General features: G+C 37.9%; 1 protein-coding gene across 1 annotated transcript; it reads left to right on the forward strand.

The window, feature by feature from the left end:
- The first annotated feature begins 29,227 nt into the window (after nucleotides 1-29,227).
- Nucleotides 29,228-60,721, forward strand: LOC128745108 (doublesex- and mab-3-related transcription factor dmd-4). Its single transcript, XM_053842098.1, has 4 exons — nucleotides 29,228-29,527; nucleotides 60,011-60,245; nucleotides 60,304-60,506; nucleotides 60,563-60,721. Exons 1-4 carry the CDS (start codon nucleotides 29,228-29,230, stop codon nucleotides 60,719-60,721), a joined length of 897 nt encoding a protein of 298 aa, XP_053698073.1.
- The last annotated feature ends 9,234 nt before the right edge of the window (nucleotides 60,722-69,955 follow it).

Below are 69,955 nucleotides of genomic sequence, written 5' to 3' on the forward strand. Positions count from 1 at the left end.
GGAGAAATGCGATAAGGAACACTTATTTCAAAGCTTTTTGCTTCTAAAATGTTACTAAATCTCATGAAGTAGGAGGTTTAAGACCAATTTTCAGTACAAAATTTTCTCAGCTTTCGAATGAAAGTAACAGAATTGAGCATAGTTTTTGAACCAGAGCTAATTTAAAGTAAAAATCAGAAAGGTTGTATTCCAGACACAACCGCGTAGCTGGCGTAGAACTACGTTAGGCGGGTTTTTGCGAAAAAATCTTGTCTTGTCTTTCACATCATATTGACATATGTGTGGCGTAAAATAGCGTTAAGTAAATAATAGTATTAAATAATTATATCCTATTTTTGGTACACTAGTATCTCGTTTTACGTCCGTTCATTTACGTGATTTCGTTTTACGTCACCAGTTTCCAAAATTTGAATTAACGTTCTCTCGTTTTACGTCCAAAATTTGAATTAACGACCATTTTTTTACGTCCAAAATTTGAACTCTCGTTTTACGTCAGAAATTTGAATTAACGTTCACTTTTTTACGACCGATTTGATTTACGTCCCCCAATAGTGGACGTAAAACGAGATTTGAGTGTACTTCCCGCGATTAGCACGTTCTTTACAATTGGTCGATTTTTGCCCTTTTATCTAAGCCCCAGATTACACGTGTTTTAATTAATAGAAGGTTGCCAATTTTAAAGCTGTTTCACTAATAAATTTTACGTGCTATAGAATTGTAAACCATATTACATTTTCAGAGGTTTTGATATCGTGGCTAGCCATGACGGGTCAACGTAGTATTGTAATATTTTGATATTATGTTTTACTCGATGATGTATTCCTTTCTGTCAGATTATTTGAGCAAGGACTAGACTGCATTTCGGGCTTGTTCATAAGTATCTATCGCCTCCAGCTTGGCTCATTAAAACAGTGAGCAGATGCGCTACGGAAACCACTCGTGAGGTTCAGATCTTCGTTCGTTTCTTGTTGGTGATTGAATTAGCCAAAATTCCGTCCCGGTAGGCACATAATTACCATGACATTCGGACTCCTAGTAAATGTTTCAAGATAAATGTGAATATCATACATCAATCAGCCTTAGTGGCCTTCAGCATCAAGTAATAATTTAAGATAAAAATTGAATTTTCGTTCAGCTGAAAATATCTCTTCGATGTATTAGCAACAGCAAAAATTGATTTAGGGAATTTTACAGTGCTATAGCTTAGTAGTTTGAAGAGAACGCCACAAAAGTAGCATATATTTAGCGCTTTAGGTACGATAAACTAACGTTTTTAAAAGAAAATTAATTTGCATTTATAAATACGTATTGCAGATTACGAAAAAATTTATTTAACCTTTATTTAATTCTCGCGTAACTTTTCAAAAGGACCAATGTACCAGGACCAGGACCAGGACCAGTAACAATGTAAGAAAAGTACCAGTAACAATGAGAGATTCTCTACGTGCCTCTTCTCTTTCGCTTGCCACGACGATGCAATTGCATTTTGAAACATCAGCTTAGCATGAATCGGTTGCTAACGTCATTATTTAGCTAAATGTTAAGAAAATTTTCGTTGAAATGCGTTTATGTCGCTGTAATAATCTGAAGAGAGCAATCCCAAAGAGAGGCTCTCAATGTTACTTAGGTCCTTTTGAAAAGTTACGCGAGAATTTGTTGGTGGCCCTTAAAAAGGCAATTGGTTACAAATAACATCACAGCCAAAGCAAGTTCAGCTCAAATACCGGATGTCTTTCCCTTTTGGCATGAATGGCAACCAGAGAGGTGGTGTGGGTGTCAAACTACATACATTGTCTATGTCCCACCCTTTGGTTTTGGTACTTTTGGTTCTGGTACCTACTTACTGATTGATTCATATTAAAACAACTGAAAATAATCAGAAATCATTTAAACGCAGCCAATTAGCTATAACACGGTGTGACAAAAAAATTCTTTTAATATACTTTACAAGTGACCTAGTGTACGTTGTTGGCCACACCTAGTACATCATAAAAACACATATGACATCATCCTAACACTCCCAAAATTTCAAGTTATTCCAGAAAAACGTTTTTTGGCTAGGTGTACACATACTATCATGAATAACTCAATAATTTTCCAATTAAGGTTTTTATACATTTTTGGAAAGCTTAGAGGATAAGCTTTCAGGATATATATACATTCACTATGGTTCTACAAAAGTTAGACGAGATTTTTTCAATTAAACATGAAATTTAACTAAAAAATTAAAATTTTTCTCACTTTAAGGGTCCTTAAAGTGACCTTAATAATGACCCACATTCCTAAGCTCAACATCACTTGTTTTATATTCAATCCTGAAACTTTGGTCAAAATTTCAGCCAAATCAGTCAACATTTGCAAATTTGAGACCGTTTTTAAGAGTTGTAGAATTGGTTGCTTCCCATATATCCCCAAGCAACCAAAAGTTCCGATAAAAGTGGATTTTTTAGCTTAATCAGCTACCCAAATTATCATGAATAGAATTCTATTCAGCTTAATTTTTAAAAAACTAACCGTACTTTCAAGTTTCAAGTAGGAATGCTGAGCAACTTTCAAACAGAACTAGAAAGTTCGCAAAAAGTTTGCTTCAGTCGCCCTATAGAACGCTGTTCAGCTCGAAAAAAAAACTTCGATAATCTCAAAATTAAAAAGTAATTTTCCACTTGTTCCTGTTTTTTCCTTAACTAAACCATTTGTTATGGTTATTAATGATAAGCTTAGATCGAAAACCTAGATCAGAAGAATAATGATTGTTTATTAATATTAATTTATTTTCATAACTTGCCTCGAGTTTCGAACTCGAGTACTCCTCTTGGTAATCTAGACACATACCACTGCTCCATTGCTGAAATATGAGATCTGCATAAATTTCACTCGATGTACTGATTTCTCATTTACTGTAACATCAAGGACAGCCCCTAGTTTCTTTTTGAACTTGAAAGTCATAATCTGAACTTGAAGTTCAGAAATAGTACGCGCAAAACTTCATCCGAACGTGAAAGTTTTGAAATAGTAGGCACGAAACTTCATCCGAACATGACAGTTCAGAAAAAGTACGTGGGAAACATTTTTCGAACTGGATGGTTCGAATAAAATACGCGCGAAGCTTTATGTGAACTTGCGTTTGACAGTTCACCAGTTTGTTTTGAATGTTTCAGCAGCAGCAAGCGGTAATTTTTTCCGCAGCAACATTTTTCGCAAAATCCAGATTAGTAATTATATACAATGCAAACAATATTGACTGACGCAAAATTAATTACAGCTTTATTGATTACAGATTTGCCGCTTGCCATAGTCTAGACTATGAACGCAAAGTGCCACAATGAGTTTTCGGCGGTGCCAGAAAAATGGATCCGAAGCTCCAAATCCGGAAACATTATGCTGTGGCCCAGTTCACAGCGAGTTCAAGATGTGAAAAAAATGCTTCGGGATGCCAACATCACCCCCAAAATATTATGGCTAAAATATAAATGTACGATCAAGCGGAATGGCATCCGGTCCTACGATGAGGCGATGGGCTTATGTGAGGAACTCTCCGATGAGTCCTCATCAGATGCGCGGCCAGCCAACAGCCAACGCAAGAAAAAAGTTAACCAGAATTCTGTGAGCTTTCAAAACCTGCTGGTTCTGGATAGTGCAGGTCTGCCTTTACCTTGGTCTTAACCACCGCACCGTTGCAGCCACAACCCATACCAATGCAACCACCACTCGCTTTACCGCAGGCATAGAACAAACCATTTCTTTTTACTGTTTTAGAAAAATCCATTTTTTGTTTTAATGCCGGAATATAAATTTCACTATTCAATCAAAACGCCGTTTCAGTGTCTGCGTCGAAGTTTCGCTTCAATGTCAAACTTTCAAATCGCATGTTAAACTTTCAAGTCGCATATTTAACTTTCAAGTCGCATGTTGAACTTTCAAGTCGCATGATGAACTTTTAAGTTGTTACAAATATTAACGGTACTTTATTAGGAATCAAGTTCGGTTTGGAAATGTAGTATCATGTTGTTCAGCAAGAAAGTCCTGCGGAACTAAATTTGAACCAAATATGAACTTCCGAGTTCGTTCCTCAAGGGCAATCCGAACTTTTGGTTGCTTGGGTCACCCGCCTAAACTTACAACTGAGCATCTTGTACATGATGTAAGATTAGGCGGGTGATATATGAGAAGCAACAAATTCTACAACTCTTAAAAATGGTCTCTAATTTGCAAATGTGTTTTTATGATGTACTAGGTGTGACTAACAACGTACACTAGGTCATTGGAGAAATATTTTTTCCGTGTAACACCGTGTAATTTAACTACTACTAGCTGTTATTTTAGATATGAAGGCTACTTCAGAGTTGTCGCCATTCATGGATATTTTGTTCGTAAAATTTTGACAATTTCACACCCCTGGTGGCAACAGGCAACCTACGTGAATCGGCATCGATTCATTGTACACTCTTAAATGATTCTACCCGTAAATTTTTTGCCCTTTGCTTTTCACGCTATTCATCAACGAGCTCTCTATACTGCTGCCTGCTGGATGTCGTCTGTTTTACGCGGACGATGTTAAGATATACCTGTCAATAAAAACCACACTTGACTGTTTGAGATTGCAGCGGCTGGTTGACCTGTTTGAGACGTGGTGTATGAATAATCTGTTATCAATCAGTGTTCCCAAATGCAGTGTTATCTCGTTTTACCGCAAACTGAACCCGATTACCTTTGATTACTCTATTCTGGGTCATGCGCTGCAACGGGTTAATCATATTCGTGACCTGGGAGTGAATCTTAACTGTGTTCTCACCTTTCGTTTGCACTTTGAAGAGATCATCTCAAAAGCTAATAGGCAACTCGGTTTCATCTTTAAAATAGCTAACGAGTTTCGCGATCCGTTTTGTCTTCGTTCGCTATACTGCGCATTGGTAAGATCATTACTCGAAACCTGCTCAATAGTCTGGTGTCCGTTTCAAGCTAACTGGATTGCGAGGATTGAAGCAGTACAAAAAAAGTTCGTCCGTTATGCTCTTCGAATGCTGCCGTGGAGCAACCCGCTGGACTTGCCTCCATATGAAAACCGATGCAAATTGCTAGGACTTGAAACCCTCGAAAAGAAGCGTACGACTGCTCAAGTTGTGTTTGTTGCTAAACTCCTGATCGGCCATATTGACTGTCCGCCTATCCTGGAACAGCTGAATCTATACGCTCCGGAAAGGGCTCTTCGTACTAGGAATTTCCTTTATCTTGACGCTCGGAGAGTTAACTACGGTCAGTTTAGCCCGATAAGGTACATGGCAGCTCAGTTCAACACCGTGTACGAGCTGTTCGATTTCGACATCACCATAACCACTTTTAAAAGACGACTCCTGCAGAGACGATAGCTGTTTGCTGTTTAAGTGTAGTTTTGTGTACAAGTATCGGTAACAATATGTAGTTAGTCTATATTAGTGTTCATCAAGACAATATTGTGTCGAATGAATTTTATAAATAAATAAATAGGTCGGATTTAGCTCAAGCTAGGTTGAAACTACTCAAAATGCCCTTAAAGTGTACAAACTCAAATTTCGGGTAAAAAATTCAATCAATTTTGGCTACTTACTACCGATAATCGAATTATTCTCTGTGTTAAATAACACACTTTCAAGTTCCTACTACGAATTTTTTGGTTAAAAAACTACTCAAAATCTGAGTTATTGCACTTTAAGGGCATTTTTAGTAGTTTCAACCTAGCTTCAGCTAAATCCGACTTATTTACGGGTAGAATCATTTAAGGGTGTATCCTGCACTGAAAATCTTTTACTAGCAGCCTGCTCTCACTTGTCATTCGTACTTACCGCTAGCCTTCCATGTTAACGAAATTTGACCTTGTTTTCACATACATTTTCACTATTAAGCGTATGAAAAATTATTATGGGTATATTACTATAAAATTGCTGGACATTTTATCTTTCCAACGTCATATTAACAGCTATGTTTCGTTCAGTAGTATAGAAGTTATAAGCATTTGAAATCTTTCATTTAAACGCTACGCTTCTATTTTCATTTTCACAAATTGCTACCCTACCCAGTATAGTGAACAAAGACGTAGTCCTACGTCAAAATAGATCTCTGTCTGTCTGTTGCAGATTTTTTTCGTTCTTTTGGTTTTATAAACAGCAACCGTAGCAACGATGCATTGCTATTAGGTGTTTGCTAGCTGCACCAACAAATCACCTGGCTGATTGATAGTGGAATATTTGTACGAAAAATAAAACCAAGGTACGTAATTCTGCAATAATATTTCAAAGTGAGTCTTATGCATTACTAGCTGACCCGACAAACTTCGTATTGCCACAAATTAACCTGTGTTGTACATAAATCATGAATCTCAGATGATCTTTATCACTTCTCGAGTTTTGCAAGTCCCCCAGTGGGCGGCGCTTCCGACGGCGGGTCACCGGCAACACTCGCGACCGGCTCGTCCTGAATGATCTAGTGTTACTATAGATAGTTTTTGTGGTCTTGTTATTGATTAATGTTTTATGGAAGAGTCTCGAATTTCTCGAGTTGGATTAGTTTTTGAGTTTCGCCAAAATTTCTGTTTTATTTGTATGAGAGTCCATATCCCCCTACCACAGGGGTGAGAGGTCTCTAACTATCATAAAATAAATTCAAGACTCAAAAATCTCCTACATGCTAAATTTGGTTCCATTTGCTTGATTAGTACTCAAATTATAAGGAAATTTGTATTTCATTTGTATGGAAGCCCACCCTCTTAAAAGGGAAAGGGGTCGTAATACACCACAGAAAAAAAATTCTGCCATCTAAAACTCTCACATGCCAAATTTGGTTCCATTTACTTGATTAGTTCTAAAGTTATGAGCAAATTTGTATTTCGTTTGAATGGGAGCCCCCCCCCCCCCCTCCTAAAAAGGTAAGAAGTCCTAATTCATCATGGGAAAAATGGTTGCCTCCAAAAACACCCACATGCCAAATGTTGTTCTATTTGCTTGATTAGTTCTCGAGTTAGGAGGAAATTTGTATTTCATTTGTACAGGAGCCCTCCCTCTTAGAGTGGGGAGGGGTCCTAATTCACCGTAGAAAATTTTCTTGCCCTCGAAAACCTTCACATGCCAAAGTTGGTTCCATTTGCTTGATTAGTTCTCGAGTTATGGGGAAATTTGTATTTCATTTGTATTGGAGCCCCCCCTCCTAATGTGGGAAGAGGTCCTAATTCATCACAGAAAAAATTCTTGCCTCCAAAAACACCTACATGCCAAATTTGGTTCCATTTGCTGGATTAGTTCTCGAGTTATGAGGAAATTTGTATCTCGTTTGTACAGGACCCCCCCTCCTAAAGTGGGGAGGGGTCCCAATTCATCATTGAAAAAAAAATTGTCTCCAAAAACACACACATGCCAAATTTGGTTCAATTCGCTTGATTAGTTCTCGAGTTATGAGGAAATTGGTATTTCATTTGTACAGGAGCCCCTCCTCTTAAAGTGGGGAGGGGTCCTAATTCACCATAGAAAATTTTCTTGCTCTCGAAAACCTTCACATGCCAAATTTGGTTGCATTTGCTTGATTAGTTCTCGAGTTATGAGGAAATTTGTATGGAAGTCCCCCCTCTTAAAGGGGAGAGGAGTTATAATTCCTCTTATAAAGAGGGGAGGGGTCTCAATTCACCATAGAATAAATTCTTGTCACCAAAAAAAACACCCACATGCCAAATGTTGTTCTATTTGCTTGATTAGTTCTCGAGTTAGGAGGAAATTTGTATTTCATTTGTACAGGAGCCCCCCCTCTTAGAGTGGGGAGGGGTCCTAATTCACCGTAGAAAATTTTCTTGCCCTCGAAAACCTTCACATGCCAAAGTTGGTTCCATTTGCTTGATTAGTTCTCGAGTTATGAGGAAATTTGTATGGCAGCCCCCCCTCTTAAAGGAGAGAGGAGTTACAATTCCTCTTATAAAGAGGGAGGGGTCTCAATTTACCATAGAATAAATTCTTGTCACCGAAAACACCCACATGCCAAATTTGGTTCTATTTGCTTGATTAGTTCTCGCGTTATGAGGAAATTTGTATTTCATTTGTATAGGAGCCCCCCCTCCTAAAGTGGGGAGAGGTTCTTATTCATCATAGAAAACATTCTTGCCTCCAAAAACACCTACATGCCAAATTTGGTTCCATTTGCTGGATTAGCTCTCGAGTTATAAGGAAATTTGTATTTCGTTTGTATAGGAGCCCCCCCCCCCCTCTTAAAGTGGGGAGGGGTCCCAATTCATCATAGAAAAAAATTTTGTCTTCAAAAACACACACATGCCAAATTTGGTTCCATTTGCTTGATTAGTTCTCGAGTTATGAGGAAATTGGTATTTCATTTGTACAGGAGCCCCCCCTCTTAAAGTGAGGAGGGGTCCTAATTCAACATAGTAAATTTTCTTGCCCTCGAAAACCTTCACATGCCAAATTTGGTTCCATTTGCTTGATTAGTTCTCGAGTTATGAGGAAATTGGTATGGAAACCCCCCCTCTTAAAGGAGAGAGGAGTTATAATTCCCCTTATAAAGAGGGGAGGGGTCTCAAATTACCCTAGAATAAATTCTTGTCACCGAAAACACCCACATGCCAAATTTGGTTCTATTTGCTTAATTAGTTCTCGAATTATGCAGAAATTTGTGTTTCATTTGTATGGGAGCCCCCCCTCTTAGTGGGGGGAGGGGTCTCTAACCATCACTAAAACCTTTCCTGGCCCTAAAAACCTCTACATGCAAATTTTCACGCCGATTGGTTCAGTAGTTTTTGATTCTATAAGGAACACAAAACAGACAGACAGACAGACAGACAGACAGACAGACAGACAGACAGACAGAAATCCTTCTTTATAGGTATAGATTTTTAGGTGCAAATTCAAATAGTGAGCGTACTCCTGTGCAGACGTGGTTTTGCTCGTGCGTTTAAAATGACTTGACGCTAAAAAAAGGTTTGCCAGACGCGGGGTTTCAATTGAGTTGCGCAGCAATAAGAGCAAATTGCATTAACGGGCAGTCACTTTTCGTCAGAAAGCCCAAATTCGGAAACGGTTTTTAAGCCCAAAAGCGGGATTCTGTTTATAAACATGTAAATATTGCATTTTCCTTACCAATCTGAACACAGCGAATATATTCTCATGAACAGAATTTTTGTGTCAAACAAAAAACTGCTTTTGAAATTGGCAGAATCGATGACGACTAATTTCACCTTAAGAGCAAACAAATCACGCTACAAGCTGGCGAACAACGAACAATTCTGCCACACAAACCTTTCTGCGGGACAATATTTATCCTTAATACGGGGTGATTTAGTAAACGTGACATTGGCCATCGAGGGTCAACTTGTTAAAATACGCCGAAACAGTCAGTATGCCCACTTCCGGAAGATATTCACTCAAGTGCCGGCCAACCAACACGCATTCATTCTCCTAAAGGACGTTAGTCATTCGACACTGAAGGATTCGAATTTATTCGTACAAGTTCGATTCATTTGATGGAAGCGACCCCAAGAAAGCAGTACAAATTATTAAGACCTCGACCCCTGCCGCCGCCAGTAGTAGTATACTAGCACAGAACAGAAGTGGAAGTCCGAACGATTCGGCGATCAAAACTGGTAACAGAGTCTTTTTTGTTTTTATTTTTCTTTGGGAAGGTTTTCGCATAAAAGCAAATAACAGCAATATAAGCAGAATGCTCGCTGCCAATCGCATAGCAGCTTTTACATGATTTCGTGTGCATTCGTGTGTTTTCGTAGAAAAAAGTGGCTCGCTACCGCCAGGTTCGCTAGTATCTTCCTTCCGCTAATATACTTCCATTGACGGAAATACACTGGACTTTACACTGATGCATATGGTACGTCAACAACGTCACCACCAGAAAAGAGCCCACCACCTGCGTTGATGGTATTTTATACATGTCACGAGCACGTGTTTTCGACTGTAAGCTTTTGTAGAAAAGATGCCTACTCCTAGGTTAACTTCCACTCCCTCTCCTTCTGTTATATCGCCGTTAAGATGCTCATCGAAGAACTGCTTCCACCTCGCGCTCGTTTCTGACCAGATTTCTCTACTCGTCCCTACACATATCAGGCTTCGGTATGTATCTTTTACGAGATTGGTTCACCTTTTCGTACAGCTTGTGCGTCCCATTTATCCGGAATAGTTATTCTAGCTCTTCACGATTCCTGTCCTCCTTCTAGCGCTTTTTCCTCTTCAGGATCGTAGTCAACTCATTCCGCGCTCGTCGGTACCTGGCCATATTCTTCCTCATGGCAATTCTGAGATAGTTTTCCCAAATTTTTTTTTTCTTCTCCATCGCTTATTGGTAAACCAATCACTCGAGGCTTCTTCACCTAGTACGGCGGTTAAGGCCTTAATATTACTTCGGGAGGACGATGTGCCTTTGCATTTCTTCGTTACCTATTGAGACTTGAACCGATCCAGAGATGGCGATCAACATGACTTTCATCTTTTCACGGCTACTCTCGCAAGGTTTTTTCTGCGTACTAGAGATGCCAATACCGGGGGGTATTTTGAAAACCGGTTTTTCGGTATTGATAAATGCAATACCGGTAAAACCGGTAAAAAACTGGTAAAAGTTAATACTTGAAAACCACATTTAAAAATAGATGATTTGAAGATCTTTCCATAATCCATGGTAATCAATTTCTTTTTGCATAACTAATTGACTAGATCATTTAAAAACATAATATTTCATAACGGGAAGAGAATTTATCGCGTCATCTCTTAAACATGAACAAATTTTAATGAAAAAACTTCCGGAGGCAGAGAATCTTTATTCGGTGTTCGCGGAAAAAGGAAATACAATTCGCAGCGGTTAATTAGATATGTGGCATAGGAAAACCCTTGTTTAAGATTTTTCATTAAGCGGCTTAGATACGGACATTTATGATAAATTGAAACTGAAAGTCCAGTTGATTTGGTTCCTTTGCCTGCTCGGTTTCTGAATTTATTCTATTGACTTTTAAAATAATAATATCTTGCAAAATTTTTCTATGAAAACATCATTGATACCTTTAGGAATATTTCGAAGTAATTTGATGTTAAATCACGAATAGTGCGGTTAATTTTTCAATTTTTCCGGTACAGCAATTCAACAGCAGCCAAGACTGTTTCTAGCAGCGCGACGATTTCTTCTTTCTTCGTGAATTCCTCATCGCTTAACCCATTATGACCCGGGATCTATTGAAATCACTTATTAAATTTCATACGCTAGGACATAATGGGTTAAGTAAAGCGAATGCTTGCTTCTTGGACCAGATAGAGACATTTGAAGTGATGATTGGAGCCCGGCTTCACCCATTAGCCCTACCAACAGGCTATTCTAACTAATCAAAAAGTTATTTCTATTCCAGTTTTTACTGGATTTTATGAATCACGAGCTACATTCACTTCTTGGAGAGATCGCTATCGTACATCTGGCTAAAGTCAGTAGGCTACGATGTGTCGGACATGTTGTAAGGATGTCGAATGACAGTGCGACAAAAGCAGTTCTCTTCAACAGCCCCACCGGCACCCGGTAAGATCGGCGTGCACAATGGCTTGACCAGATCAAAACCGACTTGTGACTTCTGAGATGCCTAGGAAATTGACCCATGGAGTGGACCGAATTGAATGGAATGGAATTGAATTCAATGGAACGAGGCACTCCGGCTCTATGCTGACAGCCAGCGGTGAGGTATTTTTGAATTTTTGCTTTGGAGGAGTTGCATAATTGAGTTCTTATTTGTAGAACATTCAATCATAAAATTAATTTTGCATATTTTAAAAATTTTACTAGCAATTCTGGCTTCTTGAATTGTTATTTGATCAAGCAAAAAAATACCGAAAATACCGGTTTTTGATCGTGGAAAAACCGGTATTTCGGTATTGGAAAATAGTCCGGTAATACCGGTAAAACCGGTAAAGCATCCCTACTGCGTACCCACTCCAATACTTTCATATTTCCACACTAACCCTTGCAGGATTGATTCGTCATCCAGCGATACTAGTTCGTTGTTCATTTTTTCAAATATGCTACAGCATTCATGTCCGCCTTACTGATGGCATTCGAAATGCTCTCGTTTCGGTACATTTCGGTAACCATATTATTCTCGTTAAGAGCAAGTACCTCTCTTCTTACTGCTCCTTGTAGAGTCATGTGTTCCAGTAGTGTTTCTTCAGTGTTTTCACACTCAGAACAGAGCGGCGACGTGGCGTACCTAAACCGATGCCAATACTGTCTGAAGCAACCATGTACTCTTCATACTTTATACTGATCCAAATCGAGAGATCTGGAATAAGTCGGTAGGTCTAGCGTCCTTTCTCCGTCGTATTCCACTCTTGCTGCCACTAGGCCAACGACTCGATTTTCGCAGCTTTCCGAATTTCACAGATTACCTTCCGCTTTTAACACTCACTATCCTCCGCCAAGATAATACAAATTGGCATTATTCCGGTGATAACGCATACAGCTTCGGACGAGACTGTTCTGTACGCGCTTGCTACTCTAATAGCCATGAGTCGATATGTCCTATTCAACATTGCTGTATTCCTCTGCGTTTATAATGCTTCCACCCTGGCTGGGTCTCCGTATCCAAGCCAAGTATCACTAAGGATACACTAGCCAAAAGGCGCCTTTTACTGCTGCCTGATTCGTATCTATTGGGTATGATTTTAGATAACGCGTTAATCGCTTTCGACGCATTTTCGCAGGCATAATCATCATGGCTATGGTAGTCATCGACTGTCACGCCCAAATGTTTCAAGGTTCAAGCTTCGCTTTGAGACAATCAAATGCTCTCCCTCCCAATGACGCTATCGCCCTCTGTACCGACTTGCAATTGCTGACCAGAAGTATCTCGGTTTTTGTGCTCGGTTGGTGTGCTATTTGCAGCTTCGCTCCTTGCATCCAGTTTTCGACCATATAGATAGTCACTGTAGCTAGCATTTCTAACTCTTCAAATAACTCTCCTATTACCGTTACAACGACATCATCTGCGAAGCTTACGATCTCTACACCTTTAGGCAACTTTAGTGTTAGCACTCCTTTGTACAATGCGTTCCAGAGCGTTGGCCCGAGAATTGAACCTTGTGGAACTCTAGCCGTAATCTTCATCGATCTTTGTCCTATGCTCGTCTCGTATATCAGTACACGATCTTGGAAATAAGTTCTCAAAATTCTGCACAGATTATCACGGACCCTCATCCTGTGTAACGATTTTACGATGGCTTTCCAGATGGCGCTATAGAAAGTGTTCATAACACTTAAAGTGTTCAATAATTATTACAGCACAATTGTAGATTTTCTCTCCATTTCTGTTTGGACTTTTTTTGGCTCTTTCTACCACTGTCCTAATCGCATCCACCGTTAATCTCGCTCTCTCTCCGTAAGCCGAATTGCGTATTCGATAGACCTTGGTTACCCTCGGTGTGTTTTGACAGTCCATTCAGGATTATCCTTTCCAGAAGATTTCCGACGTATCCAACAAGCAGTTGAACCTGTAAAAAGCAAAGCCTAGGTGCTACATTTCGTTATCGAAACTTAACCTTCTGTTTTTCTACGACAGCCTTCGCAGCCAGCTGTTAGAGTACAGGACAATTGCAGGGCCAGTTGCTACGATCCTATTGACTCCAACAGCCTCTCCCAGCCAAGATTCGAACATACGACGACTGGCTTATTAGGCCAGCGTCATACCTCGACGCCAACTGGGAGATTGAACCTGTACGATGCTGAATCTCGCTGGGGCTTATCTGGTGTCGGCAGCAACACAAGCTTTGTATCTTTCACCCATCTGTAAAAATCCGGAGTGATTCGCGATAAGGGCGCAACTAACAAAGTGTAAACAATAAGGAATATCACTGCGATAATTTGCCAGTACATTTTCAAGTCTCAATTTAAATAAAAGTTACAAAAATCAAGTTTAAAGACATAAATTGGTGTATAATAAATCAATCTTATAATTTCACAACAATACTGCATAAAATTTGAGCATTCAAGCTCAAAATCTAAGTTTTATAGTTGAACCCCTTGGAATGAGCCTCAAAGCATTTTGACAATGAGATTCGCCCAGCCCTGTTTCGCCTTGATTTGATTTTTTTTATTTAGTTTCGCCTGTTTACAATACGCCTGTGTTTTGAAAACAACGCAGTTTCGCTCTTTACTATCGCCTGTTTACAAAACGATTTGCAAATAAGCCTGTCACTTCATAGCAATGCAAGGGGCTAAACTGCAAATTGTCTTTTGTTTTGATTAAACACTTCTGTCGCCCATCACTAAAAACTTGTTTTAAATAATTCTAACGATTAAAACAGAAGAAAGGATTCTTGCCAAGGATATTATCAGTCTTTTTAAGGCTGATGGTGTAATAAAACGATTTGTTTACAATTTGCCCCAATCGCGAATCACTCCGGAAATACTTTGCATTACCGTCAAACGGGGTAACCTGCAACAACGCTATGTCGGTCGAAATTATTGTATTTTTGTATCTGTCACTTCAGTGTTTAATCTATAGGGTAACCAACTTGATTTGGACCCCTACATGAATTGGACCCTTTCAACATATTTAACCACATTACTACCTAGCAGCGCAAAATTCGATTATTTAGATGCAGTAATAATATTCTTTAGATTCTTTTCTAAGCCTGAATGCTTTCGGATCACTTTAAATTACTTGTATTTAGCTAATATTTACAATCATAAAGTGTATTGCCATATACCGCTCCCAATCCGACGTAGGTGAAGAGGAAACGATGTTTGCAACACATTTTCGATTTGGTTTTAATAGCAAAATCCAATGAATTTGTATTGATGAAATCAGTTAGTTTCATTTAGGAAGGCGTATTTTACGTGATTTCGACAGTGTTACCAGGTCGATAGACCATTTTACCGCTGCCCAGAAGTTGATTTCCCGCTGAAATCCCGCTGTCTAGAGTCTATTTCCCGCTAGAAATCCCGCTGAATAAAAAGTTATATTATTCTTTCGTTTCTGGTTCAAATTAAAGAATAAAGATAATTTATTCTAGTAAAACATGCATTTGAAATAAGATGATCTGTTGAAACTGAGAGTTTAAGACTAAATGTACATTGTGCAACTTTTCTGCATTCATGTTGACGAACTTTTTGGGTTCAGCAGCACCGAATTCCGGATTCGGAAGAAGAGAAATTTTCAAAAGGATTTTTGAAAATTTCTTATTTTGGAATTCCAGTGAAATGCCTTAAGAAAATCTTTGACGTTTAAAAAAGAAAAGGAGATTTTCTGACACGAAAAATCTCGAAGAGATTAAAAATCTCGAGGCGATTAATAATCTCTTACTTTTTTAAACGTCAAATATTTTCTTAATGAATTTCACCGGAATTCCAAAATAAGAAACTTTGAAAATCTATTCGCAAGTTTTTTGTTTGAAATTTGGCAGCAGTACAATGTTATGAAACATTTTGGTTATTATAGATGAATTCAAAGGTTACAAAAACTAATGGATGATTTTTTCAACGCCTAATTGGGAGAAATTATAGAGAAGCTCCCGAAGTCATCTAGCGGAAACAAAAAAAAGCTACATTTTTTCTTTCCACAGACATTATAATTTCCTCTCTCTCTTTAGTTGCTCGGAATGCGGTAAAAAGATAAGATAATTATTGGTAGAGAAGGAGATTCTAAGAATTTCTTTTTTTTAAAGAGATTTTTGGGAAATTTTCTGAAAGCACCGGAATTCGGCTACAGGTAAGAGAAAAAGCAATATTTTCTTGTTATTGCGTACATAATTTATTACGTTTATTACGAAATTTCGTGCACGGACAAAAATTATAAGATTAAGGAGTCTAAAAACACGTACTAAAATTTTGAAAGTCAAATTTTTTTTTTCTGTGTCTAGCTATGTGAAAACCATGAAAATTTCAGCATCGCTGGGAAATTCATTTAATTGTTCAACCACCATATTAGGTTTTCGGTGACAATGGAAGAAATGTTTCCAATATTTATAAGATACACAAAAATCAAAACTATCTGTAAAGCGCATCGGCTCTTCGTTCTCATTGATATTTTGTTCAAGCAGCCTAGGTGCTACATTCTGTTATCAAAACTTGACCTTCTGTGTTTATGCGACAGAGCTTGCAATCAGCTGTTAGAGTTAGAGAGTGTGGAGCTAGTGCTACGATCCTATTGACTCTCTCAGCCTCTCCCAGCCAAGATTTGAGCATACGACAACTGGTTTATTAGATAAATATTGTACCTTGAGGCCAACTGGAAGGCTTCTCGCCTACCAAATATCGCTAAATCGAGATCCCGCTAAAATCCCGCTGAGTCATTTAAGAAAACCGCTAGATTCCCGCTAGCCGCTGTTTGGTGCTTAAGTTCCGCTGTCCGAGTTGAAATCCCGCTAAATCTAGCGGGAAAACCGCTGATCTGGCATCACTGGATTTCGAAGGTTTCTTCTCAAGATTTTAATTTAAAACCACAAAAAACTAGTGTCCAAATTGTATCGTGAAAATTTTCTTACCATCAGATTTTGGACACCCCTGTATTTTGATTTCTGGCAGCAGTTTGTTTACCTATTAAGATTCAGTGGAAAAACAAAATTGAATGGTAAATTGGTAAGCACTTTAAGGAAAAAGAACATTTATAACAATTTATTATTTAAAATATCTTGTTTATCAGGGAATACATCATGCAAAACACAACAAAATCATGTAGAGTGGCCCGCTCGGTGGAGGCAATTAATGAGTGCTTGCAGGAAATCAGTAACGGTGCGGCAGTTAAAACAGCATGTCGCCAGTTCGGTATTCCCAGATCGACGATCAAGTTTCGGCTAAGCAATCAATACAAAAACCAGTCAAGACCTAAAACTGCTCTAGCACTTGATCATGCTGACGAACTTGAGCTTATTGAAGGCGTGAAGAAAATGGCTCGGAAGGGATACCCTGTCACTAAATACCGTATCATGAACAAAATGATTCGCAAATCGCAACTGGTAGTGAGCTGCAAATTAGAGCTCTAACTCTCCTGAAAACGTTTCCAGTAATTCAATCGGACGCAGAAGGAAGTATTTCTTGATGAGATTTTCTCAACAAATCCGATACCAGGAATGCAATAATTTGGACTTTACTTACATCCTTACATTTTATCCTCCTGCCTGAGGATATTTGCTAACGTTTCAACTATATTAAATCGTATATTTTAATTTCACGTCCGATAATAATCATGAAGACTGATAACTGTTATGTTACATGATAAACGGAGGGTTTTTTATTTACAGTAATCAAATTGTGCCAAGTCTTCCAAAAGAGCATAATTAAAAAACGAATTTAAAGCATATAAAGTCGTGATTGACTTCATATTCAAATTTACGACCTCGTCCCATGATAAATTTCTGATATGAAATGAATTTAAATACTGAAAATATACTGCACTATCATCCTGGTTGAATGAATCTTAGAGTTTCCAAAATATATTCGTTGATATTTGCCGTGTCCAAAATCCATTTTGGACACGGTCTAAAATAAAGTGAGAGGGTCCAAAATATGAAAACTACATAGTAAATAAAAATGTCTATAGCACATTTTTATCGACAAATAGATGACCCAACAACACTTTGCCATTTAGGTAAGTTGTTTTAAAAGAGAGTCGTGCATGAATTGCATAACAAAAGAAGGTAATAAATATTTTATTCCAATAAATGTAAAATTACTTCCTCTGGGGGTCCAAATTCGGTTGGTTACCCTATTAGTCACTGAATTTTGTTGATAACAGATCATTGAAGCCCTAGATACTGTTATATTGATTTTATGCTGTTTTTTTTAAGTCTCACAACGTGATGTTAAATTCATTGTCCTTTTTCGTCTATAAAACGTTTGTTTCGCCCACAAGCACTTCAGATAAAAGTAGCCTAACATATATTTTTTATAGTAAAGTGAATAATAAGGAAACAAAATTATTGATTTATGATGACTAGTTTTCTGTCCATAAATGGAAGTAAGTTAGTCTCACGTGCAAAAACGTGCAACTGCGAAAAACGTTGTTAAAGCCAGTAGTAGTCAACAGTGAGACAATAGGAACAGTGAGTCAACGGGAATAGCTACGTCATAAAACATTCAAGATCCATGATATTTTCATGCAAAGTCAAGTTTGTGAACCTACATTGCATAATGTAGTTTGAGAAAAATTTGTTGATTTTTTAACATATTTTTCAACAAAAATTAGTTTTGGGGGGGTCAAAGTAAATTTTGTTGCAATCATTTTCAAGTGATTTTCAACAACAAAATACATATTAAATTAAAATTAAAATTACTGCATGGTATCACATATTAATAAGAGTATATATTTGAAAAAAAAATATCAATCGAATTGTTTCCTAACGTGTTCAATTGCAAATCAATCCATAGGAATTGACTGGAAATGAATTCTGAAGTGTAAGTTAAAAGTCAGATGTCCAGGATTTGTTCTTCATATGAGCATAAATGTATATGTGAAAATAATCGGAATTTTCGATCATACCCATAATAATGTATGCTTTATAGACACAATAAACAACACGACACAATAAACATGTTCTTTATTACCCAAAAATATGGTTTTAATCGATTTCAAATTAGTGTCTCAGTATGCAATACTCGTTGTCTCAATCTTCCCACCTATTGGTTAACAGTGAGACAAAAATACACCTCCACGATTGTGGTTGTAACTAATTTAGCTTATAACCAAAACAACTGAAACTTTTTTTCAGGTAACTAGAAGGATATACCTTCCAAATAGATTGAAGAGCGCGTTGGTAGCTATCATAAAAAAAAAATTAAAATTTTTGGAAAAAAAGTGTCTCACTGTAGACGTCTCTCCCCTATAGTCGATTCAGCAAACAAATTTTCAAAATATTCATAATATCACTTGAATGTATATAACAGAATACTTTTACAAGCAATTTGTTCACAAGTGACTTAAAATTTGTGCCAAAACTTAGAAAAACTGCCGAAGTTACTGACATGAGTTTATTTGTGCTGGAATAAGAATGTGTCCGGGTTTGGCCAATGTAATCCTGGATACTTTAGTTGACGACAGATTACCTACTTTTGGAACTTCGAGTACTTAGAGATGTCACCTGTTGTACTTTAATTCAATTCAGAAACTAATCCCCGTTCCGGAACGTTCACGGGCACGTTCAAATGTGGCCGATGATGTCTTGTACATTTTACATGAACACCAATGGTCTAGTTTTGCAATTGATTCCGAGTACTTAGAGATGTCGCATGACGGGTTTGTTATGATTCAAGATGCTTCTATCTTCAAGTTTCATATTCCGGAATAGTATGCTGAATATTAGCTTCTGACTGGTCTTTAATAAGAGCAAAAAGTTTGAAGTCTACTCGAAGCGATCGTTGGAGGAGATGGAGCGGCTGAATATCGAAGTCGGCGAACCCGTCCAACGTCCCCCAGCTGCGTTCCATCGAGAATTTCTGGGTAAATCGAAGCGTAAAATCTACTCCAACAATTTTGTCGCGAAAACTGAGGAGGAATTGATAAAAAAACGAAGAAAGAACTCAAAAACAAGCTTACATGCATGTTTTTGTCCGCCATGGTTAATGTTCCAGTTAACTGCCGGAAGGCCGCTCGCAAGGGCCTAGATTTTTTTTCCAAGTAAGTTAATATAATTACCTTCCATGGGAAATTTATTAAACTCAATTAGCTGTCTTAGTTTTTAGTACGCATCCATGCTGGCTGGAACTGATGTAACTCGATAAATTGTGAGAGAAATATCCAAGTACGATAAACTCAAAAAGCTTTGAAGTTGCGCATAATGACGCGATACCTCAGTAATCAGCAAATTTTGTTCTGAATTTTGCAGACGGGAAAAACGTGAGTGAGCTTCCATATGGCAGGAAGAATAGCGACAATTTAAAAATTCTGCTCAAGGGTTGACAGAACACAGAGCAGCTCCTTTTTAGGGTAATTGAAGGGATTCCATCTGGGCCGAGATTGGTAGAGCATTTCATTTATCAGTCAGACAGTCAACTGGTTAAAAACAACCCCAATGACTCCACTTAAAATAATTTATAGATAATACAAACATGATTTACAACATCACACCGACAACGCTGTTACAAAATTATTTTTAATAACACGTCTACACAAATTAAAATCGAAGCACTCGAAGCAATTCTCAAAAACCCTTTTTTTATTGGTTCATGCATCCCATAGTTTGTCCTGGATCTCCCTCGAGGAACATATGGGAACGGAGAGCACGTCTGTTCACGGATGTTCATGTCCAAGAGACCGAGAAGTTCGGGCAGTGAATGTTGTAGTTCGCTGATGAAGCATGTCTTTGGCGACATCTCTCCTACCGCTGAGTGAGTCAAGATGGATTAATTTTCAGCGAGTAGCTCAACGAGGTAGCCTATTTCGGTCGTTCCATGGTAGGTGACGTAGTGCATAACGCACAAATTTGCGTTGGACAGGCTCGACTATGATGATTTCATTTTGATAAAACGGCGCCCAAACGACCGACCAGAGGTGGGCACCGCTAATCTATTAGCCAGCGAGTAGTGCGTTCGCTAGGTTTTGAATGTGTTTCATTAGCTTCCGAAAAGTAAAATGCCTCTAATCAAACTACTAGCCGCTTATTTGTGAAAATAATAACAAAAACAAGAGTACGATTTCATGCAAATCGATAAAATTGCTCGCTGCTGTTCGCGACGCGTGCAAATATAGTTCATTCATGGCTAGTTGTACTATTTCCAAAAATTACTAGCTGGTAGTTTATTCAGTAGTACTTATATTTATCGGAAGCTAATAGAAGCGCGAATACGAGACACAACACTTAGAAGCGCTAGCACATTTAAAACTTAGCGAACGTACTGCTCACTAGCTAAAATGATAGCGGATTAGCGGTGCCCACCTCTGCGACCGACGAATATAGTATAAGTCTTTGAGACAATAAATGTCCTGGAAATATTTGCCAAATCGAAAGATTAATCCCAACTGCAACGAGGTGTTGGAGATAACATATGACACTTGATCTTTGAATGTCAGTGAGAAATCAAGAAGCATACCAAGATCTTTCACAGTGTTCTCACGTACGTTTTATTGCAAGCATCTATAACTAATTGATCCGTGATTGCTGGTTGAGGTACTAAAGCAGCGTTGTTTAGCACATCAATGCCTGTCCATAAGATTTGCTGATTGCTGAGAGTTTCGTAAGTAAAGGCTTCGCTAACTAGAAGACAAACAAAAACAAGGAATTTGTCATTCAGGTGGTTTATCGATCTCAGATTAAACGTAAACAAAGCGCAGTAGCGTCTAGCGGTAATTAGATGACGTTAATATGAACCACGGTCATTTGTAGACCGAACCAAGATCAAAAAACTAATATTACGCATTTTTTCGGAATAAAAAGTTCCAATAATAATGAAAGAAGATAGGTGAATCGACGTTTTATGATTGTTTATAATCTATACTTCACGGACGAAAATATTGTCAAGACATTTAAACAGATAGCTTTGATAGAGACATTGATTGTATTGACTTAATAATGAAATCAGACATTTAAACATTTTGTATAACGGTAATCTGGTAGAAATGTGGTAGAAATAGTGGAAGGAGTAGAAAAACAAACATACAAATAAAGGTGTGTATAGTCCCCTTAGGATAGGACAAGACGTGAAAAGGAAAGAGCCGAAAATTGCATAATATCAGGGTCACTTGAAGCTTATTTGTTTCGTAGGTCGTTATATTTTCCCAAGCTAGGTCCAGGATCCGCGGGTTAAAAGTCGATAAATATGAGCAGATTAATAGCGGACTAGAACCCAAAGGATACTACTATCTTAAAGTTAGATACACTTATTGGCTTAAAGTTAGATACACATATTGATATGGTTTGCATCATGTTTCAAAATGACCATAAAGATAGACGTTGCTAGCGCTGAATTCACGGAATGGCAGCATCTTGGTTAAAATTAAAAAAACAGACACTGAGGAAGCCTGCAAGTCGTAGGCGAAATACGTATCTGTAGTGAATAAAATATACATAGCCATCTATATCTATCTATACATCGTCAATTGAAACAGTCACCAACTTCAACTGAAGTTTGTTTGAAACGTTCTGTTCAACAAATGAAGCAAGTCATTTCATGTATGAAGCGAAGATAAGAGAAAGTCAGTTTCATTTATTTGTTTCGACGAAGCCGGGCCCTGGCTGTATATAACAAAATGTAAAATATGCGTCAACAAAAATCATTTTATAGGAATCACCACAAGATTTAGACCGGAAAGCATTCAGATTAACAACATGCACGAGGTATTACGACTAAACTGAGGGACTTCCAAATCATCAAAAATTTTTCTCATAAGTTCACTATCTTTCAAATCAGTCCGCGGGTCGCACGAATCATCCCGAAGGGCCACATGCGACCCCCGGGCCGCGTTTGGCCATCACTGCTCTGGTAGGTATAATACAAAAGAAAAAAAAGGACAATGACTGTGCGAAAATCTAATTATAATAGGAAACAAAGTTATAGAGAATCCATAGACATTTCAGTGGGTCTAGGAAGAACGTCTAGTAGCGATTGACTTATAATATCATAGACCACCACCGTAACGACATTTGATACATGCGTCCTCGCGGATGCAGTTTCTACGCCTTACGCACCATGCAAAGGTTTGGTACACATGTTTCTATTCTAGATATTTTTTCGACCTCTCGACGTAACATTATGAACTGCGGCTACACAACAAAGAGCTCAAACAAAACAAAACAAATAAACTGAAAAACAGTCACGTGAATATCAAGTTTCCTATTATCATTAGCACTACATTTGGCCGGGCGGTGTAAAAAGACGATTAAATTAATTTAAATATTGCTATTGAGAAGCGATTGGGAACAAGTATAAAGCAGATAAACTAGATATCTGTCGCTTTTTGTTTCAACAGTTGACTGCGGCAATGAAAATCAAAATATTGTTATCACGGTATGTGTTTATCTAGGAATATAATAATTGTTTCAATCAACAAAACAATAAGACACTATCCATCAGTGGTAAACGAATATGAAAGTAAATCACGTCGTATTATGATATTTATTTGTATACCAGTAGTCAAAATTGATTCAACTCATGTTACATTTGAATAAAATACATATATCCCATTAAGGCAGCAGACAAGAAAATATTTACCCTCTGCACCGCTATGTATGCACAGTGATTGGTTCCTCTATAGTACCAACCGTAGCGCTTGTACACGCCCATTTCAGCTGGTTGAGCATGTATATGTATATATCGTTAAACATCTTTTATTAGTAGCAATACACTTCCGATGCTAGAGAATATACGTTATTGGCATCATTCTGTGTTATCAGTAAGTTTGGGTGAGTTAGTGTCTGCCTTATTTACGGTTAAAGTCCAATTTAGGTATACTGATTATGAGGTACTTAAATATATTGCTGAAAAATATTTTTAGACGAATATAAAAATAGATAAATCTTATAGCACTTACCTCTCATATTATAGGAATTGAATTGTTAGAGAAAAGGTCAAACAAGTTTAATTCTGTTTTTGGAAATATGCCGATTTTATAAGAACGCAAGCATCTTACAATTTTATTTTTACAGCTTCACCGATTCCCATCAACAAGTTTAGTAATGGAAGTTGATGTTCCACAGCCTTCCCGAAATCCATATTGAAATTTATATAAAACTTTGTTGGCACATAAGTAGTTTACAAGCCGACTAGTTGTAAAGTTTTCTAATATTTTTTTAACAACAGGCAATGTTAAAATTGGACGGTTGTTTGATGGATCATAAATATCTCCAGTTTTGAAAACGGGCGAGTCTTTAGCGATTTTCAGTGCAACTAGATAAGCTCCAGTTTATATAATTTTGAAAAGGAAAATTATCTGTCGATCAGGGCCTCTACTTTTATTAACGTCAAGTTGACTTATTAGAATGCTGACTGCATTCACACTAGCAGGTCTTTGGAAAATGGTCATTTCCCACAGCGATAACTTAATCCGGAACATTTCCAGTTGGTCCCAATACAGCGTACAACTCCTTAAATGTTCGCCAATGGACATAGGTTGCATAAAAAATCAATACCGGCTGTGATTTACGTTCATTTTGGAAATGGCATTGAAGATTTTTATTTATTTTCTATGAGCAATTTGCCCTTTAAAATTCCAAAAGGGCGTCACTCAAAAATTCGTCGAACGATTTTTTTAAAAATTGGCTCAGAAGTGTAGAATAGCAATACAAACCAGTTGGCATTTGCCGTTTAAATGGCCTATTTTCTTTTTTAATAACGGTATTTTGAACATCGTGTTAGCGGTTAGCTGATTAGCGGTGCCCACCTCTGATGGCCAGGTTGAGTTACAAACCATTGAATTTATATTCCTATTTCACATTGTTCAATTCGATGTTGAATGAACATAATTCCGAACTCAAAGAACAATTTTCGGTCGTTGACTACTTTTATGGATGTTCCGGATTTGTCGGAGAATCGCATGATGGCTTCTCAATAGCACGGATTGTTTACTTTACTTATATTACGCCAAATAATAGGCCATAGGGACTTTAAAAAGAATTATGAAGCTATGAGAAGACTTCACAGAAATGAAAATTTAGCGGATGTTCCGGAAGCTCTGGAAGACCAAGAGGAGATTTTTGACGTAGGACTACGTCTTTGTTTACTATACTGGGACTGGGTAGCACTTTATGAAAACGAAAATAGAAGTGTAACGTTTGTATGAAAGATTTCAAATTGTAATAACTTCTGAACTACTGTATGAAACTGAACATTTATATGTCGTTGGATAGATAAAATAACCAGCAATTTTATGGGAGGATCAGAGAGCAATTATAAGGAGGGCGTAAGAGGGGGGCAAATGAATCACAAACTTCCTCAATACTCGAGAACTAATCAAGCATATGGAACCAAATTTGGCATGTGGGGGTTTTTGGAGGCATGAATTTATTTTATGATGGTTTGAGACCCCTCACCCATATGTGCCATATTTTCTGCTATGTAACAAGTGGTAAGGTGTGAGAGTAAACTAGTTAAACCTTCTCTAAGCAAAAGATAGTAAATCGACGTCGCTAACTTACGTGCCTGTTGCCATTCATGTCAAAAGAGAAGGACATTCGAATGGCACGTCATATTTACGATGAACGTGCTTTAGCTTTAATGTTACTTGTAACCAATGGCCCTTTTAAAGGCCACAAAGGAGTTAAAGTAAGATTATTGGAACATGTCAAGCTACGCATAATCATATTTAATACAATAATCTGTGGGCTGGTCATTCATTACTATTTAAACCTTTATGAAATGCAGTTTACATTAGCCTTTAATCTAATGATCTGATATAGTCCTACGTCACCCTTTCGTACAACCCGTAGGGCTGTATACCTTGTATTTTTTTTGTCTCACTAAGCATCTGTGAGATGGAAAAATATATACTTGACATGTTTCCCAAAGGAAATGATGATCGTGTTAATTCAAAATTTCGTAAAATTCGGGTATAGCCCCAATCAACTCAATTTCCATATGCTACGTGTACTTGTATAACGCGCTTTATATAACGCGGTCCCAATTACCCGCGTTATACAAATATCGACTGTATTTTTAGAATACAGTAATATCTCGATAGAAAGCAACTTTTTTTTCGTTACGTTATATCGAAGCAATAACGATATTTATTCCAATTTGAACGAAATTGATTGCAAATGAAAGAAAAGCTTTTAAAATCGTTAATTTTCAAATTTTATGATGATTGCTCTTGTAGTTTGCAAAATACATTAAGAAATGCGAAGAAGCGTAGAGAGTGTGAAGATTACAGTGTGACACAAACAAAGTCATATATTTTTGTAAATAAAGACTTTATTTCGAATCTTAGTTTTGGAAGTTGTTTACCCAGATACAGAATGCAACAAACATTCATTACAATATTGAATCGCCCTTTGCCTGGATAACACGTGTCAAACGCTTTTTGAAAACGTTACATGCGGCACGCACTACTTCCATCGGAATATCATCCCATATCTTGTTGATAACTAACTTAAATTCATCCAAATTATGATATTTATAATCCTTAACCTTTGGCTGCATGTAACCCCATACAGAAAAATCCAGAGGTTCAAATCAGGAGAACTTTGAGGTTATTCCTTTATCGATATGAAATTCGTCAGGTTGGCTTTTAGGGATGCGCGATATTTTATCGATACCGGAGGTATCGATATTTTCATTCGATATATCGTGTATGCGGCATCGATATTTTACCATGCGATATTATCGGATATCGATACCTTTTCATCCGATATTAGAAGTATCGAAAGCTACAAAAAGACCAGTTCTTCACGCATAACTTTTTGCCAAATTATCGAACTCGCGTTTTCAGTTCTCAAGCTTCCAAACAGGTGTGTCTAAAAGCTGAACCATACTGCATGCCGCATTTGAAAAATGCTACAAAGTTTATTTGAGGCGGTACGCTGCTGCCGTGCCTGATAAAATGAATTGCACGCTCAAAAAAGCAACCGCAACCCGTTTCGGTGTTGTCTTTCAGACGCCGGTTTTTAGCATTTCGGTAACACTCGGGATTACGTGTGCTAGCTTTGTAAAAGATCCTCGGATATATGCTGGATGTGTGTCTTTTTGCTAGCGTTAGGTTTTCGTATTCCCTTATCTATTTCATTGACTCACACGGCCAACTGAGATAAATATGAAGCACCTCCATGTGTGTTTTTGCAAACTTGAGAATACTCTTCTACGGTGGATGCCGATATCAACGGATTGTTAGGTTAATTGTTTCCTGAAGCCACCACCGAACATCGTATCGTTGCAAGCGCAGATTGATTTGCAAGAACCATTTATACTGTGAACTGTGAAGCGAGCTACGTATGATTGCTTTAAACCGATCCTGCTCCTGATCAGTTATTTATATTTTCTGTCTAAAAATGCGAATCTCATAATCCAGCCATGCCTTGTGTCACTCAAAATATTTTAGAAAATCGAAAAACTTTTTTATTACTTAACATTAGTTTATTAGATGTTTCCGGATCATCACCTGTGCAAATATGACCCTTTTAGTTAAATTCACTGGCTGCGCCAGGGATCGCTATAATTAGGGACAGCGCTGTCATGTGGTCAAATTATTGTAAATTTAAATGGTTCTTAAATAATCGGCACTTCATTCTGTGGGTAAATTTTAAATTTGCAGTAACTTGAGAACGGCCAGGTTTAAAAAAAGTTTATATGTGAAAATTAGTTCTAAATTATGCGTAGAATCTAATTTTTTTTGAATTTTACAAAAAAAATCAGTGGGGTTGTGTACGAGACACGACCGCATAGGTGACGCAGGACTACGTAAAAGTCTCTTTTTAGTGATAGTAGCATGTATCCATGCATGTATAATCATTCGATTCCTCATGTATACATACCTTATGAAACATAAATACATGCTACATGCGTTGTATGCAACATTTATCAATGTAATAACATTGTGTACGTCCAATCCTCAACGTATATTTAATATTATATGTATATTTCTCAATGTATAATCGCGTTCAAAAGAAATTTGTTGGCACGAGTGGGCTTTGTCACTCTTTCTGACGTACTTCCCAAGCAAGGACATCAAAATGGTCTAGGTTTAATCGCGGTATTAGGAAATCTTGTTGAGATGAGGAAACTTTGTCACTTGTTTTGGTTTACTTCCCAAGCACAGATATCAAATTGATATAGATTTAGATCATCGTAAAGACTCTTCCAACCAATCACGAAGCGAGGATTTCCAGTTGGACAATGCTTAATTTTTTTCAATTTTTCAATAGAACGTACTTTGAAATTGATAGGTTTCATTATTGGTGTGGATGCGTAGACGATTTTCCGATCGATTAGCGTAAAAATATTTACAATCGATCTGGAAACTGCTAAGCTATTAGTGCTCAAAATCTTTCATTTTTCGTGACGCTCGCATTTTCCGATTTTTTGGAATGACACCCTATCCCCAAACCTTGCCGTAAGACGTAGTCCTACGTCAAAAAATAAAATTTGAATATTTTTGAAAAATTTGTCTTCAAAATTAAAAATAAATCTGAAAGGGTCCATCGATAGCTCTTCACCAGATTTTATAATATAATTGAAGCTATCTTCAAAAAAAAAGAATTAGGCAAATCGGAGAGGAAGGTTTTGAGATAACTGATATTTTATGATTTTTATCATTTTTATTTTTTTGGATTTTAAATTTGCAATAACTTTAGAACGGCTAGGCCTAAGAAAAAAGTTTATATGACACACTTTGTTCAAAATGATGCGCAGAATTTGATTTTGTTTGAGTTTTACAAAAAAAACTGTAGAATTTGAATATTTTTTAAAAACTTGTCAAATTTCAGACTTAAAAAGAAAAATTCTAAAGAGTGACCACAGATAGTTCTGTCCCAGATTTTAGGGCATAATTTAAGCTATCTTCAAAAAAAAATTAGGCGAATCGTAGGGGATGGTTTTGAGACAAATGACATTTAATGTTTTTTAACATGGTTTTGAAAAGTTTTTTCTTTCAGTGTAATTTTTTCCTTAAAATACAATCTCCTTAATCCTTAATCCTTAATCCAATTATCAATATCCTAATTATGCTTAATTCTTAAGCAGGTAATTTACAAGACTTTTATATAATTGTTAGGGTATTTTGCATATTGTGCGATAATAAGCACCGCATATTTTTTAAATACATTTGTATTGATCGTGATTAGAACTGTTACTATTAGCGGAAACTAGCCGATATTATTAACCACGAACTACAAAATACCTATCATCCCAATGTTTTCTAAAATGTCACCAGTTATATACTATCTGCCTCTGCCCGGTAAGTACAACAAACAAGCAGAGAAAACCTTTTGTTGCCGATTGCGACTTTCCCGTTAATGTAAAACATAGCTGATGTGATTCTACCAGAGATGATGCTAGTACATAAGCATGCCACCAATCAGTATCATTTCGTGTCCTGGTGCATGTTTCTTCGTTAAAATGATCTGAACGAACTCCCTCGCTCTTGGATTCAACAGCTATATTCAAGCGAGATGAAACATGTGCAACAGAATACAGATGTCAATATTGGTAGAAACCAAGGAAAATTGATATTTATTTAAGGGATGCTGGGTAGATGGATTTTCGTTGGCTAATGCCAATCGCTTCAAATGCCATCCGCTCAGTGGTATATTAGCGTCAAACGGCTTAGGAGGTCGTAATAGATACACTGAAAAATTAAAATCCAACGATGTTATCCATCAGCAATTTTCTTAAATGTGCCGACGGTGATAGAAATAATGTGGATGTGGATAACGGAGAAAACAGTACGAGTGGAATGTCTAAAAACAGTGCAGTGAGCTCTAGTACCGCTGGTAAATCTAGTAGCATGTGTAATAACCAATGCTCTCGAATCCCAAAATGTGCCCGTTGTCGGAATCATGGTGTGATATCTGGTCTAAGAGGACATAAGAAGCATTGTACGTACAGGAATTGTAGATGTCAAAAATGTGAATTAATATTGTCACGTCAAAAAATTATGGCTGCTCAGGTGGGTAATTACTAAAAGTGGTGGAAAATCTCGACAAAATACAGAAAATCCACTATCTTGGTTATATTTGTAAACACATAAACAGTCGTTCACGTACAATTATTTTAATACAAAGTTGATTAAGCGAGGAATTTTCAAGAGATATGAGTGTGCCTAAACACGTTGGCGGAACCAGCGCTTATTCGCCTAGTTTTCTAAAACAATTATATTATACTGAGTTTTTGGAGCGTCTTAGTAGAATACAAAACCTGAAATAACAAAGAAAACTTTCCAATTAAATTGTACTATGTATATTTATTCGCGACAGATAGGTATTTCGCCAACAACTTGCAGTCTTCATCAGTGTCAGTTCAAAATCAGGTCGAAAACAGACACTGATGAAGACTGCAAGTCGCAAGCGAAATACGTATCTGTCGCGAATAAATACACATAGGGTACAGGAGGGTATTTCCAGCACGCTACTAAATTCGGCATACATTACCTTTTTTGCTGCGCTTTCCCAAATAAAAACTTTACCGCTATATAATAATACTGAAACGAATGTAGAACTCATAAGCTTTAATGTGTTATAACTATTTTCATAAAAATGTAAGTAATTTACTAAATTTTATTCAATAAACATCAAAACTACTGTTTTTCCACTGGCACGTAATCAGGCTGAAAAACCAGCAGCAATCGCTTCTTCTCCTCTGTTGGGTACTCTTACCACTGCGTCCATTATTTTGAACTATTGTGGTATGCCCCGTTTTATTATTATACTATACGCTTCAAGCTTACCTATCACTTATTGAGGAAGTGACAGGCTGGTAGCTGGAGCGAGACATGTGCCAATCAGGGATGACTAGGTTTATGAACCTAGTATCCTGATCGGCGACGCCAATCAGATCTCCCCGTTTTGAGATACTGCAGTCTGCGTACTATTTGTGCTCCACGATAGCAGAGCAAGTGTTCCGAAGTTAAATATCATCTTGTATGAAACTGAGATTCCGAAAATGATATTTACTCGGAAAATGTCCTGTCACAAGACCGGTAAGCTTGCTGAGATCTCTCTTATTGAGACTCAGCAACTTTTGAGTAACCTAGGGGTGGATACTAGACGTTATATATTCTTTTATAGATTGTTTGAGCGATTGTACAGCCATCCTACTGGCCATAACTGTTCGGCTCTCCTTTTGTTTCAGCCCACCCTCCAGCACACAGTCTAAGATCAGGCAGAGTGAATCTCGACCCGTGAGTAGAGAGTTGGAGCCACATATTCGTTTGTCGACTCACAACGAGTCGACGTGTTGAGGATAGACGAGGATCAGGACTGAACCTCTGCTAGCGCATCGTTCAAGTCCTGCTCCTCCACTACTCTCCTCTCCGCCTCATTCGTTTCTTTGTTTTTCGGCAGAGAGAGCTTGCACGGTAAGAAATCGTCCACTGCATCAGTGACCGGCTTGATGCAGCAAGGGCAAATTGCTGTGGAGGGCGCCCTGGTACTCCACAGGCTCCGTTGCGGCGAGAGAATTTATAGAACCCCCTCCACCATTCATCCCTCGGCACGGGTCGCGTCACACCTTGGATTAGGGGTTTATCCATTCAAATTTTTACGTAATAGCCATAGATAACAGCTATTACAACCATCTCCTTTAGGGGCTTTGGACCCTCTGCTTTGGTTCCTGGGAGTCAAGAGAACCGTCCTGCAGACGGAGAGTTTACACTTCAGCTTTCGCATTAGTGCCCCCTTCTCTGTCCGCATACGACCCTAGTTTCCACCGGTTGTCCGATTTCCACTAAGGAACGTATCCCGGATGGTACCACGAGGAGGTCGAGATAGGAGTTGCTAAATAAGAGGCTGTGGAACCTCTCGGTGGTTCTGGAGCGCATTATTCAGCCATTTACCATCCAGCAATCGCTTACGCGTATCCGCTCTTGATGATGGTTTGGAAAATACACAATTATGATCACGTTTACTTATTCTAGCAACTATAAGCTAGGGTATGTTGCTGCTTCGTCGTAATTGCCTATTCCCGTCCTATCCAACCCAAATTATTAAAAATATCAGCAATTTTTATGACACACAATGCAAAATTAGTTATTCCCAAATATTTTAGTTTATTGTCTCTCATACGCGATCAATCAAAGTGAGCTGAGATATATTTAAATGCATTTTTCATTAAAGAATTCCTAGCAGCCAAATTTCCAACGTTTACGTGCGACGAAGAAGAAAATGTCGATAAATCGTTTCAATTTCCGTCATTCATAAAATGAAAATAACTCACGCAACGCATTGTTGTGATTCTGCAGCCGGGAAAACTTGCATAACCTACAGAAATTTTGCAGAATAACGTTTGTTATGCTGTCCTACACAAATACATGCGCGCTAGCTTCGTAAACATTATTGTGATTTTTAGTTCGGACGATGAAAAATTTTGATGGACGGATTTTTAAACGGTACGACGAATTTAAGAAATAAAGTCAGTTGCGTAATTTCAATCAAATGCTTTATTAATCGCTTTTTAGCTAATTCGAAGGGCACGGATCGGAAGGTAAGTGTGTTTGAGTCAAATCATCATTAGAGCATTTGGAGTATTCATTAAACCCACCTAAGAAATGATGAAAATTAGAGTGGCTTGCCTTACTACGACGGGAATTAGAAATAAACCCTATGAAAATTATGTCACAGACCAATTCTACTTCTTATTTAGTTACTAATGAGATACTAGCATTGTAGCTCTGTAACTACAAAAAATACAACAAAACTTTATTCAGAAAAATTGTAGATTAAACCTAGTTCTATAAATGTCCCATACATTATTTTGTCAAATTTTGCTCGGCTGAGACGGTACTGTCAAATGAATCAAAATTGAGTCAAAGTGATCGGACCATCCCTGGTTCCCCATGAAACTTTTCTATCGTATTGACATAGCTAGTATTTGAGTGACAACCACTTGCTTCTGGTGCTAATGTATATGCACGATTCAATGATACACTAGCACCAGCAGCAAGCTGTTGTCATTGCAAAACTAGTTATCTTCAATGAGCCGGTATCTAGGCTATACCGACACGTTATCCATCGGTCTCTCTTTTGATCTGTTTTTGAAAAGCATCGGAACCTTGTGCAGGCTATTTCGGCCGGTCGGATTTAAAAAACACAGACATCACTATAGAAAATGGGCCCAATTTCTCGCGACAATAACTCATTTCTCGCGACAATAACTCAAATTCAGTAGCGTTTCATTAAGACCAAAATACACGTCGATATTCAGTAAATATTATTCAATCAACTGGTATAAATATCTTGTCTTAAATGAATATAGTTTCAACGTAATTCCTAAATATTGTTTAGGCTACCGCTTAATGGGCTGAAAATACCCTCCCGTACCCTAGTAGAATTTAATTGGAAAGTTTTCTTTTTTATTTAATTTCAGACAAATCATATTATAGTCTTGCAATTCTCAAATAAGTTTTTGAACTGTGAATCTTTGTAAAGATTTCATTTTAATTCATTTGATGACTTGCATGACTAATTTTGAAAAGATCCTACTCTTTTGTAAAAACACGATTTATGTAGAATACAAAAGACTATTTTCGTCTTATGTCTAAATTCAGCCTATTTTCATTTTCATTCACTAAATAAATGCATTGTATAGATATATAACTTCAACATGTTACAACTCTCTGTTGGCCACGAGGTATGATGCTGGCCTGATAAGCCAGTCGCCGTATGTTCGAATCTTGACAGGGAGAGGCTGTTAGAGTCAACAGGATCGTAGCAACTGGCCCTGCAATTGTCATGCACTCTAACAGCTGGCTGCGAAGTCTGTCGTATAAAAAAAAGATGGTCAAGTTTCGATAACGGAATGTAGCACCTAGGCTTTCCTTTGCTATGTTACAACCATTTTCTCAAAAGAGTAAGTATTCTACTGTTTTTTATTAAAAGAACATCAAAACCACCTGTTCTTCCACTAGAACTAGGTCTAGGACGAAAAAATATAAGCAATCGCTTAACCCATTTCCTCCCAGCGTTGCGAAAACGCAATGCACTTTCATTCGATTCTAGAGAAGGCCCGGTTTAAGATATCATCTTGGACCCTGAGAAACAAAGAAAGATTGGAAAAAAATCTAATCGACCTGTTTTTGCTCAAAGGTCAGATGTTACATGTAACATAATTACAGCTGTGACAAAACAACAGGTTTTGCTATTTTTCAGACAGTTAAGGAAAAATGCTCGTAAAACTCGATATAACGTCTATTAACGCCTAACCTATTAATCAGTGTTAATAAGAATCGGTTGCTTGCCAAAAAAAACTTTGTTTCATAATTTTGATTATTTTTGAAATTTTAAGATAGGTTTTAACCTTTGCGTTGCGGAAACGCAACGCTAGGAAGAAATGATATTCAAAATTTGCAACGGGAACGTTTGTTTTCGTTCGTTCGCTGCGGTGTTTCATTTGATGTCGTTGCTTTTTAGTAAACAAATGAATGTAAATCTTGTCTTTCGCTTGTTCAAAATATCCCGGAAATATTATAAAAGTTTTCATAATATAGAATTCGCAGCTTCAAACACTGATGGCAGATGGAGCAGCCGTTGTGATAAGAGCGTAATAAAATTGTTAAAGTACCTTTGCCTCCGGAATATCTGGAGGAATTGAGTGACAGCAACGACAGTTTCATGGACCTAAATTTAATATTACAAACCTTTTCGGAACGTGTTGGTAGGCATTTAATCATCTGCGATGACATGCATTTAGCATTTAAACTGCATACTATGCGTCTAGTGCAAAGATGGTCACCAACCCAAATGTTTCGATATCTATCATAAAACATAACATGTGATACTCTTAGTCGTTCATTTAATCTTTATTAATACTCAAAATCCAAAAAAAAAATCCCAAGTTTGATTTAGCGGTAAAAAAGTATGAAGTATTTATATGCATAATAATGAAGGTATGCAAAAACGGTATACCCTTAACGCCTAGTGTTGCGTTTTCGCAACGTAGCGTTGCGGGACACAGGGTCAAAATTAAAAATACATGTCAGCGGCTTTTTCTTAGTTGACCTTAAAGAGAATTTTCCTGAAAGTTTCAACTTTCTACCACTGCTGGGAAAAGTGTGGGGCTTAATGGGTTAATGGGCTGAAAATACCCTCCTGCACCTTATCTTTTTCTTGGAAATTACCCCTAGAGCGGTCGCGCTAGTGTACTGAGTACACGCGTTTTCGAAAAACGCGAAAAAATCATCGAAATTTTAATCATAACATACCAGTTTTTGGTTGTATTCGAAGATCTACTATTCCTCTTTCTAATGATGCCAAAATATAGCAAAAAGAAATAAAAAAGTGGTCCAAAATTGATTGTAAGAGTACACTCTTAAATGATTCTACCTGTAAATTGGTCGGATTTAGTTAAAGCTAGGTTGAAACTATTCAAAATGCCCTTAAAGTGTACAAACTCAGATTTTGAGTAGTTTCAACCAAAAAATTGGTAGTATGAACTTACAAGTGCGTTATTTGTCATAGAGAATAATTCAATTATCGGTAGCAAGTAGCCAAAATTGGTTGAAAGTTTTACCCAAAGTTTGAGTTTGTACACTTTGAGTAGTTTCAACCTAGCTTTAACTAAATCTGACCTATTTACAGGTAGAATCATTTAAGAGTGTAGTATGTCCGCGCGCGTGTACTCAGTACACGCTGCGCGACCACTAACGTAACTTTTTTGAAATGAAAAAAGTTACACAAGCTGAAGTTTGTAAAGAGATAGAAGGTTGCGACTTTGGACAAAGTTGCTTATCTAGTTAAGACACATCCGGTGACATACAACAAAGCTCGGAACTGATTCGCTAGATGGCGCTAATAATGAAGAAATTAAAATTGTAATTGGTTAAACAACACGCTCAACTAGAGATTGGGAGCTGTGAGTTCGACTCTCACCTTCGCTAAGTCTATATTTTTGGCCTAATATCAAGAATTTTCAGTTTGCCTGAATCTTCATTTCTCGCATTAAGCATTTATTCTTCCCCAACAGAAAAGTAAAAGCCGACTGCTATACGTCGTTGAAAAGAAAAGAAAGAAGAAATTAAATTCATTTAGGAATATTTGAGAACCGTAATGAGCTAGAAGGTTGCTATTTACTACAAAGTTGTTAGTAAAGCCAAGACGCATTTGATAACGAACACTGAAGCACAGACAAACAGACATAACACTCGTTTTCCATTCATCGTACCGATAAAACCGTCATTTCAAATTTGGGCTTAGTTGGGAATGTCTCCGTTTTGGTCAAAGTGGCGCTTTTTGACGAAAGAAGGGGAATTCCCCATAAAAAATACTTGCTACTTCGAGGGACACTCATATTGCCATTTGATATTTGGGAATGTCGATCATAGATGGTGCTAGTGTTCAGGCTAAATGTGAGGTACGATAATTTTTGTTGATTTTTCTTCCAAGAGTTATGTCTGTTTGTCTGTGACTGAAGTTTGGAACTAGTCCGCTAGATGGAGTATACGGTGAAATTTAATTCATTTGGCGATATTTCCGAACCATGACGAGATAGAGGGTTGGTGATTTCGACAAAGTTGTTTATCAGGTCAAGATACTTCCGATGATGGTAAATAAAATTCGGAAGTCAGTAGTAGGTGGATATGATGAGAAAATCCAATTCTTTTCGGAATATTGCGGAGCCATGATGACATAGAACACTGCTGTTCGCTACAAAGTGGTTTCTGTAGTCAAAACACGTTAGATAACGCATCGCTGTCCTTTTCACCATTGATTGCGTTGTCAATTCCAGCCAATCAACAGCTTTTTTTATGGTTCCCTGACGGAAGCAATTGATACGTATTGCTTCAACTTTTATCAAAAGACAAGATAAAGAGCACAGACTGATCTTTTGACGAAGCAATTTCGTCGTCTACATCGTCTAGCCAGAAAGATCACCCGGAAAAGATTCCTGGAAACCCGTTTCCATCACATTGTTTAAAAATATTTTAGAGAGTGTTTGAATCCCTATTCCCGGGGTCGCTAAAAGGTTTATTCGAAAATCTGGCAAACACAAATAAATGTCTAGCCAAAATCTGGCGATCAATTTGACCGATGGGGAGGGCTTTTTCGGGAAACGTCTTGCCAGTTTTGTTCAACGCAGACACAAAATGTTGTCTGAAATTATGAGTGATGACTTTTTTGCAGAACGGAGAAACAGAAATCTAGCAAAAATCTGGCACATTGCCAAATATCTGGAAGATTTTGAACTTTGTCTGGTATGCAATAAAAAATCTGGTAAAATTTATCAGCAAAGCAAAACCATGGGTATAAACGTCCTTCAGAACTTGACCCTTTTTTATCGATAGACTTCGCTGCCGGTTATTAGAGTACAGGAAAATCACGGGGCTAGTGCAAAGATCCTATTAACTCTGTAACGACACCGGCCAGTCGAGATTCGAACATATGACGACTGGCTTGTTGGGCCAGCGTCGTACCCCGGAGCTAACTCGGCGGGCAGGCTTAATGGCAACGTTGATGCTTGCAATTATGAACGTGTGCGTGATGATAGAACCAAAGCTATTTGTTGGCTAACGCGACAACACGACTGAAGTGCCCTCTCTTGATACTCATTTGTATACAGCTTGCTTTTTGACGTAGGACTACGTCTTACGGCAAGTTTTGAGATAGGGTGTCATTCCAAAAAATCGAAAAATGTGAGCGTCACGAAAAATGAAAGGTTTTGAGCGCTAATAGCTCAGCCGTTTTCCGATCGATTTTCAATATTCTTACACCAATCGATCGGAAAATCTTCTAAGAATTAATCCAAATGAAGAAAAGTATGGATTCTTGAAGTTGAACTATTGAAAAACTGAAAATAATGAACCTATGTTTTACCAGAATTCTCGCTTTGTGATTGGTTGGAAGACTTTACGATGATCTAAACCTATACCAATTTGATATCTGTGTTTGGGAAGTAAGTCAAAACAAGTGACAAAGTTCCCTCATTTCAACAAGATTTCTTAACACCGCGGTTCAACCTAGACCATTTTGATGTCCTCGCTTGGGAAGTTTGCCAGAGAGAGTGACAAAGCCCCCTCGTGCCAACAGATTTCTTACGAACGTAATTAAACCTAGTCCAATTTGATGTCTGTGTTAGGGAAGTGTGCCAGAAAAAATGACACAAATTCGTTGTCCCAACAGAGCGCAAATTCTTTACTGCGAGACGATTAAACCTCGGCGAACTTGATATTTGTGTTGGAAAAATGTGCTACAGCTGTACTGTTCGGTTATAATACGACTCTGTATGAATACGCATGCTTGCCGTTTCATTAGAAGTGTAGTGAAAAGATGTGCTGTTGATAAAATAGGATTGAATTGATAAAATCGCTTCAACGTGGGAAACTTTGGATAATAAAATCAATCTTTAATTTCAGTAAGGTAGCAGGAAAGTAATAGTTTGTGTTCTAGATTTTGTTAAATTGTTTTCAAATGCACAACCTTTTGAGAATTGAACGTATGCAATGTTACTACTTTGATAAATGTTACATACAACGCATGTAGCATGTATATATGTTGCATATACCATGTATACATGAAGAATCGAATGATTACAAGCATGAATACATGCTACTATCACTACAAAGAGACTTACGTAGTCCTGCGTAACCTATATATGCGGTCGTGTCCTGTACACAACCCCTCTGATTTTTCATTGGGATCGAATACTTTACTCTTTCCTTGTATTGCATGTGTGTTATTTCCTGTATGATATAAGTGACCGTAACAAGAATATTATAGGATTGTTAGGAATCTAATGCACATTTTTCATTCTCATTATCATAGCAGGAAATAAAACAAACAAATGCTCGTTTTGTATTGTTTTATGGTGAGTGTAAACATAATTCTAACATTCTAATGTTTAAAGCATTAACTCAACATACCATAGCAAACTTCATTAATAACATACTCATTATAAAACTGTACAACTGATTGTTATACAACTAATGTGAGTCATCAATAAATTGATATAAATAAAAGTACGTAAGAGTGCTACATGGGTAAGTTGAATAAGTATCATGTATCTCTAGGTGAGATATGTGCATTATTCAGTTTGTCAACATTGTCGATGATTCACAAACTCTGTTTTGGGAAAATCGCCAAAAGAATACTATTTGCAAACATTTTGATGTTCTCTGCCAGACCAGATAAGCCATTTTACCGTTTATTCGACTTTAGCTGAGATATCGCAAAAAGAAATATGATTTTACCAACTGCGACATCTAACGGGACAGTTCCAAATTTAACCGATCATTTTCAAATTCGTCTTGTCTAGACACACAACTTTGTCAAAAACCGCAACCGTCGATCGTATCATAGTCATGAAATATCATCATAAGATTATAATTTGACCACGTGCGCCACCTAGTGAGACAGTTTCAAACTTTGTTATGCATTACCAAATGTGTCTTGTTCGAACAAATAACTTTGTAGAACACAGTAACATTCTATCTCGTCACGACTCTGAGATATTCCTAACAAAATCAATATGCTCATTATAAGCGCCATCTATCGTATCAGTTTCGAACTTTGTTGTTCGCAGTCAGATTAATCTCGTCCAGATAAACAACTTTGCCAAAGACAGCAACCTTCTATCTCTTCGCAGTCCCGAGATATTAGAGATTTTAGAATCGAGATTCTAGAATGATTTATTTTGGTCGCCATTTGCGCCATCTAGCGAATCAGTACTCAAACTTTATTTTTCGTTTCCAGATGTGTTTTAAATAGATAAACAACTTTGTCGAAAACCGCAATCTTCTATCTCATGCTAGTCTTGAGATATAGGCAGAATTATTCGCCGTGTACTCAGTACACGACGCGACCGCTTACGTAACTTTTTTTAACGCGACCGCTCTAGGGTTAATCAAGGTATTGAGCAATTCCAGCTCAAAACACTGAAAAAAGGCCATTTTTGACTCGACTATTTTTGATTGGAATGAAATTTTTCTGTTATAGGGGCCATCCATAAAGTACGTCACGCTTATAGGGGGGAGGGGGGATTGACCTAAACGTGACGATTTGTGACGTAGGGGGGAGGGGGGGTATAAAGTTATGTGACGTCACAAGAAAAAAAATTCAAATGTAAAATTTATTCGGGGATTTATAAAAAGGCTACTTCATTTTGAAATAAAACTATTGAAGGCTTCTATAAAATTAACGTACTGATGGATTTTTTAACATATTTTGGTAAACAGGACTTATTTATTTTTGTACTATGAACTCTCTATTAAAACTTAACAGAATATGCTGTACACCACTGAAGAACTCTTTGTGTACCGTCCTGCCTAGAAAATTTTTGCAACCGTCGCATAAACTCCTGAGGGGCTACAGGGTGCTACCAGAGACCAACGGCAATGTTTCCTCTTGATATTCTTGCTGAACTCAATCGATGAACCTAAACTCATACCGAAGTTCCACGGCTGGTTTTAAGGTTCTTCTGTACAACCTATATTGCCCCTCTCTCAAAAGCTTCCGGAAGGATAGAGTTTGTGCCAATTGCGGATTAAATTTCGCATCTAAAGTAATGTTGAATGATTGAAAAAAAAAAATACACAAAATGACAAAATCCGTCAGAAAAGTTCTTCCAAGGCGTGTTGCAGCAAGACGTCAGCAGGAAGTCCTGATTCTTTCAACTATAGTTCTATAGCTCAGACGAATTTGAGTGGATGGATGTAAAGGACGTGGATAAGCGCGAAACATTAGTCGACGACACATCAGCGACTTTGAAAGCGTTTTCAATCGCAGCAATTGGAGATCATCTTCAAAATCCGAGAATCGATGACTTATAAGCTCGAACATTTTCCTTCTTTTATTTGCTGAAATTCATTTTTGTTATTTGATGCATTGATTGAAGTGAATTAAATTGATAGCTTGAAATTAAAAGGCTGGAATGTATATTTAATTTTTTTGTTGTGAAGGGGGGGGGGGGGGGGTGCCGTGACGTGACGTACTTTCTCAGGGGGGGTCATGAATGTGTGACCAAATGTGACAATGGGGGGAGGGGGGGGTCGATTTTGGTCAAAATTTGCGTGACGTACTAAATGCATGTCGCCATATTGGATACCACGCAAGGCGACTCTTTTATCATTAGGACAACTGTGTCTATTGATATATATAGAGCAGTTCCACGGCAAATCATCCAAAAAAAGTTGAAATCTGAAATGAACCTCTTTGATTTGGATGAAACTTTACAAACGTGTTTGATAGGAGGAAATATGCACCTTCCATAGGTTTTGGCGCCATTTTGATTCAAGACTTATTTTTAAAAAGGGCGTATTTATTTTCATGTGTGAACGATTGTATCTTGAAAACTATCGATTTTACAAAAATTATGTCTAAGTAAAAGTTGTAGAAAATTGATTTCTGTAGAAAATATACACTGAAAAAAATTCTTTACCAGTTTTTCAAAAATTTGAAAATAAACCTTAAAATCAAAATATTAAAAATATACTATTTTTGAAAATTTCAACATACTTTCAATTCTTTCCACTTAAAATTTCTGTTATGGTTAGTCACGCGGCAAAAAGTTACTAACTAATCAGTGTGTCCAGTTTTTTTCGAATACAGTTTTTAAAATATCCACAACTCAAAAGCGAATGATTGAATCAATAAGGTGTATTCGGATGAGTTGTAGGAAATTAAATGTAGTTATTAGAAATTTTATAGAAACAGTGGAGCAGCTGGAGTAACATATGAAAAAGACGTGTTTAACATGAAAAATTAAAATAAATCTGTTAGGGCGAACCAACCAACGCTTGAAAGCCCCATCAAATAGTAAAAAAAGTCTAACTTTTTCTCCGAATATCTCGAACACGGTTGAATTTAAAAAAAATAATTATTATGACCAATTTTGTTGTAAATGACATAAAGAATTGTTATTTATATTACAATTTCATATAATACTTGAAAAATCTCAAGTTGGAAAAAAATCATGAAAGTCGTTGTTCTACGAAGTCCGTCCATGAAAGTTGCTCCATCTCAGGATAACTTTTAAAAGCTTGCAAATTACTTCTATTTTTTCTAAAAATAATTCAAAAATTTTCAAAAATGGTATAATAGATATCTTGATTTTATGTTTTACTTTAAATTTTTTGAAAAATTGGAAGTTTTTTTCAGTGTATATATTTTTATGTTCAGAAATCAATTTTCTACAACTTTTCTTAGACATACTTTTTGTAACATCGATAGTTTTCGAGATACAATCTTTCAAACATAATACACATGAAAATAAATACGCCCTTTTTAAAAATGAGTCTTAAATCAAAATGGCGCCGAAACCTGTGGAAGATGCATATTTCCTGCGCTATATCTCTGCATATTAGCGTTGGCAAGAGGAAATGCTTATCAACTTAGGGACTATATTGGCTCGTTTTATTGTGCTTGATTTTCATTTTCAGGTGGATTTCAAGCCACCGAGAATGTTGCATGTGCATATTATTTTTCGATATAAATTAACAAATCACGGTTGTTTATGTAGTACCATTACATTATACAGTGGTATTCCTATTATATCTACACCTGATTTAATCTACACCCGATTTTAGGTACCCCCGATTTTGTCTACCTTTTCAATCCGTTTTTATCTACCTTTTTTTAAACTATCAATTTAACCATGCGGCATAAAAATTTGCAATATTTCATGAATTTATTTATAACAGAATATTTCTTTGTATTTTATTGTTTGTATTTTATATCATCTGTGATACGGGGTATAAAAATGCTGAAGTTAAATACGCAGAGTAATATCCATTTATTTTGTAACGCTTCCTTTTAATATTTCATAATGATCCTTTGTGAAATTTTTCTATACCATAACGCTAACGGCCAGGGTACTGCTTTGACAAGGGTACCCAATTACACATAAGCACGCATAAAATTAAATTAGCATATCGCTCAATAAATGCTGTGCAGGTTATACAGCAAACACCCGGGCGATATCACAAAAGATCAACTGGTCGCAGTGATGAGTCCATACCAGAGAAATAAACGCTAACGGACAAGCCCCGTTTCCGCTAGGAACTCTAGTTTATCTATCTTTTTTCGTTAAAAATTCTCAATTTTTGAACCATTGAACCGATTTTAATACCAAATGAAGAGTATTTTAACCTCTTTAACGGGCAACATCGTGAAAACGATGCGATCAAGCAATTTTATCATGAAAGTACACTCAAAAGAAGCTCGAGTGTTGATTTTCATGAAAAAAAAATTATTTGGAGGACCGCCAGGTATGAAATAGTCCAATTTCCCTTTTTCGTTTTTCATGCCTAACGCCCAACCCAAATATTTTTTCAGTTCAGGTTTTTTGTATCCATGGAAGAAACACTGTTGCACCTTCTACTTTTTTTGAAAAGTACAATAACAAAACTATTCATTAGCTATGGGTGGCGCCATTGTTAGCGCAAGGTGCAAATAGGATAAATACCTTTGTTTCTCTTTCTTTATTGGGTTTTATAGGGATTTCCGTAAAGAAAACAGATGTGTAAGTGGCCGGGTAGACAAGAGAGGGGGAGCTAATAAATGGGGAGGAACGTCCCAAAGAGGAACAAGCGTTATATTTTTGCATTATAAGCATTTCGGTTACAAGAGCTGATGTACAAGTGGCTGTGATACAAAGACGCCCCGAGTAAGATCGGGTACTCAGCTAGTATTACATAATTGAAAAAAAAAGATCAATATTAATAATATTTTTTGTTCATTCAAACTATTTTAGAGCAAATTATTTTTAGACTAATCTCAAGTTTTTAGTCTTGACCTTGAAATGCGGTCATACATATATATTAATATTTTTGAAACGATGGTTCTACAATTGATGAAGGGACGGTAGGGGAAAGAAATGTAAATTTTTTTGGTGAAGGAGGGGAAGAGCAGAAAGAAAGGGGGGGGGGAGGGTATTGGTAGCTATGCTTGACAAGTAGTCATTTTGACTCCTACCTTTTGTCCAATGCTGGAAGGTGCATGAGTCGAACCAAGCTGTAATCTGAGAATCCGGTTATAATCTCAGATTACAGCTTGGTTCGACTCATGCACCTTCCAGCATTGGACAAAAGGTAGGAGTCAAAATGACTACTTGTCAAGCATAGCTACCAATACCCCCCCCCCCTTCCTTTCTGCTCTTCCCCTCCTTCACCAAAAAAATTTTCATTTCTTTCCCCTACCGTCCCTTCATCAATTGTAGAACCATCGTTTCAAAAATAATAATTTATTTTTTCCCAAATTTGTCTACTTTCCAAATATATCTACAAAAAATTTTCGGAGGGGTAGGTAAACCACTGTATTTAAATTATTAATTTCATTAAATTTACAAAATTGGTGTATTTATGATCTTAATTTTCGTAATTACTGACTAGAAGAAAAATTTCGAATATCCAGGTTAGTTTCAAATAAATGGTGTTTACATAACGAGCATCGTTTTGTATGGCAATTTGGCATCGTTTGTTGCATTATTTCACACCGAAACCGAGCGTAGTTTTCGACAAATTACATTGCAATTAAATTGGATCTTTATCTAGCTCCCCCTTCTACTAACAACAATTTCTTTCCCGTAATGCTTGTGAAGATGCAGAGGATTCCCTGGTCTTTAGTAGCAACACTAACAGATTTAGGACTAACATTCCTTCCGATCCCACCAGGACTCGCATTCGGACGTAGCCGGCATCGGTATTGATCAGCAAGCAGAAACGTGATAAGGTTGTATAATGAGGAACAGTGTGCTGTCCCAAGCATGCTTTGTGCAGCCATCATTTTGCAGTTTTCATCGGTCCTGGTCAATAACGGAGTAGCAGCACACGGGCGGTATCCTAGCTTATGCTTATGCTAAATGTTTTGACAATGCTATTTTTTGTCAGATTATAGTCACTTTAACAGCTTATGTCATTCCACAGTGGTCAAATTTTGAAAAAACGCGGGCATTAGCAATTGGGTAAAAAATGCGTAATTTTTAAAGGGTGGTGTCTTCGGAGAAGTTTAATAATAAAATATAGCGCATCTTTCTGCACTATTAGGGTGACCGTGAATTCACCTATTAGGGTAATACGAACATTGTTCTTTTTAATAATTTAAAAAAAAAAAATTTTCTTTAAAAAATTGCAGAACATACTAAAATAAGCAATTCTGCTGAAAATAGTAACTTTCTATCTCTTACCGGTTGCGAAATATAATGATGTGTTAAAAGGAACGCTTAAAAATCAATTATGCTCAAAAACTTTTCACGATTTTTTTTACTGCTTTCGAAAATCTACAAAGTTATTCAGTATGCTAAAATACTCATTTTCACTGAAGACTGTTTATCGCTAGGACGCATATTTAATAAATTATAAAATAAATGAATAAAAAAAATTTGCGATATTCAATTTTTTTTGACAATTTCAGGCAGCTTCGCACAAACCACACATCCATTAGGTGAAAGTACTATACTTTATTTATAAAAACAAAATATTTCCATTAGGAGCACTCTGAAGGAATCTCATAAAAAAATAATTGAAAAATGTGTTATTTTTTAATAGAATTTATTATATAGCTCGTTATATATTATATAGCTCGTTAAGGAAAAGAGTTAGAGAGTTACTGTTTTTAACAAAGTTGCTTATTTTAATGTGTTCTACAACTTTGCTGAAGACACCATACCTTTTTGAACGCATTTAAGTAAACAAAAATTTGTGTCACCCTAATGAAACCACCAAAATCAGAATAGTTTGCTATAACGCAAAAATGAACTATTTTTGAGGCATAGTGTCTTTGGAGAAGTTTAATAATAAAATAAAGCGCATCTTTCTGCACTATCAGGGTGACCGTGAATTCACTTATTGGAGTGCTACGAACTTTAGTTTTTTTTAATTTCTAAAAAAAAATTTTAACTCAAAAAGTTGCACAGCATACTAAAATAAGCAATTTTGCTGAATATAGCAACTATCTATCGCTTACCGGTTGCGAAATATAATGTTGTACAAAAAGGAGCACTTTAAATTCAATATCAGAGGAGCTCAAAAACTTTGGACACAATTTTTTTATTGCTTTCAAATGTTCTACAAAGTTATTCAGTATGTTAAAATAAATATTTTCTCTGAAGACTGTTTTTCACGAAGATGCATATTTAATGAGTTAAAAAGATTTTATCAAAAAATTACACATTTTTCAATTGATTTTCATGAGATTCCTTTGAAGTGCTCCTGATGGAAATTTTTTTTATAGATTAAATATAGTACTTTCACCTAATGGTTGTCTGGTTTGTGCGAAACCGCCCGAAACTTAAAAAAAGTACAAGGGTCCATGCCTAGTGGCACGGGCGCAGGCTTGAAGTAGGACTACGAATGTAGTGCAATTCGTCTCCCAATGCTAAAGCCGGTGATATTTGAAAGAATTTCATATATAAATACTCAAGTTGCGCATTAAAGAATTGTGTTCTTACAGTAGAATCAATATATATAGAATGCCAGTGTCGCTGTTTTTCTATAGGACTCATTGTGGTAAACATGATGCTAACAGTCTGTATCGAGTCTGTGAATCGGGAACTTCGTTGTCAAAGTTGCTCATTGTTCTTTATCTGTGCGCTGGTTGGTGCTGTCAGTCATCAGTGCCAGGGATACCAGATTTGCAGATTTGTCTGCAAATTGCAGATTTTTGGAACGGTCTTGCAGATCATTATAAATTTGCAGATATTTGCAGTTTTTCTGACTTTTATTGTTTTGGTGCAGATTTTTGTTCGAAGCTCTTTAAACTTTCACAGACTTCCTAAACAAGTGTGCAGATTTTCGCAGATTATTTTTAAACCAGAAAATTCGAGTAGCCGGAAAACTGCTCGATTGTTTCGGTTTTCGAGCAGTTGCAGACATTTTTTTTAGAAAATATGGCATCTCTGATCAGTGCGTTCTCCGCTGTGTTTTTATGCCAGTGAAATGGTTTTAAACGTTCTTTTTCTTTTCGTCCGGATCAGCCCGGTGTCACCAATACACTCTCACATATGATTTGACAGTACCCCCATACTGATGGGCCCCTCGTTGCTGGGCCCCAAACAACAATGGCCGCTCCATATATTTTCTATGAAATGATTTCCCGCCCAGTGTTTTGACGTTTTAGATTGCGGTCATAGAAAAATGGCGGCGTGCCGGGGGGTCGGTCCGGATGAATAGAATCCCACAACTGCGCCCTTTTGCACCGACTTTTTCAGAAATTTGAAGCAAGCGAAGTTTCCAATCACATTACTTGGCAGCCATAATTGAAATTTTAAACTGGTTGTCAAAGTTTGACAATGAGATTCCTCTTTTGATGAATCTCAGGCACACACACATTTGCATATATAATGTAAATACATTATCTGAACATGTGTGATGTTTACCACGCGCACTGCAGCGACACTGGCATTCTATATATATTGATTATACTGTTCTTACATGTGATACATGTTGGTGCAGATTTGGGGAATTATTTCGAACAGTTTCGGGTAGATGCAGATTATTTTTGAAGTAGGACTACTTCTTTGATTTATATATTGGGGTGCACTTTAGAAAAACGAAAAGGGAACATGTAACGAAAAGTGGTTATGGTTTGCACGCTTATAACTCAGTCATCCGTCAACAGATTCTAGAGATATTGGTATCAATCGATTGGAAATTTTTCAAAAAATCCATAACAATACAATAGATTCCATGTTTCCCAAACAGACGTTTAATAATTGAGAAAATATTAGACGTATATTCATTATTTCATTATTTTCATGTTTTTGCCTTCCCACGCCAATGCTTCCCTAGCACAGATGACAGAAATATATACGAGATGAGCTATGGGTTAAGCTGACCTTTGATTGTATTTAATTTACGCTCTATAGAATCCGCTCGAAAGTTGTTGAGCTTCAGTGGGTGCTGCTTGCTCGGAATAAAGCATCGAAGACATTCAAATTCACCAAGCAAGACGCCAACAAACCGAAGAAGCCACCGACTCGCCCGCCAGCGAACGATATGGTTTTTGCTGCTATCAATACCCAGTAAAATCAATGGATCCTCCCTGCAAGCCGTTAGAAGCAAATCGCCGCTAGCCACAATTGTGACGTTCCAAGGTTGGACACATTTGTGAAAAAGGTTTTGAAATTAGCTGTCGAAAAGCTGGTCCAAACAAAAAGAACAGGCGCTTCCGATTTGTTCAAGGTTGATAAAACGGACGAAAACAATATCTTTGCTAACTGCTGCAAAGGCGGCTCCGATTAAAGCTGTACTACTGGAGTAAATATGCGGGTGCCCCCGAACAAAAATCTACTAAGCCAATGAAAACCGTAGCAAAGGCACCGAAAGCCCCAGTCAAAGGAAGTCGTTCCAGCGGAGAAGGTGCCCGAAAAAAACTGTTGCCTAGATGTAAATTTCCTTGATTTGCATTACTAATATCTGGTAGAAAACAATCAGTTCTTTTAAGAACTACTGAATAAAAGTATAAGAAGCAGTTAAATTGATTTTTCTCACATTTTAAAGTGATGTTGGCAGTTTAGTATGAGCCCGTCAGAAATTACATGTTTAAACTGTATTAAGACAAACCTTCCGAAGAATATTTCTGAACAAAATTGTTCATATACCTACACATGCAAAATAATACGAATTTAAGATTCTTTCTAAAAACATGAAACGAGTAAGCCACACTATCTGGCAAAAGAAAACTGCGCCACTTCGTAATTCGAGACTAAGCGTTTAGTGAGAAAATCGAATTGCATCTTCATTTATATATTAGGCCCTAAAAAGGGCTAATTGTTGTATAGTTACAGAAGCCTGACCAGATACATTTACTATAGGCCGGTATACTTTGGTACCTTCCGAGACGGCGCGCTTGGCAAAATCACCCGGCACAGCCACACACAACTGTGAGTGCACGTCTGCCATGCCCGTTGCCGTGCCATCCCTGTCGGCATCAAATGAAAGAAAATAGCGTTGCTCTCCTAGTGACGTGGCTTCTTCTTCTTTTTCCTATCGTGCTTTGCGGCCTTTCCACTGGTTTTCGGTGGCATTAAGACGATGCTTCATTTTAGGTTGCTCTGCAGAAACTGGTAGCGCTTTATTAAGGAAGCACCGGACACCGGTTTTGTTCAAACAATGTCCGGTTTCGTTGTACCGCCTTTCTTTCGTGTCTATGATTCTCTGCCCTACGTTGATCCGCCTTTGTTACAACTTGCTGCCGTTTGCTCTGGTATATAATCAGAAGTAAGCCGGCGAACGGCATCATTTTCGCATTGGCATCGGTACGGTACAGAACAGACAGAGAGTTGCGATTATATCTCCCTCACTGGACTCGGCAAACTAGTAAAACGCAGCGCACCGGCAGCAGCAGCAGCAGCAGCGGATCATTGTTTGGTGTAGAGTGCGTCGAACGCGTTGGTACCGGAGCATCGATCTATTATCTGCTATATTAGAATATTTGGTTGCGTGAGCGGAAGAGCTTGAATCAATGGAAAATGCTCTGTCCGATAACCATTGTCACCATTGCCCTGGGAGGTGTTGTTTCAAACATTCAGCCATTCTGCTGGCCGGATTTTCAACCACATAATTTACCACAACCCGTCCTTTTTAGGACGAACGAATTTGTTTATGAAGAGATGAAAATTTTCTGTATACTAAATTTCCAAATGTCGCTGATTCTTTAAATCATGAAGAATTTCTTCTGATTTGATCTTTAAAACGATAAATATGTGGTGACTCACCATGCGGTCTTCTAACTCATAACGTTGCTTTAATTTTATTTTTGCTAAAAAAATTTGCCTTCCCACGCCAATGCTTCCCTAACATGGATGACAGAAATATATAGGAGAAGAGCTATGGATTAAATTCCCTTTGAATCAAAGGGATCAAAGTTTGATTGTATTTAATTTACGCTCTATAGAATCCGCTCGAAAATCGTTGAGCTTCAGCTGTTCTTCCCCGGAATAAGGCAACGAAGACATCCAAATTCACTAAGCGAGACGCCAATAAACCGAAGAGTCAACGGATCCTCGTTGCAAGTCGTCTAGAAGTATATCGCCGCCAGCTACAATTGTGACGTTTCAAGGTTGGACACATTCGTGAAAAAGGCTTTGAAGTTAGTTTTCAACAAGAGAAAGCTGGTCCAAACAAAGAACTGGCGCTTCCGGTTCGTTCGCCTACCAAACTTGCTAGCGAGAAGCAAGATTACAAAGTCAATGAAGACCATAGCAAAGGCATCGAAAACTCCAAAGCCAAAAGAAGTTCTAACGGAGAATGCTGTCCGAAAAAAGCTGCTGACAAGCAGTAAATTTCTTCGATTTGTATTATTAACAGCTGGTATAAAACAATCAGTTCTTTTAAGAACTACTGAATAAGTATATGAAGCAGTTGAATTGATTTTCCGACCGGCATCATTTTCGCGTTGCTTGGGTTACAAATAATAATGAGAGTTACGATTTTATTTCCCTGTCCGGACGCGGCAAAGGTGGTAAAACTCGGCAGCAGCCGATTATTGTTTGGTGTGGAGTGGAAATTACGCCGACCGTGTTGGATTCGAAACATCGATCTATTTTAAACAAAGCTGTCAGACTGGTGCAGTATTTTGCTTACGAATGATTAAATTGAAACTTTCATTCTTTACTTTGCTTGTTTATTATTTAGCTGCGAAAATAGTAAAACTTCTGCGACCTTGCCATTTCCAGCACACCACAGACGACCTTCGTAACCGTAATTCGATAGCGTAATGGCGAATTGCTGTAAATTACGGCATCACGAAACAAAATACAGATGCCAGCGGTCCAGTGCCAGTCCAGGCAGAATCGTAATCGTGTTCCCAACCTTCCTTAACAAAACAGCAGCGTGTCCATGATGTAGTCGAAACAAATCGTATCACATACACATGTGTATAAAGCTGCCTAGCGGAACCAGGGATGCCGTAATTTTAGCAAAATAGAAACCAACTCCCGCCATTGCTTAGCCTGATAAAATAAAGCGGATAGCATTTAAACATTCGCCATCATTACAAACCATTTCGCTGAATACCATTTTGCGGAACACCAATTCTCGGTTGTCCATAACGCGGAATAGAGTTTCGCGAAAAATCTTACGCGGGATGTACCATTTCACGGAAAATCTTCTTAGAAAGTACCATTTCGCAGGAGTGACCCAACTGAAGAAAGTAATAGAGGTCAGAAGATCTAGGACAATAAATAAACCAACATAGAAGTGATCTCTACAGGGGGTTGCCCCCCTCGCAGTGGTCGGCGCCTCCGACGGCAGGTCACCGGCAACTTTCTCGGCCTGTGTCTGTCTCGCCCTGAATCATCTAATGTTGCTATTGATAGTTTTTGTGATCTTGTTATTGACTAATGTTTTATGAAAGAGTCTAAAATTTCTCGAGCTCGATTAGTTGAGTTACGCAAAAATTTCTGTTTTATTTGTATGAGAGCCCTTATCCCCCCCTTATAGCCCTTATTAAAAAAAAATCCAGACTCCAAAATCCCCCACATGCCAAATTTGGTTCCATTTGCTTGATTAGTTCTCTAGTTATGAGGATATTTGTATTTCATTTGTATAGAAGCCCCCCCACTATTGAAGGGGGAGGGGTCATAATTCACACAGTCACAGAGGGGAGGGGTCTCAATTCACCATAGAAAAAATTCTTGCCTCCAAAAACACCCGCATGCCTAATATGGTTCCATTTGATTGATTAGTTCTCGAGTTATGAGGAAATTTGTATTTCATTTGTATGGGAGCCCCCCCCCTCCTAAAGTGGGGAGGGGTCTTAATTCACCATAGAAAAAATTTTTGCCTCCAAAACCTTCACAAGCCAAATTTGGTTCCATTTGCTTGATTAGTTTTCGAGTCCCCTCTTAAAGGGGAGAGGAGTCATAATTCCCCTTCTAAAGATGGGAGGGGTCTCAATTTACCAGTGGTTGGAGAATTCGCGAAAAAGTGATCATTTGAATCGATGAACATCCCTCATGAACATACACTATTCGCCTGCCTCGCCGATAATGCACGCATTAGCTTTGAATTTTATCACGAACAGAACCTCAATGTGAACATCAGAATTCGTTCAAAAATTGAATATTGAACATTGAGTGTGTTCGATTTTTCGGATATAGAATGCCCTGGGACGTCGGAAAGTATTCAAAATAATATTACCACGAAAAGGGAATAGTTTACAGCAGTGTTAGTGGCTTTACAAGCAGCAGAAAGCGGTAATTCGCACTTTTGCGTTACTCACGATATTCGTATATTCAGCGATGCTACGAAGCGTGAGTGTATGTTGCTCATTGTTTAGGCGAATTGAAACACTCGCGTAGCTGTTTTATCATGATAAAACCGTTTGCCGTTGCTCGGCGTATCTATTCATTTTGCGAGTTTTCCAACCTCTGCAATTTACCATAGAAAAATTCTTGTCTCCTAAAACACCCACATGCCAAATTTTGATCCATTTGCTTGATTAGTTCTCGAGTTATGCAGAAATTTGTGTTTCATTTGTATGGGAGCCCCCCCTCCTGAACAGGGGACAGATCCTAATTCATCATAGAAAAAAATTCTTGCCTCCAAAAACCCCCACATGCCAAAATTGGTTCCATTCCCCGGCCTCAAAAATACCAACATGTAAATTTTCACGCCGATCGGTTTAGTAGTTTTCAATTCTATAAGGAACATCCCGACAGACAGAAATCCATTTTTATATGTAAGCCTAGCTGACCCCACAAACTTCGTATTGCCACACATTAAAATGTGTTGTACATAAACCGTGAATCTGTCACAATCTCGAGTTTAGCAAGTTTCTAAGGAGTTCAACCTTCAGGTATCAGTAACGGTGGCTCAGGCGGCACCCTTAGCTCAACCTTAGATAATTCATTTTGTCAGTTACGTCACTATAAAAGCATGGGTAATTTAATTTACAAATTTTCAATTTTTCCTTCCAGTAAAGTAGAAAACAATCCCCCCGTTACTTAAGCAGATAAAATAAAGCGGATAGCAGTTAAATATTTGCCGTGATTGTATAACATTTCGCCGAATACCATTTCGCGAAAGCCCTTACGCGGAATGTACCATTTCACGGAAAACCTTTTCGTGGAAAGTACCATTTCGATCCTCGGGGTGATCCTCTCCTTACTCGTTGTCGCTCGTTCGGACCCAACTGAAGGAAAGTAATAGAGGTCAGTAGACCTAGGAAAACAAATAAAACTAGATAGAGGTGATTTCTACGGGGGCTGCAGATAGTTTTTGGAGGTCTTGTTATTGTCTGTTATGTTTTATGGAAGAGTCTAAAATTTCTCGAGTTCGATTAGTTTTTGAGTTGCGCAAACATTTCTGTTATGTTTGTGTGAGAGTCCTTATTCCCCTACCACAGGGGTGAGGGGTCTCAAACCATCATAAAAAATCCTGTCTACAAAATCCCCCACATGCCAAATTTGGTTCCATTTGCTTGATTAGTTCTCTATTTATGGGAAAGTTTGTATTTCATTTGTATGGGAGACCCCTTGTAGCAATTAGGGTCATTAAATTAGTTTGTTCCTGTAGTTTCGATAAGTTTAGCGATTAAAGCATGTGCCACTAGAAATTATGGCTAGTTGGCTACGCATACGCAATGCATATTGCGTACAAGTTAGCCGAGTTTTCTCTTTCCTAGAGCCGCTCATTCGCTATTCGCAAAACTCAAATTTCGAAGCACGAAGCGTAGAGTTCCTTGCCATGTTCTTCTTCAAATTAGCCCGAAGAAAGTTCAATAAACTCTGGGAAATGAAATGGTTAGATGCATAAAACCAAAGGGAAAAAGAGAGATTTGTTCGCGTTTGAATTGGTCGCAGAAGTTCGTTACAAAATTCCGCTTTCAAATTTAAAAACCTCGTTTCTATCTGAGGGTATTTCAAACCTCGCTTCGATCATTTCTATCTGATCAGTGGAGCAAGGCAGAGTGTGTGTTTTGTGTTTCGCGACTTTAAACGAGGTTTGTGTTGATAGTGAGTTATCTTTAGGTTAGTTAACTTTGTTAAATGTTCTTTTCATCAAATAGTTAGATAGCGCAGACAGGATTAGCTACGTGGTGGAGATTTTGCTAGCAAGTGTGGAGAACATCAAAGGTATTTCAAAAATTTAAAAATTTAGCTATTCGAATAGTTGGTTCACCGCGTCGAACAGCCGTTGCAGCATCGCCGTAAGGTAGTGTGAATCTTCGCTACAACCTGTGAGTACGCTATAAAATCCCTGCGCAGGGTGATGCGCTAAAGCGCTACAGTGAGCCACCCCATACTATCATAGCAAGTAGTGAAAGCTCGCGAGCCAAGCCGAAGAATTAGAGCAGTAGGTCGAACGTAAAGTATAAATGTAGGCGCTATAGCAGTTCCCCACCCACGCAATTATGGTACCGTAAGCAAATCTTAGAATAGTTCAAATCCTAGGTAATGAAAGCATGTTAACGTAGAATAAAAATTGTTAAATCGTTATTTCTGTTTTGTTAGTCCTATTAATGGAGTGATATTTGATACACTCAAGTCTTTTTTTACACGGTTTGTTTTTTTCAATTACTCAAGAACGGTGTAACTTAGGGACCATTTACAAACTACCTGACGAATGTCGGGCCCCTCCCAAATGTGTTGAGAAATAAATGAATGGTCCCCAAGTTACCCCGTTCTTAATAATCGAAAAAAAAAACCGTGTAAAAAAAGTACTTGAGTGTATGGTTAAATAGTCTGAAAGGTCTCTCACGTCTCGCGTTCGTCTTAGTTTGTTTGGTCTTGTTTGTTTAGTACTCCAGGTTGGACTGCTTGGGAAATCAGTCCCCGCACTCGGACTTTCGAAGCTGGTCAGTGGTCTGTTCGTACAGAGTTTGGACCAGTGATGAGAAAAATACGAGTCGGATTTTGATTTAGGGATTTTGTAGTGATTTTCTGCGGACTTTAAAGACTGTTTCGTTCGTAGACGGAGTACCTTTGGCGGATTGCGTCTGCTGTTTTGTTTTCCCCCTTTGAGTTTATTAAACTGACCCGCCCTGAGGCGGAGTTTCTGGCCGGGCAAGCCTGAACGTGGCAAGTGACCCTCTCACGAGGTGGCGCTTAAGTCACTTGCTTCAGAGATTTGGGGAGCGAATAGCGGACTGAATAGGTGGCCGTATTACGGCAGGCTACACCCTCTTATAGGGGAGAAGGGTCATAATTTCCTTCCTAAAGAGGGGAGGGGTCTAGAAAAAAAATTTGCCTCCAAAAACACCCACGTGCCAAATTTGGTTCCATTTGCTTGATCAGTTTTGGAGTTCTGAGGAAATTTGTATTTCATTTGTATGGGAGCCCCCTCCTAAAAAGGTAAGGAGTCCTAATTCAGCGTACAAAAAATTCTTGCCTCCAAAAACACCCACATGTCAAATATGGTTCCATTTGATTGATTAATTCTCGAGTTATGAGGAAATTTGTGTTTCATTTGAATAGGAGCTCGCCTCCTAAAGTGGAGAGCGATTCTAATTCACCATTGAAAAAAAATCTTGCCTCCAAAAACCTTCACATGCCAAATTTGGTTCTATTTGTTTGATTAGCTCTCGAGTTATGATGAAATTTGTATTTCATTTGTGTGGAAGCCCTCCTCTTAAAGGGAAGAGGGGTCATAATTCCCCTCCTAAAGAGGGGAGGGGCCCCAATTTACCATAGAAAAAAATTTGCTTACAAAAACACCCACATGCTAAATGTGGTTCTATTTGCTTGATTAGTTCTGGAGTTATAAGGAAATTTGTATTTCATTTGTATGGGAGCCTCCCCTCCTAAAAAGGTAAGGAGTCCTAATTCAGCACAGAAAAAATGTTTGCCTCCAAAAACACCCACATGCCAAATTTTGTTCTATTTGCTTGATTAGTTCTCGAGTTATGCTGAAATTTGTGTTTCATTTGTATGGGAGCCCCCCCTTTTAGTGGGGGGAGGGGTCTCTAACCATCATACCAACCTTCTATGACCCCAAAAACCTCTACATGTAAATTTTCACGTCGATTGGTTCAGTAGTTTTCGATTCTATAAGGAACATCCCGACAGACAGACAGAAATCCATTTTTATAGGTAAACAAAGCAAAGCAAAGCCTAGGTGTTACATTCCGTTATCGAAACTTGACCTTCTGGTTTTATACGACAAACTTCGCAGCCAGCTGTTAGAGTGCAGGACAATTGCAAGGCCAGTTGCTACGATCCTATTGACTCTAACACCAACATTTATAGGTATAGGCATAGACTCTAACATTTTTATTGGTATAGATTAAATATGCGTCCTAGCGACAAACAGTCTTCAGTGAAAATGTGTATTTTAGCATACTGAATAACTTTGTAGAACACTCGAAAGCAGTAAAAAAATCGTGTAAAAAGTTATTGAGCATAATTGATTTTTAAGCGCTCCTTTTGACGTAGGACTACGTCTTTGTTTACTATACTGGGCCGGGTAGCACTTTGTGAAAATGAAAATAGAACTGTAACGTTTGAATGAAAGATTTCAAATGCTTATAACTACTAAACTACCGAATGAAACTGAACAATTTATATGTCGTTGGATAGATAAAATGACCAGCAATTTTATGGAGGGGGTAAGATTAATTTTAAGGAGGGCGTAATACGGGGGCTCCTATACAAATGAAGCACAAATTTCCTCAAAACTCGAAAACTAATCAAGTAAATGGAACCTAATTTGGCATGTGGGGGTTTCAGAAGGCAAGAATTTTTTCTGTAGTGAATTGAGACGTCTACCTCTTTAGGAGGAGTTTTTTCTATGGTGTACTGAGACCCCTTTCCCTTCTAAGACGGGGGCTCCCATACAAATGAAATACAAATTTGCTCATAACTCAAGAACTAATTAAGCAAATGGAACCAAATTTGGCATGTGGGAGTTTTTGAAGGCATGAATTTTTTATGATGGTTTGAGGACTCTCATACAAAGAAAACAGAATTTTTTGTGTATGTGCCATATTTTTTGCTATGTAACAAACAGTAAGCTCTGAAAGTAAATTAATAAAACCTTCTCGGAGCAAAAAAACAGTTAATCGACGCCGCTAACTTACATGCCTGTTGCCATTCATGTCAAAAGAGAAGGACTTTCGAATGGCATGTCATATTTGCGATGAACGTGCTTTGGCTTTAATGTCATTTGTAACCAATGAATGGCCCGTTTAAAGATCACAGTAAGTTTTTTGAAACATGTCAAGCTACCCATAATCATATTTAGTACAATAATCTGTGGGCCGGTCATTCATAACTATTTCAACCTTTATGATGCACACAAGTAATTTTTAAAAGAAATCTATAACTCAATGGTTGCAGGCGTTGTACTTCTGAACCCCACGTACACGTACGGTACACGTATTTTCAAAGCCACCATAGCATTCAATGAAGAATTGAATCTGAATATTTCGCTCTTCTCTTTTATTAACATTCACTTAAACAATGGCGCTCCCAGATTCTTATAAACATGCATATGCCAGAAACGCAGTTTACATTAGTCTTTGATGTAATGATCTGATATAGTCCTACGTCACCCTTTCCTACAATCTTTAGTGCTGTATACCTTGTAGTTTTTAACACATCATTATATTTCGCAACCGGTAAGAGATAGATAGCTAATGCATTCAGCAAAGTTATTTATTTTAGTATGTTCTGCAACTTTTTGAAGAAAAATTTTTTTTTTTTTGAAATTATTTAAAAAAACAAAAGTTTGTATCACCCTAGTAAGTGAATTCACGGTCACTCTAATAGTGCAGAAAAGTGCGCTATATTTTATTATTAAACTTCTCTGAAAAATTACGCATTTTTACCCAATTGCTAATGTCCGCGTCAAAATTTGACCACTGTCCATTCGTAACTTCTGCGAAGTTGGGGTTGGGATTTGAACCCGGGTCCTCGGCGTGACTGCTGATCACTACGCCGGAACTGACCCCTGACGATGCTAATATATCTACAAAATTTCATAAGAATTGGTTTAACCGGTCAAAATATATTTAAAAATAATTGATGAAATTTATTCAAGGAAATTTTACTGATATTAATCAGCGGGACCAAACTTCAAAAAACGCGATAATTTACTATAACGTTAAAATGTGTAATTTTACAACGGGCGTTTCTTTGGAGTAGTTTATTAATAAAATATAGCAAATTTTCTAACACTACTAGGGTGACTAAATCCGCCTAATAGGATGAAACAATTTTTTGTTTTTTAAGGCGCCTTAAAAAATATAGTGTCTTCATAAAAATTGTAGAACACACTAAAATAAGCAACTTTGCTGTATATAGTAACTATCTATTTCTTACTGGTTGCGAAATTTAATGATTTGTTTAGAGGAACCACTTTGAAATCAGCTCTGCTCAAAACCTTTGCACACGATTTGTTTTATTGCTTTGACATGTTCTGAAATTTTGTTTGAAATAACTAACACAGCCTTAACGAACAGTTGAATTGAGTTCCGTAGACGTGTTGATTTCTATATGAGCATTTCTAGCTCAAAACGCTAAATTCCTATACACTCAAGTCTTTTTTTACACGGTTTGTTTTTTTCAATTACTCAAGAACGGTGTAACTTAGGGACCATTTACAAACTACCTGACGAATGTCGGGCCCCTCCCAAATGTGTTGAGAAATAAATGAATGGTCCCCAAGTTACCCCGTTCTTAATAATCGAAAAAACAAACCGTGTAAAAAAAGTACTTGAGTGTAAACAAAAGAAAATAAAGAGATTTGACAAAACGAGTCTTTCCTTTTAAAAAGGAGGTACTACACTTAATCGTGGGGAGGAACAATGGGCACCAAATTTAGGATTTTTACTTTCTGACCTTAGACGAACAATCTGACAAAATTTGGTTCAAATATGTGAAGGTCGATTACACGGTTAACGAATGTTTTACACGAAATGACCCTAATACATAATTTTTAGATTTCACATTTGCAATATAACTTGAAAAAGCCTGGGCCTAAGAATCAATTTATACAAGAATTTAGTTCAAAATGATGCGCATTGAATTTGATTTCGTCAGTTTTACAAAAAATACAAATTTCAAAGATTTTTCAAAAAATATAAGAAGTGTCCATAAGTAGCTCTTATCTGGCAGTAGATTTTAGGGCATAATTTAAGCTACCTTTAAGAAAATAATGCAAATAGGAGGGGATATTTTATTTGTAATTGCAAGGAAAATTGCCCAATCAATAAGTGCTATTTTAGCTTAAATCGTTTCGCTCTCTTCGACGCACTTATTGCTTGGAATGTAACGAAAAAGTGCACCAAAGATACCGAAAGTATTTATTGTAAAATAGCACTTTTATGAGCGATATCGCAGTTTGGAGGTTAGAAGTTTCCTTGCAATCAGCAATAACAAAATTTACATTTTCTGATTTTTATAATAATTTTGGATGTTTTTTCTTTTGGTTAATTTTTTTCTGAAAATACACGTAATTTCCCATAACTTGTCCTTTGACGCCATTTTGATCAAATAAGTAGTTTTAAGGTGGAATTTTAAAAAATGATCTCAAATACGTCCTTTTGAAAAGTTATTGGCGAAAAAATTATGTTTAATGGATAAGGAATCCTTGCGTGATATCCAACATATCAGTAAAACTTCACTGCAATCAAAAATATTATTTGAGCTGGAAATGCCCATATTACGACAATCCGAACCTATACCAATTTGTTATCTGTGCTTGGGAAGTAAGCCAAAACAAGTGACAAACTTCCCTCGTCTCAACAAAAATTTTAACACCGCGATTAAACCTAAACCATTTTGATGTCCTTGCGTGGGAAGTACGTCAGAAAGAGTGATAAAACCCCCTTGTGCCAATAAATTTCTTACGAACGCGATTAAACCTAGTCCAATTTGATGTCTGCGTTAGGGAAATGTGCCAGGAAAATGACAAAAGCTCCTTGTCCGAACAGTTCGTAAGTTCTTTATGGCAAGGCGATCAAACCTAGGCGAATTTGATATCTGTGTTGGACAAGTGCGCTACAGCTGTAGGGTTCGGTTATAATATGATTCTGTATGGATACGCAAGTTTGCCGTTTCATTGGTTTAGTGAAAAGATGTGCTGTTTATAAAATCGGATTGAATTGGTCAAATCCCTTCAACGTGGGGGCACCGTTGGTAATAAAACTTACCTATAACAATCTTCAATTTCTGTAAGGTAGCAGGAAAGCAATAATGTATGTTCTTGATTTTGTTAAATTGTTTTCAAATGCACATAGAAATAACTCGGAAATCTATCGAGGATTTAACGTATACCATGTTACTACTTTGATAAATGTTATATACAACGCATGTAGCATGTATATATGCTGCATATAGCATGTATACATGAAGAATCGTATAATTGCATGCATGAATACATGCTACTATCACTACAAAGAGACTTACAAAATAAAAACTGTTTTTGATTTTTACAGAATCGATGACGACTCGTTTCTCCTTAATCTAGCAAATGTTTCTTTCACATTAAAAGGTTGAATACGGCCTACAATTAAAAAAATATTTATTTCGATTTTGTAGTTTTATATTCTATGTATACTGGTTTTAGGTTGCACTAAAGCGACAACAAGCTGTGGAAGATGCAATTGCGTTACGCCTTGCATCTAGTGAAATGGGTACTCAATTAGAAATGCTTCCGCCTGGAAAAATTTATGGGATGACTGTAACGGACCCTTGCTCATCTCCGCAACTAGAATCACCATCGACCATGGATATTACGTCCTCATCATCTCGTAGCAATATCCAAAAAAAATCGGATTTAGTCACGAATGAAACATCTCAAGGTAAACTAAAATGTACAGGCTGTTAAAGTACATGTTCTAATGTTCTACTATTTTTTAGTAAAAGATAATGCAACGGTCTCGCAGAATGCTCTAGATATGTTATCCCAACTTTTTCCACATAGAAAACGATCTGTTCTTGAGCTGATATTAAAGCGTTGTGATTTAGACTTATTGACGGCAATAGAACAGTGTAGTAAAAATACTCCATCAAGCGCTTTTAAACCACCAGTTTCTTCAGCATCACACATGACCCATCATCAGGTTAGGCGCGATCTTTTTATTAAATTAATGTTTTAATTTGATTTTAATAATTTCAGCTGCCTTATAATCAACCTACGAACTATCCATCGCTTATTGCTTACCCGAAATGGCTGCTTCCAATGTCTATTCCAGTACCTATGGGACACTTAGCACCAAGTTTAACTCCAAGATGCACCCTACCCAATTGTGTGATGTGTGTACATCACCCTGTATGAAATAGAGCATCAACATATTATCCTCTAAGTATGCTAGTAATAGATTAAAAATCAGAGAGGTTGTATGCAAGCCACGACCGCATATAGGTGGCGCAGGACTACGTAAGACTCTTTGTGGCGATAGTAGCATATATCCATGCATGTAATAATACGATTCTTCAAGTATACATGCTACATGCAGCATATATAGGGTTTGTTGAGACTGCAGGTTGAGAGTATTCAATTATTTTCGAATGAATGTTAATAGCGCCTCAAATCTTACTTCAACATCAAACACTATTTAGTTAGATATATATGTATTTATGTATTTGATTTGATGATATCAAAAAATTGTCATGTTAAAATGGTTTGGTTGTGATGCAGGTTGAGAAATCCAAATTTTTGCAAATCGATAATTTTTTACAGCGTTTTATTCGTTCTCACGATTATAAGCTACTAAATAAGTTAAAGCTGTTTGCAAAATGTTTTGTACCTTAATTGCCTTATACTTAGTTGACAGTCAAATAAACATTAGTAGCATCACTACGGGTCCGTCCTGCCTTGTCTTGTCTATCATTTTCGAAAGAAATTAATTTAAATGTAATGCTTGACTATGAAAACTATGTAAAGAATTGCCAGCAACTAACTGATGCAAAGCAGCAAATGAAACGTTCAAATTGATTTTCCTCGCTTTGAGAATTCTGCGTCACGTCACATGCACAAATGCATAACAACAGTTTCGAACAAATTCTTGCAGTACTTATATGGATACAATCTGGCAAAAGGAAAGGATGATCGCTCACTTTTCGCTGACTTTTCGCCTTCAGGCCATCAATTTAGCACAGAGAACAGATTAACAGGCTCGAAGGAAGTAATCGAATTTTTGTGTGTAAAAGCTGTCGGTGGCGCCCTCCAGAAATAGTTTGCCAAACGCATCAAAAAATATCCATGTACCTTTATCAATATTACTTTGTGCTGGAGTTACATAGCAGCGATGGCAGCGACATCAAGATTTAGTTTGCCACTTACTGCTCGAGGGGTGCTCTATTGAAGGATTACTCGTAGATTACATAAAAACCTTTTACACGCTTTTTGTCAATTACCTGGTAGTCTGTTCTCTGTGAATTTAGACTAATTTCAATCTTAAATGTTAAAGGCGGTTGAAGAAAAGAGGTGCTTTTATACTTTAAGAAAATTGTTTACCTTCAAGACATCACATTGGACTAGGTTTAATGCTGAAACGATAACATCGATTGAAGAAGAGGGTTGGTTTTGCAATCTGATGTAGTTCCCAAGCACAGATATCAAATTGGTATATATTTAAGTGTCATAAAGAATTCGACCTATTGGGATGAGGAATTTCTATCACTTTTTTGCAAAAAAACACGTGCAAACCATGTCTTTTCTTCGACCAATCAGGATGCGAGGATTTCTAGTTGGACAATGCTTCATTATTTTTAGTTTGTCAATAGTGTACACTTACGTAATAATAGCGTTCTTCATTTGAGCCAATTCTTAGATGTTCCGATCGATTGGTGCAACAATATTGAAAATCGATTGGGAAACCTCAAAGCTATTAGCGTTTAAAACCTGACCACTTTTCGAGAAAGATTTTTTGGAATGACACCCTGCCCAGTCAAACCTTGCCGTAAGACGTAGTCCTATGTCAAAAGATTCTGTATCAGAATGGTTACGAATTGGGAGCTAAAAGTGTAACTAGGATAATTAGCCATTCATTGCCCACTTTTCTGTTTTCAAATAATATCTGAAATCTTCCAGAAATTTTCACCACTGGAAATTCAAAAACGCGAATCAGTGTATATGTTTCCGAAAATATTTCCCTCATTTCTCACGCAAATACCAAACGAATATGGACACCTTTGTAGTTCCGAGAATAGTAAAGAGAACTTGTCCAAATACCGACGAGCAAGGAACCAGTTGACCACGATCCTGAGGAGTAAAAAGCACTGAAAGGAGGGAAGAGATCGTGAAGAATTAGAACAACTATTTCGAGCTAATGACACGCGTAAGTTTTACGAGAAGTTGAACCAAACTCACACACACAAGTAACAGAAGTAACAGCGCGCCCTTCTCGACAAAAGTTGAAGCGGTGTGTACATGTATTGGTGGGAAAAGATGTGTGCGAGCATGTCAATGCATTGCATACGTGTTTGTGTACATCCATATTCTAATATTCATCAAATCTAACAAAAACCCGCTTACGAAAAAGTCGGATGCCTGGCAGAAATCGAACAGAACCAATTTGGCAATATGGCACCGGCAGGGTTTGACATTCAGAACCGGTTCGACGTCTTCATTTTTCGCTCGATTCTCTTCATGTCAAATGTGACACTTTGTGGCAGGAGAAAAGTGGTTCATCAGTTTTGCAGTTTCGGGCAAAAGGTATCAGATAACAGCATCTTTGGCTCGAGCAGCACGTTCCTCACAATCATGTGGAAGATTTGTGCCTTGCCCATCTTGCCCGTGTCATCATTTACATGATGAGGACGGGAAGGAAAATAGGAGGAATAGGATGGAGTGTATGAAGGATTTGGACAAACACATACATACCGAGAGATTTTTGTACTCCCGAGGGGATACTGCAATCCTTGGTAGTTAACTTATTAATAGTACACTCCCTGGGGGTATACTCATGATAAATAAGAGCCTATAGCTCAATACCGCTTTCGGTAAGGAACTTCAAAATGTCTCGTAATTTTAGTTTCCTAAAATCCGATTCATTTAAGACGTAGGATCCAAAGACCCTATGACGCAATTGCGCTACTGCAGGACAGTTGTAAATTACGTGATATGGTGTACCGTAGTCGGATTCACATAAATTACAATGAAACGATTCAGCTCGCTTAATAGTAGCCATATGATAATTAAGTCTGCAGTGACCAGTCCTTAGAGTGTTTACCTTAGAGTGTTGTAAAAAAAATTTCGCAACTTTCTCACAAGGCTTAACAATGAAGCTTTTCGTTTGACGACAAGTTTCAAGATTTTTCCAATAACGTTCATGTTCAGATGAAAACCAAAATCGAATCTTTTGTTTTATCCAACATACCGCAATTGGTAAAGCAGGTTCCGGTCCGAAACCCGGCTTTTCTGCTCCAGCTAGTTCATCAGCCCATTCATTTCCGGTTATACCAGAATGACCAGGGACCCAAACCAGATGAACGGCATTTAGAATGCTTAGTTCTTCTAATTGAGTGTGGTAGGCGATGACTGTTTTAGATTTAGAATTAGTCGCACAAAGGGCTTTTATAGCGGCTTGACTATCAGAACAGAAGTAGACAATCTTGCCTATCAGTTCTTTCTGAAGTGCAAACTGAGCTCCGCACATAATTGCAAAGATTTCAAAAACGGTGCAGTAACTACCCATAGAATAGGATTCCTCCAATTCCAGCTCAAGGCAGTAAACACCAGCACCCGCGCGACCTTCGTATAAGGAACCATCGGTATAACAGACCACATAGTCGGAAATTTTCCTTTCCATGTAGCCTGACTGCCACTCCTCCTCCAAGGTAGGTGGAGGAAGAGGCACAATTTGTGTCTAAAAATAACCCAACCCATGTCGCTATGTTAATAAAGGGGGTTGTGCAGACTCCTTTTGTCCAGCACCACTGTGGTTCATAGATACACGAGTACCAACGAGCCACATGCCCTGGCAGGTGTTGTGGGTTCAAATCCGGTTATAATCTCAGATTATAGCTTGGTTCGACCCATGCACCTTCCAGCATTGGACAAAAGGCAGGAGTCACAACGACAACTTGTTAAGCGTAGCTACCTATTACCCCCCCCCCCTCCTTCCTTTCCACTCTTTCCCCTCCATTCCCAAGAAAAATCTTCATTACTTTCCCTTACCGTCCTTTCATTAATTGTAGAACCATCCACCTTTTCGCGCGCTTAATGGCGGCTAATGGGTACAGTTTTTGACAATGTTTATTTGCTTTTGGGAACTCCGCTCACGTATGCTTGAAAGTTCTACAACGACAATTAAGGCTGGAAATATTAACTTAACGTGAATAAAGCTGCCAAGAGCATGCTAACGTTTTCCGAAAGTTGTACCCACTAGCCGCCATTACGCACCCGAATAGGTGGATCGTTTCAAAAAATATGAAAATATGCCTGACGACATTTCAAGGTCATGACTAAAATCACGAGGTTTGCACCTCTATTCTGTATTTCGAACGAATCTTTATTTCGTTCCACTTGCTTTGAACGAGATGTTATGCCCATTTGATTTTGCTGGCGGAAATTTCGTTCGAAAGAACTTTCGTTCGAAATACTAAGTCGTTCGAAATATAGAATAGCTGTGTTGGTCAATTTTCACAGGAACGGGGCCTTCTCCGAAAACCCGCGCTGAGAACCGCGGCTAGCACGTTGGCAGACGAATAGCATTCACATGCAGTACCTTGTAAGTCGCAAAGGCCAGCATAGCGTAGTCGTCCCGCCAGTAAACACAAAGTTAGATTAAACTTCTCGGTCGGTGGTCTCTACAGTAGGTGGAGCAAGAGGCACAATTTGTGTCTAGAAATAGCCCAACCCATGTCGCTATGTTAATAAGGGGGGTTGTGCAGACTCATTTTGTCCAGCGCCTCTGTGGTTCATAGGTACACGGGTACCAACGTGCCACATGCCCTGGCAGGTGTTGTGGGTTCAAATCCGGTTATATTCTCTGATTATAGCTTAGTTCGACCCATGCACCTTCCAGCATTGGACAAAAGGTAGGAGTCACAACGAAAACTTGTTAAGCGTAGCTACCTATTACCCCCCTCCCCCCTCCTTCCTTTCCACTCTTTTCTCTCCATTCCCAAAAAAATCCTTCTTCATTACTTTCCCTTACCGTCCCTTCATTAATAGATCATTGAAAAAGCTAAAAAATTTCACAGATGGCTCCAGCATAGACATGTGCTGTCAAACACACTCGACGAACGTCTATGACCGGCTGTCAAACTGTCTTACTATCTGTTTGGTCCACCCAAAAAGACCGGTTCAGGTTAACCGTTATCAACCGTCAACAACAACGAAACGGCAAGAAATTATGACGTGTAATCTCAGGGGGCTGATATGACGTCACATTTTCGATGCTCACATGAAAAAGGCGGCAAACGCAAAGTGATTTCACGAAACGAATTTAACTAATCATTTTCACAGTTTCATGTGTTTCGCATCAACTGCCTGCCTGATATTGGCTATGTGATGCTAAAACCTTGGCTCAAATCAAACTAAAACTAACAAAATTTAACAATTTACACATCCGACTCGGTTGTCAGTTTGAGCCCATCTATGAAGCTGTCAGCTTGGGCCCGCTCTATGTTGGTTACCTTTTTTTGTACAGGTTGGTATTGGAAGTGTCATTCCCGTGTGTAATCTGTATCAGCCTTAAAGTTTACTCTAAATATGCCACCTGGGGCTTTAATGTCCATCTAGTAGAGATGGTCGGGTATGAATATTTGAATACCCGAACCCGACCCGTACCCGATCAAGAAAAAAATTAAAAACCCGTACCCGACCCGAACCCGCAAGTTTATTATTTTTGATACCCGAACCCGACCGCAACCCGTACGGGCCTGGGTACCCGACCATCTTTAGTGTTAAATGTGGTCAATAGAGATACCCGACCCGACCCATACCCGGTTTCAAAAACAAAAATTAAGAACCCGTACCCGACCCGAACCCGCAAATTATTTTTTTTTCAATACCCGAACCCGGCGGGTACGGGTACGGGTGCGGGTTTCGGGCAAATTTTCCGCTACCCGACCATCTCTACCATCTAGCGGTAAGCTTGAGCAAAAACTACCTACAATGATCCATTGTAGAACCATGCATCGCACTATGGGCAAAAACGAGAGAAAAAACGGACGCAATTCAGATACAGCCTGCAGGCTTATAAAATATAGGTGATCTTAGGGGCCATCCATATATCACGTGGACAGCTTAGAGGGGGGTGGGGGGTATAAAAATGTCCACGCTTGTCCATGGAAGGGGGGGGAGGGGGTATGGAAAATGTCCACGTGGACAAGTTTTTTTCCTACAAAAAATAGAAATTAAAAACATTGACCATTGATCAGTGATTGTTTTTGAGCTTAATGGGAAATTAGCAGTCATTAGCTTTTCGTCGGAGAGCCCAATTTCGGAAGCAGTTTTTGGGCCCAAAAGCGGGATTCTGTTTATAAAAACGTATATACTGCATTCTTCTTGCCAATCTGAACACAGCGAATTAATTTTCATGGACAGAATTTTTGTTTCAAACAAAAAAACTTCTTTTGAAATTGGTAGAATCGATGACGACTAATTACACCTTAAATAAAATTTTATCTTCTGAGGCATATGTTGACCTAAATACATGAACCGAGCATTACGAGAGCACATATCTGGCATAAATCTTGTTGAAAAGATTAAGCCTGCGTTAGTACACTTAGATGTTGACTGCCTAGCCTGGATGAATCCACGAATATTGCATCGCTTGCACCAAATGTGGATGGCATTTTACCTCAACATCAAATGCAGCTCACTACAAAAAAGGTATCCATAGGCAACGTATTTCCAAAAGGATTCGCCTTCAGAAAGTTGTACGAATCACATCGTGTCGGAAATATCTTGTATTGTGTTGAAGTAGACGGCCAAGCTGAAATGCTCTGGTTAGACCCCAGTAGCACACTTTAGGTCCATTTAGTTGAAGCAACAGAATTAAGACTGAAATTAGTCATATTTCGGCTACCACAACAACTTTGTAAGGGGCCATTCAGATACCACGTGGACAGAAAAATACCAATTTTCAACCCCCCCGTCCCCCTCCGTGGACATGCGTGGACATTTGCTCAACCCCCACCCCCCTCCCCTGTTTGTCCACGTGGACATTTTTACATTTTGAAAATTTTGGTTTTCAACTTCATTTATGCAATATTTATTGAAAAAGCTTACGTGAAAGGAAGCTCCAGTCTAAAGTCACCGACACAATGCATACGAATTTTTAGTCGTTGCGGAAATTTGAGTTTTTCCGTCAATTTTCCTCAGCGTCTTAAAATCCGTATGTAAGGTGTTTGGATCTTAATTCATGTTCTACTGCAAATTATTATTATCGACTGCAAGAAAGTTCGTTTCAGCTTAACTTTCGCTCGACGATTCTTCTTTGTCCAGAGCATCCCCTACTAGCACGGTTGTTAGGGGCCATCCATATACCACGTGGACAGCTTAGAGGGGGGTGGGGGGTATAAAAATGTCCACGCTTGTCCATGGAAGGGGGGGGAGGGGGTATGGAAAATGTCCACGTGGACAAGTTTTTTTTCCTACAAAAAATAGAAATTAAAAACATTGACCATTGATCAGTGATTGTTTTTGAGCTTAATGGGAAATTAGCAGTCATTAGCTTTTCGTCGGAGAGCCCAATTTCGGAAGCAGTTTTTGGGCCCAAAAGCGGGATTCTGTTTATAAAAACGTATATACTGCATTCTTCTTGCCAATCTGAACACAGCGAATTAATTTTCATGGACAGAATTTTTGTTTCAAACAAAAAAACTTCTTTTGAAATTGGTAGAATCGATGACGACTAATTACACCTTAAATAAAATTTTATCTTCTGAGGCATATGTTGACCTAAATACATGAACCGAGCATTACGAGAGCACATATCTGGCATAAATCTTGTTGAAAAGATTAAGCCTGCGTTAGTACACTTAGATGTTGACTGCCTAGCCTGGATGAATCCACGAATATTGCATCGCTTGCACCAAATGTGGATGGCATTTTGCCTCAACATCAAATGCAGCTCACTACAAAAAAGGTATCCATAGGCAACGTATTTCCAAAAGGATTCGCCTTCAGAAAATTGTACGAATCACATCGTGTCGGAAATATCTTGTATTGTGTTGAAGTAGACGGCCAAGCTGAAATGCTCTGGTTAGACCCCAGTAGCACACTTTAGGTCCATTTAGTTGAAGCAACAGAATTAAGACTGAAATTAGTCATATTTCGGCTACCACAACAACTTTGTAACAACCGTGCTAGTAGGGGATGCTCTGGACAAAGAAGAATCGTCGAGCGAAAGTTAAGCTGAAACGGACTTTCTTGCAGTCGATAATAATAATTTGCAGTAGAACATGAATTAAGATCCAAACACCTTACATACGGATTTTAAGACGCTGAGGAAAATTGACGGAAAAACCACGGAAAAACTCAAATTTCCGCAACGACTAAAAATTCGTATGCATTGTGTCGGTGACTTTAGACTGGAGCTTCCTTTCACGTAAGCTTTTTCAATAAATATTGCATAAATGAAGTTGAAAACCAAAATTTTCAAAATGTAAAAATGTCCACGTGGACAAACAGGGGAGGGGGGTGGGGGTTGAGCAAATGTCCACGCATGTCCACGGAGGGGGACGGGGGGGTTGAAAATTGGTATTTTTCTGTCCACGTGGTATCTGGATGGCCCTTTATGTAAAATTTTCCGGAGAATCGCGTGGTGCCCACCCCTTTCCGATTTGTCATCGGGAAGTGCCCCATTTTGCACATTTTCTCAAAGCCTTGCTTGGAACAGTCCAATAAGGGTGAAAAATATTTAAAATAGGGGAAAATGAGCAAAATGTGCTTCCCTATGATAAACAGGAAACTTTATTTAGGATTACGTATATTTTATCAGCCTGCATATTTAAAATCGGGGAAAATGAGCTAAATTTGCTTCCCTATGATAAACCGGAAATTTTACTTAGGATTACGTATATTTTATCAGCCTGCAGGTCGTATCTTAATTGCATCCGTTTTTTCACCCCTTCGACATCTCTATAACGAGCTGCAGTGAACGTCAGCGACAGCATGTCCTGGGCTCAAAATTTGACAGCGGGCCCAAATCAGACTGCTGGCAGGTGAGTGAAAGGCAGTGCTGACATGCTATCTCATTTTCGCACACACGAGATGTTGGCAGCGAAAACATGGCTGCCTGCCAATGGGGTGGTTTTTTCTCTCGTTTTTGCCCATAGTGCATCGTTTCAACAAATATGAGTAATTTGGCAACTACGGAATTATGAGTAGTTTAGGCCGACCTCATTACAGAGTTATATTTAATCATAATTTGTGTGAGTACTACTCAGTTTTGGATGAAATGGCACTCATTTTTGAGTAAATATTGCTCACTAATGTGCTTCTGCGTTGAACTCATAAAAGGAGCAACAGTTACTCAAAATAGTGTGTAAAAATACGCATGTTTTGATCTATTCCACTTTTTGTGAAAGTGGGGCAAATTTTTTAAGCGTA

Source organism: Sabethes cyaneus, chromosome 1, assembly GCF_943734655.1.
Source record: "Sabethes cyaneus chromosome 1, idSabCyanKW18_F2, whole genome shotgun sequence".
NCBI classification, from domain to species: Eukaryota; Metazoa; Arthropoda; class Insecta; order Diptera; family Culicidae; genus Sabethes; species Sabethes cyaneus.

Excerpts from the sequence above, each read along its gene's own strand:
- LOC128745108 (XM_053842098.1), top strand. The coding sequence starts at position 29,228 with ATGTTATCCATCAGCAATTTTCTTAAATGTGCCGACGGTGATAGAAAT. Across the intron at positions 29,528-60,010 it reads AAAAAATTATGGCTGCTCAG|GTTGCACTAAAGCGACAACA; the intron begins GTGGGTAATTAC and ends TACTGGTTTTAG. Across the intron at positions 60,507-60,562 it reads CACACATGACCCATCATCAG|CTGCCTTATAATCAACCTAC; the intron begins GTTAGGCGCGAT and ends TAATAATTTCAG.